At 47.8% G+C, this 71,799-nt stretch overlaps 1 protein-coding gene across 1 annotated transcript; it reads right to left on the bottom strand.

Annotated features, from left to right (window-relative positions):
* Window positions 1-26,996: 26,996 nt before the first annotated feature.
* EXOSC2 (exosome component 2) lies at window positions 26,997-57,980 on the bottom strand. Its single transcript, XM_069609269.1, has 9 exons — window positions 57,682-57,980; window positions 46,476-46,577; window positions 42,183-42,228; window positions 42,014-42,103; window positions 38,633-38,698; window positions 38,202-38,270; window positions 28,985-29,161; window positions 28,671-28,799; window positions 26,997-28,453 (listed from the first exon to the last, which is right to left on the bottom strand). The coding sequence occupies exons 1-9, from the start codon at window positions 57,801-57,803 to the stop codon at window positions 28,373-28,375; spliced, it is 882 nt and encodes a 293-aa protein (XP_069465370.1). The 5' UTR covers window positions 57,804-57,980; the 3' UTR covers window positions 26,997-28,372.
* Window positions 57,981-71,799: the final 13,819 nt, after the last annotated feature.

The raw sequence follows: 71,799 nt of genomic DNA, 5'->3' as shown, positions 1-71,799 counted from the left end.
AGGAACATGTACTAGCTAGGTACATATGCCAAGGGCCGGCTCCTAATGAGTTCGTCCCCACATACATACACACTGGGTTAGGCCAGACATTTGCATACAGTGTGGCTTAGGGGAGGCTAGAGCAATGAAGACAGTATTTAAAAAGGTGGTCATAGATCAAAATTGGATCAACAATGGACATTGCGTCCATATAGATCGGCATATAAAGGTGAATATATAGAAATGTAGGGGAACTGACCTTAAAAATTGGCTTCCTTCATACTATCAGCAGCGGCTTGATCGACACGGGCAGGGTCCCGAATGCTTGAACAATCCGTGTGGCAACCGCCATTAGATTTACCCATTTTGCAGTGTCACGTGAGTAAATATCAGTGAGGCTGGCTGGTAATAGATGAGGGGATGCAATTATTCCACGTCACCTTGGTCCTTGTAGTGCACTCACCGAAAATAACATGAATTCACCCACATCTGTTGCTAATCCCATTAGGGGAGCCCAACGGGGGGTTGAGATAATTACAGAGGGTTGAGCAATAGGTATATGGAATTTTGCAGTATTGCAGGGAGTAGTTCCAAAGCAGCATAGTCTCTAAGCTACGTAAATACAGGAAATCTATTGTCAAATGCCGGAAAACACAAGACGTTCAGAGACAACATGAGCATTCAAAGACTACAGTGCATGCATAGTATGCAAAATGTTCAGACATTGAAGATGCCACTCTGTCTCATAAGTCCGCCCATATCTGGTGTCTAGATGTATCCAAAACAGACCATAAAGCGAACTAGGAAAAGGGCAAGGAATATCCCGAGGGAATCCACTCTAGAACAACATGAGAAACAAAAGGATTCAGAAGACAACATTACAGCAGTGTTCACGTATTCCCCAATAACTAACATGATAAAAAAAAAAGGTTCTGAAGCTGTGGCCTATATTGAACGTAGAGGAAAACAAACCTAGTAACACCAAGATTTGCTATAAAGAGAGGGAGGAACCTTAGAGATTCTCTGATCCATACCTATAAAAAGGAACCAACCAGCCAAACACTGGTGACTCTTTGGAACCAAACGAAACCATCAGGACATGCACTGTGTGGATCATGCAGTGCCTGTGCGAGCACAACGAGAACAAAAACACTCAATATAGGCTGGAAATACCCTTGGGTCCAAAGAGATCTGACCAACTGCAACACCAAGAATGTGATCCACCTCATTACTTGCCTTTGCGGTCTGCGTTACGTAGGGAAGACAACCTACCCAATTCGAACCAGACTGGCAGAACACCACTCTTGCATCTGCACGAAGAAAGCATTGGCACCAATGGTTGAAAACTTTCTAGATAAAAACCATGGTAGTCAAATGAGTTCATTTGGTTTGTCATTGAGAAAGTGAACATCTCCAAAAGGGGAGGCAATCTGCATAATCTACTATATAGACAGGAACAACAGTGGATATTCAGGCTGAAAACTGAGGTCATCAGTCTCAATGACTCTACATCCTGGCAGACTTTGGCAACACTGTAAATATTGTTCAACTACCAATGTGGATATGTAGCCATTTAGACAAAAAACTGCTCAATCTCTCTCTCTTTTCCCCTTTTCCCATTTTCCCCTTTTCCCCCCTCTCCTTTTCTCTCTCTTCCCCCTTCCCCTCTTCTTCTTGCTTTCTTCCTCTTGAGTGTGGTCTTCATTTACAATGCCACAAAATACAGGTTGAACTAAAAACTGCACAATACCTTATGGCTAGCACCAACATTGTAATTTGCTGTTGAAAAGCTGGCCTACATCTAGACACCAGATATGGGTGGAGTGGCGTCTCCTATGTCTGAACATTTAGGGCAGCTCGAATGGCATTGTTCTGGTTTGTTTGGAGTTTATTCAGGTTCTCTTGGCTGGTCCCTAAGCAAAGAGCACTACAATAATCAATGTTGGCCATAATAGAAGTTCTAGCTAGTGTGACACTGTTAGGGGTGGTAAGAAACGGCCGGCAAGCTGCAATAAGTTTGCACATGTATGCAGAGGCAGATCTGACTGCATTTATTTGTCGAGATAAGGATAGGGTGGGGTCAAGGTAAAAACCTAACACTTTGGTATCTTTCGAGACTCGTATGGTAAAACCGTCTATGGTGAATGACTGATAGGACGGCTCCAGTTTGCTCAGGCGTTGTGAGGTGCCCAGGATAAGGAGCTCCGTCTTGTCATTTAGTCATAACTGGTGTTGGGCCATCCAGGCTTGGATGACCAGGCAGACGTAGTTAAGGGCCTTGGTGTCAGCTAGATAATCACCTGTGATGGGAATGAGTATCTGGGTGTCATCCGCATAGTTAGTGTAGGAGACACCCAGATAGTCAAGCACTTAAGAGTGGTTTCGTGAAAATCTTATAAAGTGTAGGTGACACGCAAGATCCCTGAGGTACACCACAGTGAATTGGGGAAGGGTCCGCGGCTGTGGATGGGGCAAAGAGCCTCATGGATCTATTGCTCAAAAAGGATTTGATCCAGGCCACAGCAGAGGATGAGAAGTTGGCAGCAGAGTGGAGGTCTCTGCATAGGATCTGGTGGTTGACCAAATCAAATGCGGCAGAGAGGTCGAAGAGTAGTAGCATTGCTAGTTTGCCCTTATCCTTCAATACCTCAATTTGGGTTTTAAGGTCTATTAAAGCCGTTTCCGTCACGTGTCTGGGACGTAGTCTGGATTGTCGTAGACCTAGCAGATTGTTAGATTCCAAGTAATCTTGGATCTGAAGGTATGCTGCGTGGTCTAAAATCTTGAGCATAAACGGTACTGTGGTGATAGGTCAGAAGCGAGTAGGTATGCTTGGGTCTAGGGATGGTTTAAGCAGTGGGATCACCCAAGCGTCCTTAATGTTGTCTGGGACAATACCGGTTTTAAAGGAGGAGTTGATGAAGGCCGTAATGAATGGGGCCAGATCATGTGCAGAGTCCTTAATGATGGGAGCTGGGCAAGGGTCACCTTGGCAGTTGGATGGTTTAATTCTCAGGATGATATTTTTTTAGCTCCGTAACAGTGAGCGGTGAGAAGGCAAATGGTTTGATTTTAGCAGTGTCTAGAGGGAGGACCCTAGCAGGGGAGAGTGAGCGGTTGTCGAGCTTCAGATTGTCCTGCTTGTCTTTAATTTTAGATTGTAGCATAGAAATTCTATTCAGTAAGGCAGCTTGAATGTTAGCACACCATTTACTATCTTTAGTGCAAGTGTCGGGGGCGGGGGAGACTGGAGTTTCTAGCTCTTTTAGGATTCTGAAGAGTTCGTTTGTATTCGAATCGGCTTGCAGAATACAATTGTTAAGAGACTTTTTTTGCAGTGATGATGGCATCTTTGTAGGCGAGTCAGGCAAGAAGGAAACCATCTTTATGCTCATCAAAAGGGTGGCTTTTCCAGCGATTTTCAGCACAGCGTTTAACTTTGCAGAGCATTCTTATGTTACGCTCACCTTACTCCCATAGAGGCGCTGGCCTGGTTCGCGCTGCTGTGACCTCTTCTAAGGTGATGCGCAGGGTTCGGAAGACGGACTGGACCAGGCCCCCAAATCTGGCTTGTCTGGCTCGCAGAAGTATCCTTCTTAGGGTCTGGAAGGACGAGCTCTCCATCCTGCTTCTGATGCAGGGGCGCGTTGGTATCCAGTTACTTCACTGGATTTTCGGATTGGTGAGAACCAAACTTGCTTGGCTTCCAGGTAAGTTTTTTGTAAGAGGTTCCCCTTGTGTCCATGCATTAATGTACTAATGCTAGTGTCTTTTTCCCCATATTGGCCGGGGGACGGAATGCCGGGGAACAGGCACCGACCCGAGATGAGAGGTGAAATCCTTGTAGAAATCAGGTAAGTCTTTAATGAGCGTTTTTTGGTAATGTCTTTTCATTCGCTCATTAACACTGATGTCTCTTTTTCCCCTTAGGGGCCGGGGTCCGGAAATGCCAGGATGCGGCGTGGACCCGAAATGAAGAGGGAATGAATCAACAGGTAAGTCTTAACATGGAGATTTAGCTTTCCTTATTCCCTTCTCTCTCTCACCTTTTGTTCTGGTGTTTTTCTCCCTAGGCACTGGGGCGTGACTGCGAATCCGGATGATCGCTGCTGAACATGGAGGCACCCTGTAAAGGTGAGTGGAATGCGGCGCTGCAGCGATCGACGCGATGAGCTTTTAAATTAAAGTCTTCCTTTTCAGGATTGTCGGCGAGATGTCTCCGGGATGCGGATTTAGCAGGTAAGGACTTTTCCTTCTTCTGTTCTCTTCTTCTATTCCTTTGCAAGTGATCCAGGATGCTGGCAGGCGTGGCAGAAGTTAGGATGCAGGAGCAGACACGGTGAGCGTCCAGCTGCTAGATGCAGAACAACGCGAAGCACGTGTGGCTGTTCGGGTGGGGTTTAAATAGCCTTGGAAGAAGTTCCAGGTATGTATCCTTCCCCGACCACGCCTGGATGGTAAATTAGTCCCACAGGTAAAGTAGTTCCTTTCAGGCCTCAAGGAGGCCGGGATCCTGCAGCATGGTCTGCATCAGGTAAGTGCACGCAAGCATTCCCATAATGAGCCTGGCGCCTGGACTGATGTCTTTTATGAGCCTGGCGCCATAGGCGCCAGGACACTGTCCAAAGGGCCCCTATATGGGGTTGCTGGGTTCTTCCTTGGGGACTGGATGTCCGCTTTTGGGGATGCCGGGCTTGAACCGGCTCCCTGGGAGCGGGCATCATGACAGTACTACCCCCCCACCCCCCGCCCCCAGGCCCCTCCCAAGGTTGTTCCCTCCGGGGGTTTTGGTTTGTCTGGGAAGAGTCGGTGGAATTTCCTGACTAATCGAGGTGCATGCACATGGTCGCTGGGTTCCCACAACCTCTCCTGAGGTCTGTACCCCTTCCAATCAATTAGGTAGAACAGTTTTGACCTAAACATTTTTGAGTCCAAAATGTTCTTCACTTCGAATTCGGGCTCCCCATCTATTAGAATAGGTTCTGGAGGTTTGAGTAGTCGGGTTCCGGGTACCACTGGTTTCAGAAGTGACACATGAAAAACAGGGTGAATTCACATACTAGCTGGTAAATCAAGTTTAACAGCCACTGGGTTAATTATTGCCGTAATAGAATAAGGTCCCAGATATTTTAGGTTAAAAGTTCGAGGCCCTTTGAGTGGTAAATGTCTGGTAGCTAACCACACTTGATCCCCAATCTGATACGGAGGTGCTTCACTCCGATGTAGATCAGCATTCTCCTTGTATTTTCTCTTGGCTTGTTGTAAATGCGTAGTTGCCTCTTTGAAGGCTTGGGTAATTGTAGAATGCAGATGTTCTACTGCAGCCATTCCGAGGTTCTGAGGTGAGTCAAGGTTTGAGGTTCGAGGGTGATGCCCAAACAAAGTATAAAAAAGGGCTGTGGCCAGTTCCAGAGTGTACCGAATTATTATATGCGTATTCGGCTATCCAAAGAATGTCTTTCCAGTTGCTTTCAGATTGCTGTAACATACACCGTAAGTACTGTTCAAGGGTCTGATTTGTCCTCTTGGTCTGACCATCGGTCTGAGGGTGGTGACTGGTCGATAATCTTACGTCGATCTGCGCCATTTGACAACATTTGCGCCAGAAGTGGGAAATGAATTGGCTTCCCCGGTCAGAGATTAGTATAGATGGGAATCCATGTAGCCGAACAATATTTTCGAGGAATTCTTTTGCTAGGACAGAAGCTGAAGGTAAACCTTTCAAAAGGAATAAAGTGGGCCATTTTGGAAAACAAATCCACAATTACCAGAATAGTATTGTACCCCGAACAAGGAGGCAGGACCGTAATAAAATCCATTGATAGGGTGTGCCAGGGTGCTGGTGGTATGTCTAGAGGTTGAAGGAGACCAGCTGGTCTTTTCTTTTGACTTTTATTTTGGGCGCAAACACCACAGGACATCACAAAAGATTTAACATCTTTTCGCCAAGAGGGCCACCAAAATTGTCATTTCACCTTTTCCTCTGTCTTGGCAATACCGGGGTGTCCCTCTATTAATGTATCATGATAACCGGAAATAACTAGTTTGTGTAATTCCTTATGTGGCAGGAATAAGCGTCCTTGGAAATAAGGTAAACCATTATCTATGGTAAAGTCTGATCCCTTTTGTATCCATTCCTGTAAGGTTGTAGAGTCCAGGAGTTGTTTCACTCTGGCTTGAATGTCTTCAAGCGTCTGTAACAAAGTCATGCCTAGAATCCTCTGTTCGGAGATTATTGGTACTGGTTCTGAGCTTGTATCAGATTCTCCCATTCCAATTCGGGATAAGGCGTCTGCTTTGCCATTCTTGCAGCCAGGTCGATAGGTAATCACAAAATCAAATTCGGCGAAAAGCAAAGCCCATCGGAGCTGCCGTGATGACTGAGCCTTGGCGGTTTTCAAATACTGTAAATTCCGGTGATCAGTGATCACTGTGATGGTATGTCGAGCGCCAAGCAGATAATGCCGCCAGGCTTTAAAAGCGGACTTAATGGCTAACAGTGCTTTGTCCGTGATTGCATAATAAACCTCGGGTGCCGAGAATTTTCTGGACCAAAATGCTACGGGATGCAGTTGGTTGGTTTTGGGATCTCTTTGGGACAGGACAGCTCCCATGGCTAGGCTGGATGCGTCAGTCTCGACGACATAAGGGAGATCTGGACGCGGGTGTTTCAATATAGGTGCGGAGGTAAACTTAGCTTTTAAATCCTGAAAGGCCTGCTCGGCTTCTTCAGACCATTCAAAAGGTTTATTTTTCCTCAAGAGTGCAGTAATGGGTTGTACCACGCGTGAAAATTCCGGGATAAACCTGCGATAGAAATTGGCAAAGCCGAGCATGCTTTGAACCCCTTTTACAGAGCTAGGTGATGGCCATTTGAGGATGGCATCCACTTTTCTCGAGTCCATTCGGACTCCTTTGGGTGTCATGATGAAACCTAGAAACTCGACTTCTGTGGTATGGAAAACACATTTCTCCAATTTAGCAAATAGTTTGTGTTGGCACAGTTTTTCAAGTACTGCCCTGACATGTTTTCTGTGATCAGATTCTGAAGAGGAGTACACCAGAATGTCATCGATATATACGACAACACAAACATCGATGAGTTCCCGAAGGACATCATTCATGAAGTATTGGAAGGCAGCGGCGCGTTACACAATCCGAAAGGCATCACCTGGTACTCGAATAATCCGTATTTAGTACGGAAGGCAGTTTTCCATTCGTCGCCTTCTTTAACTCGTACCAGATGATAAGCCCCCCGGAGATCTAACTTGGTGTATATGCAAGCGTCCTTCACCTGGTCAAGGAGTTCAGGGATCAGAGGCAGAGGATAACGGTTTTTAACCGTTATCTGGTTCAATGCGCGGTAATCGATAGAAGTTCTAAGGTCGTCTTCTTTTTTTGGCACGAAGAACAAAGCCGAGGATGCCGGGGACTTTGAAGGGCGAATAAAACCATTAGCTGGGTATTGATCCAAATATTGTCTCAAATGCAGATTCTCAGGTTCGGTAAGGGCATAAATCCTGCTACAAGGGGCTTGTGCACGGGGCATCAGATCGATTTGGCAATCGTACGATCTGTGAGGCGGTAACGTGTTGGCCTGTTCCTTTTGGAAGACGTCCTGAAAGTCTTGGTATTCCGGAGGTAGTTGCATGGAGGCAGAGGTTACAGATGCTAGATTAATCTTCAGGTTTTCTGGGTAGCAGGTTTGTGAACAACCCGGGAAGGTTATTCTCTTAGCTCGCCAATCAATTCGAGGATTATGTGTCTCTAACCAAGGGATTCCAAGAATAACCTGAAACTGTGGAGCCTTGATTACATCAAACACAACACCCTCCCGATGGCCATCGGGACCAATAAGAGTCACCTCAGTAGTGGAATGTGTTACCGGTCCAGAGGCAATTTCAGTTCCATCGACTGTGGTGATGACATCTTTGCTGGTTTTAGGACGGAGAGGGAGGTTAATCCTAGAGACCAATTCACGATCCACATAGTTTCCAATAGCCCCACTATCGATGTATGCCTTTATTGCATGCAACCGCTTAGGCTGTTCTGGATCTACGAGAACCATTGGCACAATGAAATGCGAGGTCTGAGAGTTAGTTTTCAAGCTCGGCAAGTGGACCCCTACACTTGTCGGGCGGAGTCGTTTCCCGAAACAGAGTCTTCATGGTTTTTATCAGCGGCTCCTACCGGCTTTCGGGGCAGTTTTGCCGGGCAATCTCGTAGAAAGTGTCCAGAATTCCCACAATAAAGACATAATTTTAACTGCCGCCTCCTTTCACGTTCCTTTTGAGTTAAGGGTCCTTTAACCCCTCCAATTTGCATAGGCTCATTGACATCAACTCCCTTGGGATTAGCATGGGTCTTGACCAACACCCGGGTCTCAAACCTGGACCGATCTGGTTTACTGTTTTGAAGTCTGTTATCCAATTGAACCACTAAGTCTATATACTCTGTGCATTCTTGGGGCGGATTTACAACTTGGGCCAAGACATCTTTAAGTTCTCCACGAAGGCCTCAATAAAACAACGTGACTCTTATCCTCTGGCCATCCCGTTTCCACAGTCTATTAAAGGTTGCAATATAGGATAGGAGGTCCTGTTTGCCCTGTCGCAGGGATAGAAGTTCGTCATCCAGAGCCTGCCCCTGAGAGTGTCGAGCAAATAACCTTTCCATGCTTGCTTGAAACCTTTGAAAATCACGGAGAATCGGGTCATCTTGAGTAACCAGTGGAACTGACCAATCGGCAGCGCAGCCGCTGAGATATGACAATACAAAGGCTACCTTGGTCTGATCATTAGGGAAGGCCCCAGGTCTGCATAGGAAGTGCAAACGACACTGATTAATGAATACGGCGAATCGTTTGGGGTCCCCAGCAAAGGGTTCTGGTGGGGCCAGCGGCATGTTTCCAGGTAGATTAATCTGCACAGGGTTACTAGAAACCACAGGAGCGGGGTTCCCTCCGGAACCGGGTAGAGGATTTTGCCCAGCTTGACCTTGCAAAAGCTGTCTGGCCAGGTCATCAGTTCTTTCCTTTGATATTATTAATTCCCTCCTGAGGGCATTAGTCTCTTGACGAGCGGCATGTACTTCGGCCCGTAATTCCCTCAGTAATTGGGCCAACTGACCAGTCTCAGAACTTTCCATAGCGCCTGGGTGGGAATTTTTAGGAAGGCTTCGCGTTCTGTTACGCTCACCTGACTCCCACGGAGGCGCCGGCCTGGTTTGCGCTGCTGTGACCTCTTCTAAGGTGATGCTCAGGGTTCGGAAGACGGACTGGACCGGGCACCCAAATCTGGCTTGTCTGGCTCGCAGAAGTATCCTTCTTACGGTCTGGAAGGACGAGCTCTCCATCCTGCTTCTGATGCAGGGGCGCGTTGGTATCCAGTTACTTCACTGGATTTTCGGATTGGTGAGAACCAAACTTGCTTGGCTTCCAGGTAAGTTTTTTGATAAGAGGTTCCCCTTGTGTCCATGCATTAATGTACTAATGCTAGTGTCTTTTTCCCCATAGGGGCCGGGGTACGGAATGCCGGGGAACAGGCACCGACCCGAGATGGGAGGTGAAATCCTTGTAGAAATCAGGTAAGTCTTTAATGAGCGTTTTTTGGTAATGTCTTTTCATTCGCTCATTAACGCTGATGTCTCTTTTTCCCCTTAGGGGCCGGGGGCCGGAAATGCCAGGATGCGGCGCAGACCCGAAATTGTCAAGCTTCACACACGCTTCATGGCAGCCCGGGCTTTACCCTATAAACACCGTAATCCAGGTGTCCCTGTGTATACTAAACAAAGAGTTCCACGTTCTCAGCCCGGCGCCTGGAAATTGGCATGGCAACGCTGGAAGCCTGTTTTCCGTCACGTGACACGTTCGACTCGAGCGTGGTTGCCGGTTCATGTGACTTAAGCACCTCCCACTGCTGTTTCGGTGCTTCTGAATTTCGTTACAAACAGTTAGCGCTATCCTTCCTTGGTCCCTTGTAAATTCCTTGCTTCTTTGTTCCCGTTCTTGCTCCTGTTCCTACCCGCCCTCCCTCCTTCCCTGCCTCTCATCCGAATTCTCCAGGAGTGTCCGTGGACACGCTTTGCCTTCTCTACTGCCTTCCTCCTGCCGACTACGGAACTCCGAACGGACTGAATTTGGACACGTCTTGCTTTCTCTGCTGCCCGCCTCCTGCCGACTACGGAACTCCGAACGGACTGAATTTGGACACGTCTTGCTTTCTCTGCTGCCCGCCTCCTGCCGACTACGGAACTCCGAACGGACTGAATTTGACACGTCTTGCTTTCTCTGCTGCCCGCCTCCTGCCGACTACGGAACTCATACGGATTGCTTTCGAACTTTCTGTCAAGACTCACAAAACCAATCAGTGACTTTTGGATTTCGGCACACGGACTAGAGACTTCCTTTGGTGTGCCTGAAGTCTAGAGGCGTCCTCGTGCCGTCGGGACTAGCCAGTTGGGTTTTTCAGCATTTTGGAATTACTTGAACTTTCTCTCAGCTCATCGTTTTTTTCTACACCCCCCAGACAGGAACCATTGCACAAACATCAACCTACCTGGTTGCTTCCATATCCTGTGGTCATCAGGTCAGTGGCAACTTTAATTACTATATGGTTACGCTTGTTTTCCAATTGGTCTTGTTGTCTAGTGACGGTAACCGTTTGTTGTTAACCATTGTTTGTAACAGCGGAACCGCAGAATCCCATGTTCCAGGCCTGCGCCTCCTGTGTCTCGTCTTGCATCCTGTCTTTCATGGAATGGATCCCTCAGCTTGTCTATTTGCTTATTCAGGTTAGAGGGGTACATTGCAGGGAAGACCTCTTCGGCTACACGACGGGGCAAGTCCCGGCCGGACATAACAGAAATGAAGAGGGAATGAATCAACAGGTAAGTCTTAACATGGCGATTTAGCTTTCCTTATTCCCTTTTCTCTCTCACCTTTTGTTCTGGTGTTTTTCTCCCTAGGTGCTGGGGCGTGACTGCGAATCCGGATGATCGCTGCTGAACATGGAGGCGCCCTGTAAAGGTGAGTGGAATGCGGCGCTGCAGCGATCGACGCGATGAGCTTTTAAATTAAAGTCTTCCTTTTCAGGATTGTCGGCGAGATGTCTCCAGGATGCGGGTTTAGCAGGTAAGGACTTTTCCTTCTTCTGTTCTCTTCTTCTCTTCCTTTGCAGGTGATCCAGGATGCTGGCAGGCATGGCAGAAGTCAGGAAGCAGGAGCAGACACGGTGAGCGTCCAGCTGCTAGATGCAGAACAACGCGAAGCACGTGTGGCTGTTCGGGTGGGGTTTAAATAGCCTTGGAAGAAGTTCCAGGTATGTATCCTTCCTCCAATCAGGTATGTATCCTTCCCCGACCACGCCCGGATGGTAAATTAGTCCCACAGGTAAAGTAGTTCCTTTCAGGCCTCAAGGAGGCCGGGATCCTGCAGCATGGTCTGCATCAGGTAAGTGCACCCAAGCATTCCCATAATGAGCCTGGCGCCTGGACTGATGTCTTTTATGAGCCTGGCGCCATAGGCGCCAGGACACTGTCCAAAGGGCCCCTATATGGGGTTGCTGGGTTCTTCCTTGGGGACTGGATGTCCGCTTTTGGGGACGCCGGGCTTGAACCGGCTCCCTGGGAGCGGGCATCATGTACCGAATTATTATATGCGTTTTCGGCTATCCAAAGAATGTCTTTCCAGTTGCTTTCAGATTGCTGTAACATACACCGTAAGTACTGTTCAAGGGTCTGATTTGTTCTCTCGGTCTGACCATCGGTCTGAGGTTGGTGACTGGTCGATAATCTTACGTCGATCTGCGCCATTTGACAACATTTGCGATAGAAGTGGGAAATGAATTGGCTTCCCCGGTCAGAGATTAGTATAGATGGGAATCCATGTAGCCGAACAATATTTTCGAGGAATTCTTTGGCTAGGACAGAAGCTGAAGGTAAACCTTTCAAAAGGAATAAAGTGGGCCATTTTGGAAAACAAATCCACAATTACCAGAATAGTATTGTACCCCGAACAAGGAGGCAGGACCGTAATAAAATCCATTGATAGGGTGTGCCAGGGTGCTGGTGGTATTTCTAGAGGTTGAAGGAGACCAGCTGGTCTTTTCTTTTGACTTTTATTTTGGGCGCAAACACCACAGGACATCACAAAAGATTTAACATCTTTTCGCCAAGAGGGCCACCAAAATTGTCATTTCACCTTTTCCTCTGTCTTGGCAATACCGGGGTGTCCCTCTATTAATGTATCATGATAACCGGAAATAACTAGTTCGTGTAATTCCTTATGTGGCAGGAATAAGCGTCCTTGGAAATAAGGTAAACCATTATCTATGGTAAAGTCTGATCCCTTTTGTATCCATTCCTGTAAGGTTGTAGGGTCCAGGAGTTGTTTCACTCTGGCTTGAATGTCTTCAAGCGTCTGTAACAAAGTCATGCCTAGAATCCTCTGTTCGGAGATTAATGGTACTGGTTCTGAGCTTGTATCAGATTCTCCCATTCCAATTCGGGATAAGGCGTCTGCTTTGCCATTCTTGCCGCCAGGTCGATAGGTAATCACAAAATGAAATTCGGCGAAAAACAAAGCCCATCGGAGCTGCCGTGATGACTGAGCCTTGGCGGTTTTCAAATACTGTAAATTCCGGTGATCAGTGATCACTGTGATGGTATGTCGAGCGCCAAGCAGATAATGCCGCCAGGCTTTAAAAGCGGACTTAATGGCTAACAGTGCTTTGTCCGTGATTGCATAATTAACCTCGGGTGCCGAGAATTTTCTGGACCAAAATGCTACGGGATGCAGTTGGTTGGTTTTGGGATCTCTTTGGGACAGGACAGCTCCCATGGCTAGACTGGATGCGTCAGTCTCGACGACATAAGGGAGATCTGGACGCGGGTGTTTCAATATAGGTGCGGAGGTAAACTTAGCTTTTAAATCCTGAAAGGCCTGCTCGGCTTCTTCAGACCATTCAAAAGGTTTATTTTTCCTCAAGAGTGCAGTAATGGGTTGTACCACGCGTGAAAAGTCCGGGATAAACCTGCGATAGAAATTGGCAAAGCCGAGCATGCTTTGAACCCCTTTTACAGAGCTAGGTGATGGCCATTTGAGGATGGCATCCACTTTTCTCGAGTCCATTCGGACTCCTTTGGGTGTCATGATGAAACCTAGAAACTCGACTTCTGTGGTATGGAAAACACATTTCTCCAATTTAGCAAATAGTTTGTGTTGGCGCAGTTTTTCAAGTACTGCCCTGACATGTTTTCTGTGATCAGATTCTGAAGAGGAGTACACCAGAATGTCATCGATATATACAACACAAACATCGATGAGTTCCCGAAGGACATCATTCATGAAGTATTGGAAGGCAGCGGCACGTTACACAATCCGAAAGGCATCACCTGGTACTCGAATAATCCGTATTTAGTACGGAAGGCAGTTTTCCATTCATCGCCTTCTTTAACTTGTACCAGATGATAAGCCCCCCCGGAGATCTAACTTGGTGTATATGCAAGCGTCCTTCACCTGGTCAAGGAGTTCAGGGATCAGAGGCAGAGGATAACGGTTTTTAACCGTTATCAGGTTCAATGCGCGGTAATCGATAGAAGTTCTAAGGTCGTCTTCTTTTTTTTGGCACGAAGAACAAAGCCGAGGATGCCGGGGACTTTGAAGGGCGAATAAAACCATTAGCTGGGTATTGATCCAAATATTGTCTCAAATGCAGATTCTCAGGTTCGGTAAGGGCATAAATCCTGCTACAAGGGGCTTGTGCACGGGGCACCAGATCGATTTGGCAATCGTACGATCTGTGAGGAGGTAACGTTTTGGCCTGTTCCTTTCGGAAGACGTCCTGAAAGTCTTGGTATTCCGGAGGTAGTTGCATGGAGGCAGAGGTTACAGATGCTAGATTAATCTTCAGGTTTTCTGGGTAGCAGGTTTGTGAACAACCCGGGAAGGTTATTCTCTTAGCTCGCCAATCAATTCGAGGATTATGTGTCTCTAACCAAGGGATTCCAAGAATAACCTGAAACTGTGGAGCCTTGATTACATCAAACACAACACCCTCCCGATGGCCATCGGGACCAATAAGAGTCACCTCAGTAGTGGAATGTGTTACCGGTCCAGAGGCAATTTCAGTTCCATTGACTGTGGTGATGACATCTTTGCTGGTTTTAGGACGGAGAGGGAGGTTAATCCTAGAGACCAATTCACGATCCACATAGTTTCCAATAGCCCCACTATCGATGTATGCCTTTATTGCATGCAACCGCTTAGGCTGTTCTGGATCTACGAGAACCATTGGCACAATGAAATGCGAGGTCTGAGAGTTAGTTTTCAAGCTCGGCAAGTGGACCCCTACACTTGTCGGGCGGAGTCGTTTCCCGAAACAGAGTCTTCATGGTTTTTATCAGCGGCTCCTACCGGCTTTCGGGGCAGTTTTGCCGGGCAATCTCGTAGAAAGTGTCCAGAATTCCCACAATAAAGACATAATTTTAACTGCCGCCTCCTTTCACGTTCCTTTTGAGTTAAGGGTCCTTTAACCCCTCCAATTTGCATAGGCTCATTGACATCAACTCCCTTGGGATTAGCATGGGTCTTGACCAACACCCGGGTCTCAAACCTGGACCGATCTGGTTTACTGTTTTGAAGTCTGTTATCCAATTGGACCACTAAGTCTATATACTCTGTGCATTCTTGGGGCGGATTTACAACTTAGGCCAAGACATCTTTAAGTTCTCCACGAAGGCCTCGATAAAACAACGTGACTCTTATCCTCTGGCCATCCCGTTTCCACAGTCTATTAAAGGTTGCAATATAGGATAGGTCCTGTTTGCCCTGTCGCAGGGATAGAAGTTCGTCATCCAGAGCCTGCCCCTGAGAGTGTCGAGCAAATAACCTTTCCATGCTTGCTTGAAACCTTTGAAAATCACGGAGAATCGAATCTTGAGTAACCAGTGGAACTGACCAATCGGCAGCACAGCCGCTGAGATATGACAATACAAAGGCTACCTTGGTCTGATCATTAGGGAAGGCCCCAGGTTTGCATAGGAAGTGCAAACGACACTGATTAATGAATACGGCGAATCGTTTGGGGTCCCCAGCAAAGGGTTCGGGTGGGGCCAGCGGCATGTTTCCAGGTAGATTAATCTGCACAGGGTTACTAGAAACCACAGGAGCGGGGTTCCCTCCAGAACCGGGTAGAGGAGTTTGCCCAGCTTGACCTTGCAAAAGCTGTCTGGCCAGGTCATCAGTTCTTTCCTTTGATATTATTAATTCCCTCCTGAGGGCATTAGTCTCTTGACGAGCGGCATGTACTTCGGCCCGTAATTCCCTCAGTAATTGGGCCAACTGATCAGTCTCAGAACTTTCCATAGCGCCTGGGTGGGAATTTATAGGAAGGCTTCGCGTTCTGTTACGCTCACCTGACTCCCACGGAGGCGCCGGCCTGGTTCGCGCTGCTGTGACCTCTTCTAAGGTGATGCTCAGGGTTCGGAAGACGGACTGGACCGGGCACCCAAATCTGGCTTGTCTGGCTCGCAGAAGTATCCTTCTTACGGTCTGGAAGGACGAGCTCTCCATCCTGCTTCTGATGCAGGGGCGCGTTGGTATCCAGTTACTTCACTGGATTTTCAGATTGGTGAGAACCAAACTTGCTTGGCTTCCAGGTAAGTTTTTTGATAAGAGGTTCCCCTTGTTTCCATGCATTAATGTACTAATGCTAGTGTCTTTTTCCCCATAGGGGCCGGGGTACGGAATGCCGGGGAACAGGCACCGACCCGAGATGGGAGGTGAAATCCTTGTAGAAATCAGGTAAGTCTTTAATGAGCGTTTTTTGGTAATGTCTTTTCATTCGCTCATTAACGCTGATGTCTCTTTTTCCCCCTTAGGGGCCGGGGTCCGGAAATGCCAGGATGCGGCGCAGACCCGAAATGAAGAGGGAATGAATCAACAGGTAAGTCTTAACATGGAGATTTAGTTTTCCTTATTCCCTTCTCTCTCTCACCTTTTGTTCTGGTGTTTTTCTCCCTAGGTGCTGGGGCGTGACTGCGAATCCGGATGATCGCTGCTGAACATGGAGGCGCCCTGTAAAGGTGAGTGGAATGCGGCGCTGCAGCGATCGACGCGATGAGCTTTTAAATTAAAGTCTTCCTTTTCAGGATTGTCGGCGAGATGTCTCCAGGATGCGGGTTTAGCAGGTAAGGACTTTTCCTTCTTCTGTTCTCTTCTCTTCCTTTGCAGGTGATCCAGGATGCTGGCAGGCATGGCAGAAGTCAGGATGCAGGAGCAGACACGGTGAGCGTCCAGCTGCTAGATGCAGAACAACGCGAAGCACGTGTGGCTGTTCGGGTGGGGTTTAAATAGCCTTGGAAGAAGTTCCAGGTATGTATCCTTCCTCCAATCAGGTGTGTATCCTTCCCCGACCACGCCCGGATGGTAAATTAGTCCCACAGGTAAAGTAGTTCCTTTCAGGCCTCAAGGAAGCCGGGATCCTGCAGCATTGTCTGCATCAGTTAAGTGCACCCAAGCATTCCCATAATGAGCCTGGTGCCCATGGTGCCAGGACTGATGTCTTTTATGAGCCTGGCGCCTATGGCCCCTATATGGGGTTGCTGGGTCCTTCCTTGGGGACTGGATGTCCGCTTTCGGGGACGCCGGGCTTGAACCGGCTCCCCGGGAGCAGGCATCATGACATCTTAACTGTGGTGTGAACCATGAATTAAGATGTGCTTGTGGTTTGGCCTTCCTAAATTTGATGGGTGCTATAGAGTCTATGGCCATGAGCATAGTTTGGTTATAGGTGTCTGCTAGGGAGGTGGGATCAGAGCAGGTGTTGGTGGCCGCATTGAGGGAAGGGAGTAACAGTGGGAGGAGTGTCTCCTTGGTTATGTCCTTTTTACTTCTAGTAGGGAGTGCTGGGGCTATCGGTGTCAGGGCTCGCAGGGTTGCTTCAATATTTAAAGTTACAATGTGATGGTCAGACCATAAGCAAGAGGTATTGTCGAGAACCTTGATATTGCAGTTAGATCCGGCTAACCAGTCAAGGGTCCTGCCTTTGATATGGGTGGGTTCTTGAATGTACAAGGTGAGGCCGAGGTCAGTTAGAACATTCTCCAGATCTATTGCCCCAGGATCATTTGGGTCACCAAGACCCAAGTTACGGCCGCCTAGGATTGATTGAGAATTATTTTTAGTTTTGTCAAGGAGGAGAGTGGATATTTCACTGAAAAAGGTCGGTGCCGGACCTGGTGGCCTATAGATAAGGGGGAGGGTGGCCGTTTGGTTAGACGTTAGTGATAACTCGGCTGATTCAAGTTTGGAGTCAGATACCACTCTTAGGACAAGAGAGTTTTTTTATGGATGAAGGCCACACCGCCGCCTCTGGTTTGGGCAGAGGTACGGTCACATCGTGTGATGCCGTAGTCAGGCTGTAAAGCCAAGGATAGTGAGGGGCCAGATGCGGCAAGTAGCCAAGTTTCTGATATAGCGATGAAGTCAAGGTCAGAGGTGGTGATGAGGTCAGCAAAGTCTAATGCGTGTGCTTGGAACTACTCCCTGCAATACTGCAAAATTCCATACACCCATTGCTCTACCCTCCGTAATTATCTCAACCCCCAGTTGGGCTCCCCTATGGGATTAGCAACAGATGTGGGTGAATCCACGTTTTTCGGTGAGTGCACTACAAGGACCAAGGTGACATGGAATAATTGCATCCCCTCATCTGTGTCCATTACCAGCCAGCCTCACGTGATGCCACGGAACGGGTAAATCAAACGGCGGTTGCCGTACGGATTGTTCAAGCATTCAGGACCCCACCCGCATCGATCAAGCCGCTGCTGATCATAAGAAGGAAGCCAATTTTTAAGGTCAGTTCCCCTACATTTCTATATATTCACCTTCATATACTGATCTATATGGACACAATGTCCATTGTTGATCCAATTTTGATGTGACCACCTTTTTAAATACAGTTTTCATCGCTCTAGCCTCCCCTAAGCCACACTGTATGCAAATGTCTGGCCTAACCCAGTATGTATGTGGGGTCGAACTCAGAAGCCGACCCTTGGCATATGTACCTAGCTAGTACATGTTTCTTGAACATGTCTTGCAAGTTTGACAAGAATTATGATATGTTTGTTGCCATCAAGCCGGTTACCAAGATCCAAAGACCCCCTGTGGCTCTGTTTCTAGGTTAAATGGCCTGCAATTCACGATGAGCAACCCGTCTAGGAAGATTGAAACTACCCTTCTTGGAATAAGGACTGCTAGATAAGGGGGAACATCTCCATAAGGGTAAAACACTATACCACCCATTTAAAAAATAAACACCGAGGTTCCAAATTCACAACTAATTGGAGCTTGTTTTGTCTCCTCCCGATCCCCTCCCCGCTTTCCTCACTAGATCTAGGTGGGGCCTCCTGAAAACAGCCACATTATGCTGAATGAAAGTCTGTGAAGACAGCACATTACCTAGTGCTGGTCTTAGTAGCCCTGATGAAAGTGGTCCAACGACTCAAATACCACTGAAACCGGTCTGCTCACTTTACTCTGTCCTGGTAAAAATTGACTATAAATCAAAAACTATGCCAGACTACAGTCTGATCCCCCGATAAACTGAAAGAGGACTATGTCTCATTGGGATTGGAGCTTAGGAAAGTCTAACTACTCTGTGCACCAGTATATAGGAGAATTCACCAAAACACCTCTGTCCATTCACCCATTAGAATTGCGCCCACTAAACACACACCATTAGTCTATGGTACAACTGTTGCGACATCTACCAAGAACCTGTGGGTTTTTAAGAAAATCTGGTCTCCACAGAAACTGAATAAAAAAAGGAACCAACATTTCACTTGGAAGGCAGTCTTTATACGGTATAAAGGCAACAGAAAACCAAAAATTGGTCTTTAAAAATTACAAATGAGCAAAATTACCTGAATCTGAATATGTGACTATTACGATTAAGGGAAGATTCAGTGTTAGATTACCATTCTGGTCCAACACGAGGACACCCAGCAATGATGATAATACATGCCATGGGAGGAGAGGTTGTGGCATTCCTGTTCACCCCGATTTACGTATGAGATTACAGTCCGACTCAATGCAGTGCCCCAAGTTGGAAAGGTTTGTTGGCGGTTATAGTTTGATTTTATCTTCAGACCCGTTGTGTCCTCGGCGCTCATGGCATGTACTGCGATTTAATTGAATAGGGAAGGATTGTGGTAATCGGGACTGATTCAGAGGGGGTGCGAGTGGCACATCGTATTGTGCATTGAGCCAACAGTACCTTTGAAAGAAGTAACAGATGCAGAATTGTTTGTGGATAGGGTTCATTATGGAGAAATAGAGTTGGGTATTTGCATAACCTTTGAAATTATGGTACAATATCGTAGAGTATAAAGTTCAGTGATCACCCTTGTTAAAGCGTACTACTTTCACTGAAAATGAATGAACAGGTTCCTGAAAGGTTGACAACCAGTGCCCATGGTGCAGGGCTTTTACAGCGAGTGGCACCTGTTTGAATTGCAAACAAGGTGCACTGTTGCCCCGGATAAGACAATATCAGCTGTCCAAAGAAGAGCGGATAAGAAACCATTTCCACACTCCTAAACCAAGGGATTATTGTGCCATCCAACTCTCCATGTAACACGGCCATATATGGAATAAAAAAGGCAAAGGGGGACGTTGGAGAATGATACAGGGTCCGTACCTTGAATGACATTGTACAGGCAGAATTTCCAGTAGTTCCCAACACTGCAACCATATTCTGTAGCATCCTAAAACAAGCCACACATTTCACTGTTGTAGATCTCAGAAATGCTTTCTTTTCCATACCCTTACACCCAGAGTCACAATACTTCACTGCATTTACACATGGGGAAAAGCGGTACAAGCACACGATTACAAGGGTATTGTGATTCCTAGTATTTTTAACAGAATACTAGATGCAGATTTAGAAAACATTCAGGTACCCAGTACTATCATTCTATATGTGGACGACCTAAGCCAAGCCTACCTAAAGAAGCTGCAAGTGATCCAGAATAGAGCAGTTCGTGCAGTATGTGTTCTTGACAGAAGGGCCCATGTCTCTACAGCCCATCGGAAACTGTACTGGGTCCCAATCTCATAGAATACAATTTAAGACCTCTAGCTTGGTCTATAAATGTCTGTCGAACGACTGCCCACCTTATCTCTGCTCTTGGATCAAGAGAGCCCTATTGGGCGTATGCTGCACTCAAATACGGATAATCATTTGACTCAACCTTGTTCCTCATTGAGGATTGGAGGGTCCAGTTTTGATTCATGTGCTCCCATTACCAGCAATGCACTACCATGTGCACTTCAATCTATTCCTTCCATCCCAATTCAAAAAAGGCTTGAAACCCCATCTTTTTGACAAGGGAACTGATTAAATGCACCTAGGCCGTCTCCATTGCAGGGTTATACATGTTCTTGTAGGTCTTGTGAGCACTCGCCCTGAGGCCTTCACTATAGAAAACCACCATAGAATAGACCCCCCCCCCAAAAAAAACTCATTTGGATTTAGCAGACAGCCACAGGTCTTGGAGCTCTGTGTTAACATACTTGGCTCTTGTTGACCCCTCCAATTGATGGAAAGGAAGAAGGGTTGTTGGGGCAACATTGAACAGCATTTGTGCACCTTAGGATCGTTTTTCCTAAAATATGCATCCAGGACAGGCAAGCAGAAATTCAAGCAAGGGTCAGAAAAATTAAGATTTATGAAAAAAATGAAATCATCAAGTAGCACATTTCGTGGGGCCAAAACAAAATGTGATCATTTAATGAAAGAGGTACAGCTCGCATTGAAGGGGCAGGGGCTACATTTTCCATTTTAGGAGATGCTACTTCACACCCAGGGATCTCCAGAAAGCAAACATTTGTTTGGGAAGGAAACTTTTTGTTCTTTGCCAGGACTGAAAGCAAGGGTGCATGAAAGCATGCGAGAGCCAATGGTGGTTGGAAATAGCTACCAGCAGCATCCACATGGCCACATGCAAGGCGTTATGAACACTAGCAAGGCAATAACATGTTGACTAAAGATGATGTGACACTCCTTCCCAAGTCCCCGGTGATAGTCTGGACTAAAACTCATTAGGAAATGCCAGGTGGTGCTGCCAGGACATTTCACACTCACCTTTGTGAGGGTCATCTGCAAGCGACCCCAGTACAAATTAGGGTTTACCTTTTTTTTTCTCTTTGAAGAGACATTGACATTAATGGAGGTGTGAAAGCTGGAGGTTGCATATCTACACCGAGCAATGTGTTAAGCTAAATATTAAGTCAACACCACAAATCTACAAAAGAGTCACACTAGACATGGTTCCGTCCTGCAGGGTCCACCTTCTTTCCATCCGGGTTCAGGAGACATTCACAATAAAATGAGGACACAGGAAGGTGTACATGCAAAAAAATAAATAAAAAAAAACATGGAGAACCAAAATTCTGAAACGCTCAGAGCACTAATTTAGGGACTCTGAATTAGGAAGCAGAAACGGTACAATAACCCGAGAAAGCCTGTATGGAAGGGAGGTGTGGTCCTCCATTTTCTAGGTCTTGCACGCCCCACTCACAGGTTGAGTCCTTGGAAAAGAAAAATATATACAACACCATCTCTTTGCACTGTATACCACAGGCACAAATACTGAGAGACAAGGCGCTCAATGAATCAAGACAAAAATAAAAGTACATGGAATCTGGAGCTTTAGTTAGAATCTCTACTTTTCCCCCCTCAACCTTTGATGGTCTCCCAACTCCCTAGCTAGATCTCCTACTCCCACCAGTCATACTGCAGTGCTAATTTACTAGAGCCAAGGTTACCCCTACTACTTGGTCTGCCCCAGTCTTCGGGAGGGTATAAAGCCTGTGGCCTGACCTCATACTTCCTGCATGAGTTAGTGGGGTAGGCTCAACATCATGGTACCACTTCTTTTCCTCACTGGCTTGCCCCCACCCCTTGCCTCTTTTAACACTCCACCTCCTGGTCTTCGCAATCTCCCCCCACCCACCAATCTAGCTCACTTCGACTTCGTCAGGAGTCTCTCCAGTCTAAACCAGCCAGCTCCCTCCGAATTTCTACCAACCCAGTCTCCTGGTTCAATACATTTCATTCCCCTCAATCCCTTCTCAACCCAACTCCCTTCTGATCCTCCACTTCGATCTAAATCTCACTCCTCCGAACACTACCTTGCATTTACTCCCCTTTCGCCTCCTGCCTCTCACTTCCCTCTCTAAACCCACCTACACACCCTCCAGAATTCCTTGCCCCAATTGGTACCCCTTCACTCACTGCCCAAAACTCCCCTCTGAACACTCCAACTGCTACACCCTCTTTTTCACCGTCCCTCCCCGGATTGGACCTCACTCAATCGACAGATCACTTTTTATATCCCTCTTCTTCCTACCTGGAGGCTCTACTCGGCTCCCATTTGTTACCTCATCAGCTGTTCGCCTTGGCAAATCTCTGAGCTAGTCTCGTCCTCTGGAGGTCTTCCTAAATCATTCTACCCCACCCTTTTGCAATCCATTTTCCTCCAGCCAGCCATGCAGTCAGAGGTTGTTCGTCCACTGGTTCTCTCCCGTCCACAGTAAGGCACTGTTGAAAACAGGCTTTGGGGAGTGTTCTCCATCTCCCCTATCCCTACAGTTTCTTGCCAGCTCCACTGCTCTACTGTAGCCACGCTGGACGTTTTGTCTCGGAATCAGGTACTGAAATGGAAAGCCAAGTCCATTCCTCTTGCTCCAGACCAACACCTGCCAGTTGTGCCAAGGTGCAGTGTAGTGTAGTACATGTAATCCCAGTTTGCCTTCCAAACCAGACAGGTCCCTGGCCCAATTTGGCTACTCATTCATTTGGCTAAAAACAGGTTTTGTGCAGCTGGCGGGACTCATACCATCAGCATTCATTAAGCTGAGGGGAAGGAAGTGAGGTGGGAATATGGGAGGGGGCGTAGAAATCGGAGACATGCACCAGAACATATGTTTTCAATGTGTTTTACTTTAACCAACACTCAAAGGGGAGTACACTTAAAAATACTGGTGCAAATATCTGTAGATGCCAACGTGGTAAAGCGAAGGGCTGCTGCTTGGTTTCAATAGCCTGAGGTCCATGTCCCCTCTAGGAAAAGGGTCGATCAGTCTACCAAGAACCCCAGAATGTGTCCCCAGCACTTCTTTCCAAATGCTTAAAGCCTTTGTTTTCTACCCCATTCACCTTCTCAATAGTGTCCCTTTTCTGGTGTCACCTGCTGGCTGCCACCATCGAGATCAGCATGGGCAATGGGTCACCAAACTTAAGCCCCAGACCCCTTGTTGCTCATTGGTTGGCAGCACTTCCAGCCCTGGCCCAGGGAATGCCTTACTGATACCAAACTCTCCTTGCACCTTCACAACTGTTTCATTCCTTAGGGATCCCCCACCCCCTGTTTACCTAGGCACTCCAACACTAAATTGATACTTGCTCTGAACTCCTCACCTCACAATACACTGGTCCTCTAGGCATAATGCATACCAGGATACCTTCCGGCTCTGCGTCAATATTCCAGGCCGATTAGTTCTCTGCCTGCTCTACCACATACTAGTCCATCACCAGCAGATTAAACTCTTCTTGCTCTTTGCACCCCCGGTTTCACCATTACCTTCTGCTGCTCTCACGGTCATCTCTTCTCCAGCTGTCTCCTATGTTTCAATCTCCAGCCTATTCCAAACCAGCATCTATGCTCTGCTCCAATGCACTTCTTGTTAGGGAGAATTCTCTGTTTAGGCTGAATTTCCTAACCTAGTGAGCACCCGAGCAGCTTTGCTGGATTTTTGGGGTTTACTTTTTTTCTCCTGCCAAGAGTGAGACTCTTAACTCTCACTCTTGGGCATGATTTGAGTGTATTTCTTTGAATCTAGATGTGTTTAATGGGCTATGGGGTATTTTACTCCATAGGGCTTCATGTGTTTTTGTGATGTGTTACACAGCACCATCAGTGCAGTGACACAGGTGCGTCATAGTGACCTCCCCAGTATAGACTATACCCAGGGACTGACTACTGTCTCCTAGGGCATGTAAAGTCACCATTGACTTTACTAGTCTTAAATTCTGAACAGAACCAGTACAAACCATCATATTGTGGACCTACTGGCTGGGGCAATTCGATTGCCCCAGGGTCTGTTAGCCGAGGGGCACGTCTCCGTCCCCCCCCTTGATCGAGTTCTGGCTGGTGGAAGTGGATACTACTTTTTATATTCAACCGCAAATATTTTCCTATGGGATTTCCCATTGTTTTAGGCTCCTATCTTTTAGATATTTACGGTAGCCTCGAACATACTGCCGGTTTATTTAATATTAATTCTCCGGTTGGTATTTTTTGCCAAAACTTTATTCTAAAATGGCGTTTGTGTTCTCTTCTGTGACTCCAACCCAAGTCGAGCCCTTTGTTCCACTTTTTGGCAGGCTTCTCCACAGAAGCCCTCCAAAGTGGTGCCACTCTGTCTGGGGTACTTAGGAGGGGTGGAGGAGAATTTAGGCACCCTGGACTGAGTTGCCTAGGCAACTCAAGTCGCACTCCATCCTGATTGGCCCAAGTGGTGAGCCGGCCGGCTCACCACTTAGCATGTTTGAGTGACAGCTAGGCTGAGTGAATGGGGGTTTTCTGCAAAAAAAAGCAGGGCTTTGGGGACTGGGACTTCAGAAGTCGCCACAGGACCTAAGAATCCGATGAGGGAGAAGCCGAGCCGACCTGCCACGACACCACCACTGGTGGAGCCCTGCTGGACCGCCTCACCACTTTTCCCAACGACAGAGTAGATCTCCCGCCGGAGAGTCTTCCTTTGACTGGTGGGGATAACCAGTTTCACCGTCTTTTCGCCTTCACGACGTACCTCGTGGCCGCCTTACCTGTGCCAAGCACCCCGGCAACTGGGATACCACGTTTTACCGCGAAACAAAAGTACCACCTTTAACCAGAAAACTCAGCGGCTGGTTTCTTCCCTGGTAGTGCAACGACCTTCATCTTTCCTCCAAGTCGAGATCTTCTCTTCCCCTGGACGACGACGCAACTTGCACCCACTGCCAGGAACTGCCACCGCTGGAGGATCCTTCCCACTAAAGGTACCATGTCCTGTCTGGCTTCCCTTGCTACCGACTGTATGGGGTAGATTTAGCCCCCAGCTTTCGAACCTGGGTTAGCCTGGCTAAACTTTCCTAAGCCTCTCTAACTCTTTTTGTACTCTCTGCAAGATTCTAAGCCTAGTGTAACTGTGATCTTGGGGGCATTTGTGTTCTGCTCTCTCTAAGAGTGGGCCCAGCCTTTGGCTCACCAGCGACTTTTGCTCTTCTGCCTTGCTAATAGTGTTCCTGAATCTTAGAGTGGTGTACCTTTCCATATTCTGTCTTTTTCCCTCCCTTTTTCACAAACTTATTGGAGTGCTATTTAGTCAAGCGCTCACCTATGTATGAAAATAAGTGGTGTTTTACTAAGACTTATCTGATAAGGAAAAAGGGTGTATATATTACAATATTAACTGTTTGAAACACTCCAGCACTCTTATTGTAAAATGTTCTAAACTGTTTTTAAATAAAAAATTGATACCAAAGCTCTGGTCAGCGTTTGCTTGTATTATTGTATCTGAGTGCCTATTGAGTATACTTTGCAGACTGCCTAACTCTTCTTGAGGGAAGTCTGACTGCTCAGCCACAGCTACCAGGTAAATCTGGGTGGTACAGACTGCTACCAAGTGGGTTTACTGCTAACACATGTAGTCCTAAATCTTTTGCAGTGTTCCCTAAGGGAACTGCACAGGTTTCTGCCGAACACTTCTTCTCTGCATCGCCACACTCTACCGCTTTCATCAGCCTCGCTCTCTATATTGGGGTCTAGTCATCCACAACCTCACTGCCAGAACACACCCTACAACTATTCTGCTCAGAAGTGTATGGTGCTGGATGCTCTCATGGAACGCGTCTGTTTCAGGAACAGTTTCCTTGCGACTTCAGCAGTTCCAGAACAATGGCATGAACCTGTAAGAAGGGCAGCCACCATTGTGGATCAGCAGAAGACTTGCATGCTGGATGATTGTCGCTGCAATGCCAAATGCCACTATTCCAGGTCCTACTCGCAAAGCACAGGGGCTTTAGCCTGCAGTGAATTAGTTCCAATCACAATGTTCAACATTCTCTGCATTGCAGAGCTGCAGGCACAATTGCATTGGCATCCTGCCAAGCACACTGTTCTCCACAGGGAATTTGGCCCATGCTCAAGGCCACTTGGTAAGGGGTTTGTTTGCAGCATCAGCTGACTTTGGGGGTAATAAGTCCCTGGCAAGCAGAGAGGGGAAACGTGGGGTCCTGTAGAGTGACCAACCGACATCCCCATGCTCTACCCTCAGAGCCAACCAGGACACTTCACACAGCACAGATAGCATTTACACACAAATCCGTTGCAGGAATTTCATTAGAGCCATCAAGTGACCAAGGACACCTTATTAGCATAATTTTGTAGCTATCGGCAGCAATGAACAAACCCATTTTGGAAACCTACTGGTCTTTGAGGGGGTAGTGTTAAGAGGCAGGGGAAGAGGGCAATACTTCGACTAGCAAGGAAAGACCCCGCTGTCTGACCAACTTCAGTAGAAACCCTGTCACATCTTGTCAACAGTTTTTAAAACCACCAGGGCAGAACCCTTTCTAGAGAGACCCAAAAGAAAGCACTTGTGTGCTGAAGTGAGAAGCAACAGAAGTATATCCAAGATAATGTCTAACAGCATTTCTACACAGAGAGTGAGGCAAAGTGGCACTGTTTAATGTTAGGATGCAAGATTTCTCGCACGAGGGAAGAGGACTCCATGCACCGCATATAATGTTTTGACTAACCTGATCTGGACACCTGATCTTCAAATTGCTAAAGGCACCCATTTCAAGCTGCAACATAGCCCCACTAGTTCAGAACATAGGTACAGCATATCATACAAGGATTATAAGCAACATTTCTAGTAATAGCAATTAAAACACAAACGTGTCACAGCTGTTCAAAGGTACATTTAGTTAAACACAACACTGGTAACCAGAATCCTTGCTGAATGCAAAAAAAATAAACAAAACAAGTTCAATTAGTTCACTTGTGGGGTTCCAAAAAATTATTTGGTGTAGCAATTGGACATTCGATTTCTCATAAGAGCTCTCTTGTTACACCAGGTAAAATTGTTCAACAGCAGAGACATTTCAGCAAACGCCTTGTGGTTAGCAAGGTAATGATTGGGCAGGCCATGCCCATTAATCTATAGACCAATTTGATCACCGCCCACAAACCGCCAAATAATGTATCCGAGGTGGCCGTCAGAGGTAGGCTCCCAGAGCTCAACCCAAAATTGTTGTACTGGCAGATATGCCCAGACCCGATGTAGAAACGAGAAGCAATCGCATCTGGGGTTTTCAGTTCCAAGTGGAATCAGGACAGTTTAAGGAGGTTCAATTCAATGAATCTACCCCACCCCTCATCTGGAAAAAGGACATCCAAGCCGATCAGCACAAGGGAGGTTTCAAGACCAGGCATCACAGAGTAGCGTGTAAGTTTAAAAATGTACTGTCTTGGCCCAAACTTTCCAGAGGTAGTTCTCTTTCAGTAGTTCTCTAAATATTCTCCTTTTCATATCAGACCAGATGGTCTAAAGAGCTCTTTCAGTAGTTTAATAAAATATTTTAATAGAATTTATTTGGTTTGTTTCTTGATCACAAGTGCAATCACTGTTATGAGGAAGAAAAAAAAAGAAAAAAATGCACGTACAATCCAACACTGCTTGAGTTGGAGTCCGAAGCGAGCACCTTTCCATTAAGACTGGTACAATTGTGACAACAGTGAGGGGTCTTGCTTTATACTATGTTTGCGGAGATCAAAAAGTGAACTTTAAGAAAGTTCCTGCAACTGTGCTAATTTATTAAAGAACACGATTAAAGTACTAGCATGTTCACTTGCCTGGATGTGGGTCTGCTCCATTAACCCCTGCCAGAAGCCAATGTCAAGCCGCAGACGGAACATTCAGTTGACCATCGTATTCTTGGGCAGGACGCTTTCTCTAGCCACACCCAATGCGCAGGACACCTAGCTAGTATTTGCTACACAGCAGTACAGCAATCACATCTTAAAGTTCTAAACTCTCTGGCATTGCAGCCCAGAAGAATTTGTGACATACACTTGTGGCTCTCATCAGGGAGTGGACTGCAAAAAGGCATCTGCAACTTGCCTAACTGTTCCCAGTCGTAAACTGGCTTGCCATCCAGAGCTCGCACATAATTGTACTACTTGAGAAGGTGCAAATTACTCCGATCTGATGAGTAGATTCTGCAGCAGGTTATGCATATGAAACACCAAACATTCTAATAATTGCAAAGCCATGCCTGGCTTAACCTTCCTGCTCTACAAGTCGCTGTCTTGTTTCCATCACTATCTCCTCCATAATCTCAGGCTTCAGGAGATCTTTAATCTGCAGCAGTGAGAAAAATGACAGTGGTTAATATACAGAGCATTCCAGCTTGAACAAAGCACAAAAGACTAGATGCACCATGGGTGAGCCAAGAAAACCCTCTGCACCAAGTCACTGTTGGAAGATCAAGACGTGGTTGTGTTATGCCAAGGTAAGCCCAATCATCAATACTACGGCAACTACACAGAGCGGTGGGCAGATTATTAGATCACTTTACCTGGTGAGGCATCGATGCCTCATAGCAGTAGAGAATGCTGGTGTCATATAGCATCATTTTCTGAGTGGAGAGAGCCACAAGGCAATTCCGTAGGCGCGAGATCACTTCCCTGTCCGGTAAAGCAATGGGCTGCAGAGGAGAAAAAAAAAGAGCAAGTCAACAACTATCCTTTCAAGCAGATCATTTTAAACTGAGTTGGCTCATTAAATCAGTGTCCGGTACAATATTAGGAAGCAGTAAAGTAAAGCGACGCATATGTGGGAAAGGGAAAATTCTCAAGCAAAGAGTCCAGAATGAAACAGTTGGCCCCTCACCTCAAGGTTCGTAACAAACCCCCCAGCCTCCTCGTCCGTCTGCTCGGGAGTTGGGTAAATCCAGATAAAGCCGTTGTTGCCCAGGATCACAGATGCGCCGCATGGCAAGTTATGAAAGTGTGTCTTGCGCCGTTTCACCAGGGAGGGTGAAACCTGCACCAGCAGGCCTTGGCCGAGCTAAAAAATGAATTATAGCACTCAGTAGGTAGAGAGTACATAGATGCAAATAGAGAAATGGGAGGCTTGACCTAAAGACCAGGATACTATAATGGAGGGAAAAGACCAAGAAAGGGAGTGTGGTTACAAAACTACAAGTAAAATACAATTTTTAAAGAGGACCAGAAGTGAACACGACAGCATAAAATGTGACTGAGCAATGACAATGATATGCAGAATTACAACAATTCATCCAGGATCACAATGCTACACCACAGGCCAAAGACAAGTACTCTCAAGCTAGCACTTGTCAGGAGCATGAGACTCAATGTATCAAGCCCCTAGTGGTGTTTTAGTTCACAGCACCCACCCACTCTTCATGTGACAGCAAAGCCTTCTAGGAAGGATAACTTTTTTAGGGTGCTAGTGGAAAAAGCCGTCACCCTCCGACACCAGCACATCCCAGAGTTTCACCAACCAGAAAGATATCCGGGCCTTCCCGCATCGAGCAATGGTAATGCGTGCAGCTAACAGCACAGTCAATTTAGCCCATGCCCCGGACTTGGGATAACCCCCAGCAAGGTTTTCATGCAGATCAGGAATTGGCTCCTCGTAATGTCCACTATCGATTCCACGACAGCCTCCCAAAACCAATGGGCCCGGGGGCAGCTTAACCATATGTGAAAGTATGTCCCCTTGTGCCCCACAGTTCCTCCAACAGAGAAATAGAGGCTTGAAAGTGGTGCATCTGTGTCCAGGGCTAGTACCACCTAAATGGACGTTTTAGGGCACATTCAGTATTCGTTACACATCTAGACGATGAGGGAGCTCTGGACCAAATGTCTATCCATTCCGCGTCGTCCAACTGCTGGTCTAGATCGGTTTCCCATCGGGACAGTGGGGGGCTTAGAAGCTCCACCCTCAGAAGTTTGTAAAGTCACCAGATGTCTCCCTTGCCCATGCCCTCCATGATCATGAGTCCAGCAGGCCTAAAGTGCGCAAGGCTTTTGGTTTAACCTCAGGGTGTTATCATCCAATGCTGTAACTGGGGTAGTAAAACCTGTCTATAAGGTGGACTTCACTCTTCCATTCCTCAAACATGTGGGGTTGCCCTCCCTCATAATTGGCCCAATGAATGCAAACCCCCCCGCCCCCCTGTCTCCAATTTCCAAATGACCCAGTCCCAGTGGGCATACCTGGAGTGAAGGATTGAGAGTGGGCACAAACCCCTCAGTATTTTTCCCCTCTTTTAGGGCCTCGCCACCAATTTTCAAGGTAACATTAGTTGAGGAGAGAAGCGGCGACCATTGTTTACGTAACTTGTGTGGGATGAAAAGCGTAGGCGGAGAGTGCATTGTGATTGCTCGACTTCACTCCATTTGGGCAACGGGGCCTCAGAAAACCATGTAGTTGGATGTGGAAGTTGGGTCGCCTCTGCAGATTTCTGTAGGTTAGGAATCCCCCCACAGGCGGGCCACTCCCATTATAACTCTTCTAGGGAGCCCTGCTTCTTGCCCCGCCAGATGAAGCTAAAGACTTTCCATTGTAGCTGGGCTAGTGCTGTTCTAGGGACAACCACTGGAAGAGAGGTACAACAATACAGTAGGTGAGGGAGCAAGTACATTTTAAAGGCTGTAATCTGGTATACATCTCTTGCTTAGTCCATCTGTTTAAGCCCTTCTCTAGCTGCTTGAAGAGGGAGAGGAAGTTGGCCGTGTACAGGTCTGCTGGCAACGCCGTAATTCAGACCCCCAAGTAGTCAATCACCTTAGTGTCCAAGTGGATCGGGCACTCGAGATGGAGGGAGGTCATGTCCTGTGAAGTGAACCCCACCCCTAGGGCCACCAACTTCCCATAGTTGGTCTCAAAGCCTGCTACACCCCCAAAAGCCCAGAGCTCCCGAAGGGCTGCTTTAAGAGAATAACGGAAATGGTGAGAAGCACGAGCCACCTTGTGGTCAGTCAGTTGGGGCCCAAAAGTCTTATAGAACTAGGAGAACCCATCCGGTCCAAGGGCTCTAGGCTTCAGCACTTCGATGACTGCCTCTACCACCTCTTGTTGGATGGGGGCCTCCAGTGACTTCGTGTGCTCTTTAGTGAGATACGGCAGGCCTGTTGACGTAATATATTCCTTCTGTGCTGAGGTCGACCGAGCTGGGTTCCCCATAGTCTATGCTTTTGAGCCAAGTGGCATTTGTCCTGTTCCCCATATTGAGTGACACCATGCCTGTCCTTAAGGCCTACAATGAAGTTCATTTTTTTTCACCCGGGCCTATTTCCTGGCGAGAAGTTGGTTGGCCTTACTACTTTTCGCATAATAGCCCTGCTTCACCGCCGTTACGGAACATGACGTCTCCTCAGCGCTAAGCGCCTCTAGTTCCAAGCAATACAAAAGGGCGGAATTAGTTTTGGGTGACCAACCCTGTTTGTACCTGCTCAGATATATCCTGTTCCAAAATTTCCCTCGCCAGTTTGTGTTAGGCCGCCGAGTTTGAGATCAATATACCCCTAATAACTGCATTCATGGCGTCCCAGGTAATCGCTGGGGAGTTGAGTTCGGCTGTATTCTCTGGGAAGTAGTGTTTGATCGCTATGGCTACCTCTTCCCGTAAAGCAAAGTTGTGCAAGATCGGGTCGTATAACCACTATTGTGGTCTGGGCCCCAGGGCCAGGTTCCTTGCAGGCAGACAGGGCATGGTCAATGAGCACCTTCAGTGCAATCACCACCTCATTTGTAAATGACAGTAGTTGGGGAGAGGCCAGGATCAAATCAATTCTAGATGACGAACAGTGAACCAGAGAAAAGAACATGAAGTCTCCATCGCCCCGGTGCAGAACCCTCCAGTTATTGACCACCCCCAACTTTCTAAAGAGATGCAAGATACTCAAAGCCAACTTAAAATAGTTAGGGGACGGAATAGAGAATCTGTCTGGGTGTGTCCTTCGCCCCCTCCCCAAGGAGAGCTCCTGGCCCTCATTTGGTGCGTCTCTGCACTGAGGCGAGAGAAGTCTTCCGGGAGAAGATGGGTCTCCTGTAGGAATGCCAGAGCCCCCCCACCCCTCCAAATCCTTCAAACGTCTTAGGATGGATTTGCTTTCCATTGTAGATTTCAAGCCTCTGACAAAGATTAGGAGCTGGTGCAGTGGGCTGTGTCCATTATTTCCCCCCCCACGGGGACCGGGTGGGATCAGTTAAGCGCCGGTTGCCATTGAAGTTTGAACTTTATAGCTGCCAACCAACTTTGAACATGTGGACCGAGCCCTAATCATGGTCTCCAAACTGTCAACTGCCAAGAAATTTCAGAGTCTCACCCCAAGGGATCCTTGATGTCATCCGGCTTGGGCCGAATTAAGCCCTTCTTACCATCTTGAGTTGATCCATAAAATGCTTTTTTAATGTTCTAGCACCATTGGGAAACCCACCGATAGCACTTGCCGCCCGATCTTCCGTAGTGAGAGGGTGGCTTATTGGAATTTCAGCCCCTCTGGATCCACAGTGGACACCTTGCCTTCGGTGGGCGATCTTCCTTGTCTATCAGAGTGCTCCGGGGTGAAACACCACCCTTCTCCCCGTCGAGGAGGGCCCGAGAATCTACTCTGCATCCTCCAAGTATGTAATCGAACAGGCCGCGCCTTTGTGCAAGAACTGCACCGCTGTGGGGGGTTGGGTGGGGACAGCCAGCAATAGCTGATCCCGAAAGAAAAGTGTCAGGGGCGGAGGGATCTTCGCTTTTGCATCATAGCTGCCGCCAGATCTTGATAAATCTGCAAGGGGGCGCCCTGGAATGCCAGCTCTCCTTGGGAACTGTCTGCCGAAAGGATCTTTGTGGTGTAAAAATGGACCCTGGTGATGACGTCTGACTTGGTCCAGACTTCTTCGGGGACACAGTCTGTGGGTACGGTTAAGTTGCAGCTGCAACTTCCAGATGTGGAAGAAGAGATTGGAACAGCTCACCCACGTATTCTGACAGGTTGCGGTCTTGGATATGTTAAGGATTTCAATCAGCGACACACACCTTGTTCTCAGCCTAGTATGTAGCGCACAACCGAGATGCTTTTCTCCTTATTTTATGCAGATTCAATTTGAGATGGTACACCACTCTTATCACAATGGACCATGAACCAGGCTGGCAAAATGCAATATTTAAAATTCTAAACAAATCATACAATTTTTAATACGGGGCAGCAATCACCAATGGAGTGATAATTACAATGGAATAGTGAGCAATGCACTTGGTTAACCTTCCCTTAAAACATACAAAGCACAATGGAACAGGAGCACGTTTTGATTTAGGAAAGATAGCACCCAAGTTAAGGTTTCCCCCGGTAATGTTCCCTCAAACCACAAATAATCAAGTTCTGAATGTATAGAAAGACAGCAGTTAATCAGGAATAAGAGGCAGAAAACAGAATAAAAACCCAAACAGACTAAGCCCTTAAAGGCCTAAAATAGCAATTGCAAATGGCAAATAATTGTGTGGTTAAATTATAATACATATGTTTTATCACAATAGCATATATAGGTTATATCACTGGCAATCACAAGGCAATGGATCAGCAAAAGGCATACAATTCGAAAATGAGTGGACATTTTAGAACAGATGCAGCCCAATGACACGTAAAAGTTACAAGTCTTTTCAATTCCAGTTTTCAATTCCAGCTTTAAATTACCCAAACGGTTTTTAATAAAAACTGTGAAATATTCTGATTTGGAGTGCGGTTTTTGGGTTGGGGGAATAGATATCACAGGGACATTCTAGAGTTGAAAATAGGTCTCTAGCTAAGAAACTGGATGAGTTATGCAAGATATAAAAGTGCGCTTTGAGCAAAATGAAGTCGTGAAATAGGAAATCAGTTGTGACAAGAACAGTTTTATTATAAAATAGACTATTCAGACTAGACCACCAAAGATGGACACAGTATGATTTGCGACTTCAACCCTGTCACCCCAGCGCCAAACCCTGGGGGGAAAACAGTCCGATCACTCGATAGAGGACGAATGGCTTAGCATTACACAAAGACAAAATTGAAAAGAGATGGCGCTAGCACCTTGCCTGTGACTTTAGGAAGTCACAGGCAAGGTGCACAGATCATTCTAACAGTTTTTAACAAGTTATCAGGATATGGATAGGATGGCTCAGAGAGCGGGATAAGGACAAAGGCAAGACAAGTTAGGTTATGGGTTTCTATGGGGTAGGGATTATACTCAGTCCATTTTTATAGTTTGGGGATTTTTGGACCGTCAACAGGTTCTGGTCACCACACGGCCGCTGGCCTGGCAAAAGAAACCAGCTGGGCCTTTCTGGTCACGGGATGGCAAGGACAGCAGAATGGCAATTCTGGTCAATGGGTGGTACTGCTGGATGTAGTCAGTGGGCAGCAACCCAGGCTGGTTCAGTATGCTTCCCAAAAGAATACCACAGTTTTCCCCCTTTTTAATGGGAGATTAGTGGGATTTCAGAATTGAGGCCTTGCAGGGAATAGGATCAGCAATACATGGGTTTTGCAGTGGGCTCTGGAGTAGGGACAGCAATGCTTTGGCCTTGTGGTGGGGTCTGGACTCAGCAGGATGAAGAGAGCAGGAATTGAACCCCGGCGCAGGAAAATCAGGAAGAGTGTGTGCATTATAAATAAAGTCCCTGACAACACAGACAGTGACATCAAAGTATATGGCTGGGTAGGCTTAGCAAAACACCTCTAATGGGATTGGTCAGGGGTGCTATACTCCGCCTCGCTCTCAACTGGTTGAATTTCAAAGCAGGAGGGCAGATTTATGGTGTGAGTTTACAATGTTCAAAAAAACCGCCCACAGTTATTTTAGCAAAAATCCGATTTAGCCACAAACTATACATTTGAAATCTCTTAGCAAATTATATACACAGGTTACATATTTTGTGTAGAGCATAGCACTCCAACTCTGCAATCCGTCAAACATTGTTTCGGCCTTCTAAGACTTTTGGTAATTTGGAGTATGACCGTTCGGCCTAAAATTCCAAAACTTGATACACGTGTGGATCAACATAAGGGATGCAAGTATAACAAAAAATTGCATTAGCATCATGGATACTTTCCTAGTAATCCATTTCCATTCCCAAAGGGCCAATGAATTCTACCATGTCTTAATGAAACCCCCCCCAAAAACACTTTTAAACTGCATAATCTTACATTTTTACAAAGTCTTGCTGCAGAGAAGTCTTATTCATAATGAGTCTTTGGAAGCAACTGGCAGTCCTCAGTCTGCCACTGGGCCATTTTTCTTTCTTCAGCTGACACCAACTGTCTCCTCCAGAGCAAGGTGGGGGTTTCCCATCTGGATTTAAGGTTTATTGTCCCTACCCCACTTCCTTGTCCTGGAGGTCCCCATTTTCAGTGGTTTCAGCCTAGACTAGATTCTGTCCAACCTAGTAATTATCACGGAGGTGTTAGTATCTACTGAGCGGCCCTTTTGTTTCGGTCATCCTTTCAACAGAAACCTATTTTTGTTTTTTAGCCGACACCCCCCCCCTCCCAAGCAGCCAATGAGGTTTCAATTAAATGCATTTATTTTGGCTCTGAATTGTAAGAAAATCGGCTAAATCGAACCATTTCCTTCTTTGTGTTTTCACATCACAATCCTTCACATTGCTAGATAAGGGCAGCCTTTCATTCAACAGTTGTATTTTTTAAAACTGGCATTTTTCTCCTCTGTCTGCAAAGCCCATTTTTACATGTGTGGTGAAAAGCTGGCATTTTTATATTCGGTTTATCATCTCCATCAGATTGCCACACTGTTCTGCAGCCAAATAGTTTCTCCTGTAGGCAGGAGTTTGTTTGAAGCACTGAAATTGACATAACCCAGATAGCTGGAGTTCCTTTTAAATATTGATCTTGGATACTTTGTAGCACAAAAGTAAGAGTTTCCTGTGCATGGCAGAAAGTGAAGTTTCTTGGGCCTTTTTTTCAGATTTGGATTAACAGAGCCCGTCATTCAGGGGTCATGCTTGGTTTTGCTGAAGCACAATGGGGATAGGAATGGGCATGGTCGGGGCCTTATTAATCACAGCGGTTTAAGGAAGAACAAATGGAAATGGCGCAAGAACAGCATTTTTTTTAAAAGGTGAAGGTTTTCTTTTTAATGGGGATTTTGGGCTGCAGCAAGCCAACGCTGCTTTTTCACTTGATTTCTTATGTATATTTAAGAGCACACTGGCAAGCTCCCTTATGGTGTCCTTGTTCCATCCAGACCAATATGTGCTTGGCAAGATGGTGCAGCCCTCTGTTGCTGCACAACGCAGTTTTGAGGCCATGGTGCTCACTGGAACCAGTGCAGCCATTGCAATGTTTCTGTTGAAGCGCAGCTTGGTTCTGGAGAAATTCTGCTCAGTGGGTCAATGTAGCCCACAGACAGGTGATGGGATTCCTCCAATACGCAGGTTATTTCTCCAGGCCCCCTTTTCAAGGTTCTCTGGCTTATATTACAGGATCTCATTCTGGTTCCTCAAAGAGCTGATCTTTTGCTATACTTCCAGTAGAGGCCGCCTGTTCCTGGGGTTGAGCCTCCAGGTCCCCCAGTCTTTGCTCCAGCTCCATGACTCTTGGTCTGCATGTTCGATTTTGGATGTTAACTCATCATACAGCTGTGGAATTATGCTTCAATATCAAGCACGAATGCCTGGATATCATCTTTGGTAGCTAGTTGTCCCAGCGGATGCAGGGACACCTGGGGTGGGCACTGCAGATTCCCGTCTCTTCCCTTTCTCGGCTGGGAGTAGCATGGTGATGTTGCCACTTTTCTGGGCCTTTACGGGTCTTGCCATGTTAGTAACCAGTACTCGGCACTCTGGGGTATAGAGCTTGTTGGCGTGAATTTCCACAAGACCCAGATCCAAGGAGATGAGTTTCCAGCAGAGATACCACCCAGTCACACCAGACCAATCTCTTCATCCCATGGCCTCTGCTCTGCAACACTCCACCCCTCCAGTGAGCTGGAGCAGTGACAACTGAACAGAGTCGGGGTCAGGCGGCGGGGTAACCCCCGCCCCCTCCTCACCTGGAGGTCACAGGGACCCTTTCTGGCAGAAACTGGAGCTGGTAAATGTGGTGGGGGGGCAAATGTCCCTCTTCAAAGGAGACCTCCAGTCCTGGAATGCCCAGCTTCTGCCTTATGGCCCTTCCTCCCCAGTTTGTAGAGTTTGCCCGTGTCAGAGGTGACAAAATCCAGATGCCTGCATAGGGGCTTCAGCGACTGTCTACTGGATATCAGAGGGGTCCTGGAGCAGAGCTTGCTGTGCCGTGGGTGGGAGGATAACTCCAGAGAACAGCTAACCCAAGGGAGCCATTTATAGGAATATGCTCTCCGCGGAGCGTGCAGCTGACTGGAAGGGGTGGCCAGGCGCTCCTCTGGCTGTGGCAAAGCAGACCTGCAGAGCACCGGGAGGCAGTGCGGCCACCCACTGTCGATCCAAGTTCGCTGGGACAGCTCCCCAGCCGACCGCTGGGCCACACTTCAGAGGCACTCCCAAGGGATTACAGGAGCTGCTGGGCAGGGTCGGTCCGAGGGGGCCCCTCCGCTGACAGGAGACCACGTTGCGGTCAAGTCCACAAGAGCAGGGGGCTGCCTGGAGACAGCGGATTACGGCAGGGCAGCCTCAGAAGTCACCAGCACTCCGCTCTCACCCTCTGCCATCTTGGGGGGAAGCCATGCACACGTCTCGCTTAATTCCCCCACCACTGATCCCTGGGCGAGTACCAGGCTGCCGCTGGTGAAATCTAGGGCATTTTATTCCTCATGCCTTCCGACACCGGGAGAGGCATAGAGGCGCTTGGTGCTTCTACTGGAACGCTGTTTCTCCACTTTGATGGGCTTCAGAAGGGGCCATAAGCAAGCAGCCACATCGGTGGCACTGCTGCCCACACCTCGGACACTAGCCTTTTGTGAATTAAAAAAATAAAAAATGGAGTAAGAATGAAGGGGCAGAGGCCTGACAAGTAGCTTGAAACCTGAAATTATTAGCCATATTAACTGGTGAAGCAGACAGACACCCAGGCATGAGGCAAAATAGCAACTCGACCAGACCGCTTACCTTACCGTACTTTAGACTTCGGGTGTGCATGGACAGCGCCCCATCAGAATACACCGCCTGGACTTCTGCCTGACAATGCTAGTTAAAGAAAGAACCTGCCATGAACAGTGCAATACCTCCGACTGAACCTTATTCTAAAAAAAGAATGTTGCACCCATTAATAAACTACTGTCCCAGAATCGACCTGGTCACACAATACACAGCACTGTGCACCATGTACCAACATTTATGAAAAACATTGTTAAACAAGCAACCTTCAAGCCTGCATGATCATGGAGCCACTCGCCATGTTGACAACTAAACTGCACAGAAAGACAGTAATTGCCACCCACCCATACAATCTCTGAACCTTGTGCTACACCAACCTACTTCCTATAGCCATCCCATCAGTCATCGAGTTTCATGCGGTGCACACATTTCACAAAGGATACACTGATCAGGTCTCCTTCCTGTAGGTAATCTCTCATCGCCAGTTCATCTTCAGCTGATCTCCTTCTCTAAAAGACAAGTGGGTTGGGTCGGGGGGTGGGGGACGGGTGAACAAGAATTCTTCTAACTCCTTAATTCACATCAGCATCAACGTAAATCCTAACAAGATCGCACCACTGACCCACAAGGCAAACCAACAGCAAGAAAGCAAGCACTGCAGTCAAGGAGATGGTGGACTCCCTTTGTTGCCACCAACACCATTTTTTTAAACATACACCTGCAGGAAGGTGTTGGTAACAGGCAACCGAACATGCATGCCACAAGGTCAATAAAGTAAAGTAATAGTTTAACATAAATCCCCAAGATCATCATTGAAGGTGAGCCAGAGACAGTCAACTCAAATTCCCCTCCCATGTAGGACAAGGCAAGAATGCCCCCCTCGGCCCCCTGGCCTTTGCCCTCATGATGGAACCTTTTGCCCAGAGAACTCGCAATAACCCAGCAATTAGGGGAGTGGCCATAAAAGGCAAGCAATATAAGGTATCCCTGTACGCAGATGACATGATGCTCTTCTTGACAGACAGTGCCTCATCTCTCCCAGAAGCCTTGGCCAAGCCAGACCGATTCGAACAGGTGGCAGGCTTCTCCGTCAATTACTCCAAATCAGGGGCCTTCGCCATAGGAATTCCTGAGAGTACACTAAATGAGCCAAGCCAAATATGCCACCTAGCGTGGGACACAAAAGCAATCAAATATTGTGGAGTATAAATCACAGCAACCCCTAGAGACCTTTATTGTGAAGAACTTCACGTCTTATTCAACGACCTAGAAGCAGACCTCAACAAATGGGCAGGCCAGGAGATCTCCCTACTGGGGAGAAATCACAGCCAGCAAAATAAACCTCTTAACTATATTTGTGTACATGTGTTTGATTCTAGCAAAACAGAAAGGTGATGGCTGGAAGGTTTTGAATTAATCATAACCACGGGCATGGCTGAATCCCTTATGCAATGGCGCAGACTGGCTAAAAAACGGTGGTGTGGAAGGTTGCCCAGAGCAATGCCAGTGGTTCAGATTCATTCAAAACCTGCCACCCATCACTTTTGTGGTTACCATGTGTTCAATCCCGCCAGTGGAAATTCATATCAAGCCACTCCAGCGACTCCAAATGCTGCTCTTCTGTTTCATCTGGAAGAAAGGACAGGCCCGAATCCCAAGGGCAGTGATGACAGGAGCAGCCAAAGGAGTGCCAAATCTGCGTCACTATGTGGCGCAGCAACTCACAAACACAGTGGCCTGGACAATCCCCACTCACACCTGAAATGGGCAATCATATAGCAAGCAGGTGCCCTCCACCACTAAGCTCCCTACTACACGCCTCAGGACCAGCTCGCAAACACTGGACAACCATCCTCTCAACAGAAACCTCCGGGAAGAACTGGGAATGGGCCACACGAAAGGGTTCCCCAAATGGTTGAGCCTGAACGTGTGGTCCTGCAAAACCCAGACTTTACCCCAGGCCTAGTGGGGACTAACTTCAAAAACTGGTAAAAAGGAGGGCTGACAGATCTCACAAATGTACAAGGGTGGCACCCCTTGAGTGCAAGGCCAAACTCTCCCTACTGGAAACGGACAGGTTCGGATATACACAAATCTGCCACGGATCTCCCAGCCATACAAAGCAGGAAGCAACCACTGAGCCCCTTGGAACTAACGCTGCAGTTTGACTCTAGAAGGGGCCCGATCTCAAACCTATACAAATTGCTACAGGAGGACATGCTAATTGAACGCCCCCGCTACATGGCCCAATGGGAAAAGGATCTGGGCATCCCGATAGAAGACGCAACATGGCTAGACATGTAGACAAGGAACAGTAAAGCCACAAGATGCGTAACGGATAAGGAATGCTCAATTACTCCATCGATGGTATTACCCCCACACCCCTTCAGAGCACATACATCAAGAACTTGTTGAGCCCGGATGCTTGAGACATGTGGGGCACAGGGTACATACCTCCACATATGGCAGTACTGCCCAATAGCTGGAAAATTCTGGGAAGAGGTGCTCCGGACCATTGAAGCAATCACACCGGAAACTACCAATGGACCCTAATGAGATCCTACTGGGGAACCCATTAGCAGATGGCTACGCAAAGACTGGCTGAACGGCAAAACTGACAACCCAGCTCCTCGAGGGGGCAAAAATCAACATAGCCCAGAAATGGAAGTCACAGGAGGGCCCACTATGGTGGTTAAAAGTCTGGGACATAATGGTGGCAGAAAAGGTCACGGCAGCGGGAGAGGGAGCCCTGCATCGCTTTGCAGACTGCTGGTCCCACATCCTGGAATGTGACCAGGAATACCCGGCACTCGCCTTTAAACCAAGACTGGCAGAGCGGACACTGCGCTCCTAGTGGAAGAGGGAACTGAGCATGTAGCTTGATCAAGGAATTGTTGAGGGGACAGGGGAGAGGGTATTCCATCGAAATTGAACAATGCCTTGGTATAAGCTTCTGTAACCAATCTTTTGCAACCAATGTTAAATAAAGTTGTTAGATCATATGAAGATGATACACCAGAGACCAGACCGGCAGTTCAAAAAGCGGCACCTACAGAGATTTTCTTTACTAACAAACGGGGAGTAGGAAGCAGACTCCAACCTTAAAATCAAAGCAGCCAAAAAGAAAGTCCTCATCTGCTGGTTCATTTTATTATTTTCAATCATACAGGCCCTTTCTCCGAATTCTGGCCTCATGCTTTAAGATCAAATACAAACCCATTCTTGTACATGTTGCATAGTTCTTAAATCCCCAGTTCAATGCTTGGTTTATGGTCAGTTAGATCTAACACCATTGCATCTAATGCCATTCCAATGAAATGTATCCATCTAAAAAATGTCCATCTACTTTTTGGGGGGTGGGGGATCCCCACCGAATGCGTTTTTTTACTCTTTAAAATGAACCTGAACAAAAATGAACCCTACCACCCAAAAACATGCATTAGATGGAAATGTTTTAAATGGAAACATTTCGATGGAATGCGTTTAGATGAATTGACTAGATACCCAATGGCTTGGTTGGTCCAGTTTTTAGGCATTCACCAAAGAAACGTTCATGCACATACTAAACTCGTAGCTTATTGCCAGCAAAACACCATGTTAAACATTATTTGGATTTAAACCCAGACCAGTCAGTTCGGACAGGGTGCAGACACGAAATGGGTCGGTAAGGTGCAGAACGCACAGCTTCTCCGAACAGGCAGCCACAAAAAATAAAATAAATTAATAATTCTGCCATGCCAGAACATGTGTGGCTTATGAAATCCGCACATCTGAAACAGCAAAAAGGATCCCAATCCTAAACCAGGCTCACGATTTACACTCACCAGCTCTCCCCCTGGAAGATTCACCGCCGACAGCAACAGCACAGAATCCATTCTAGAGTTGGTCTCCACTTTCCACCTTTTCTGCTGGACCTGTGCAAAACGCAAGGAAATATATGTATTGCTTTGCTGCTCCACCTTCTCTGGAGAAGACAGCTTAAAACAGACTTACCTCAGTGATTCTGCCCACCACGATATCACCAACCTCACCATTGTACCTGATGGAAAAACCAAAAGAAAGTAAGTCACATAAAATCCAAGGATCTACCACTCCATCACTCAAATATTTAGACATGTATCCAGGTGCTTTTCTTGACAGACAACAGACCAGATGCCAGAGTTGCATGAATACGTCGATTGATCATTACCAGTTAAGAGTACATTAATTTGTCAAAATAGTGCGTACAATTGCAGGGCATGGATAGTAGAGAAGGCAAGAGATGCTCCGTCATAGTATAGTACAAGATGGTGTTGGGAATGGCTGATGGAGATCTAGGACAAAGCAGGGGTGGGCACAGAGGTTATTTGGTTAATTCTTGGGTGAAGAGCCAGGTTTTAAGGTGTTTGCCGAAGGCCCAGTAGGAGCATTCAGCTCTTAAGGTAGCCGGTAGGTTGCTCCACTGTTTTCGCAGCCACGACTGGGAAGATGCTGCCACCATCTGGCGCTTAAATCGTGGTGTGGCAAGGCGGTGTGTATAGGCAGAACGCCTAGGTCTGGTGGAGAGCTTGGCTGTGAATTTGTGAGGTATTTGGGCACCAGCATGTGCATGCATTTATGTGTCATGGCAAGAGCTTTGAATTGGATGCGCTCATGGATGGCTAGCCACTGGGTGTTCCTTCTGGTTGCGGAGATGTGGGATTTTTTTTGTTGGAATATTCAGAGCTGCTCTTAACGTGTTTTGGATCGCTTGTAATTTGTTGATATTCTGTTGTTTGGTGCCAGCATACAACACATTGCAGTAATCCAATCTAGTGCTGCAACTCTCAGGTGACAAAGGCCTGCAGGCAGTAACTAGCTTGGACGTGTAAGCCACGGGGGATGAGTCTAGATAGAAGCAGAGGGGATTTGACCTCCTTGGATAACTTAATGATGTTGCCATCAATGTTAAATGATCAAAGGAGTTGTGTAGTTTGTTGAGTCGGGATTGGGAGCCAATAAGGAGAAGTTTGGTCTTGTCATTTAAGCAAAGCCCATGTAGGGCCATCCAGGCCTGGATGGTTTGGTAGATTTTGTTAAGTGCTTCAGAGTCATATTGTGGGAGCCGGTGAAGGGTAAGAGAATTTGGGTGTCATCTGCGTAGTGTATGCGACACCCAATCGGTCAAAAAGGGGCATTTGTAAATATGTTGTACAAGGTCGGGGAGACGCAGGAGTCTCGGGGTACTCGCAGTTGACTGGTGCAGATGCCGAGAAGGGTGAAAATACTCTCGTAGTTGAGGGGAAGTATTTAGTCCATTGCATTGCTTTGGGTGAGAAGTGAGCTGCAGAGGCTAAGTGATTGCTCAGGATATTATGATCAACTAAATCTAACACGACACTGCAGAGAGGTCTAAAAAGGAGAGCTAGGTTTCATCCATTTGTATTTTAATGGTCTAGTAGAGCGGTTTCCACCACGTGTCTTGAACGAAAGGCAGATTTCGAATCTGGAGGTAGGCTGCCCTATCCAGAATTTTTAAGAGGAAGGGCACTGTGGTTATTGGTCGGTATGCTAGGGTCTAGAAGTGTTTTTTTTGTAATCGCGGGAGAACCCAGGCATCTTTGAGATTAGAGGGGACCGCACCGCTTTCGAAGGATGCATTACTCTTGTGATGAATGGGGTCAATTTGTGTGCATAGTCTTTGATCAGAGAGGCTGGACATGTGTCACCTTGGCATCTTGATGGTTTGAGAGTGGACAGGATTTGTTCTGCATCATTGTTCGAGACTGGTGAGAATTCGAAGAGCAGGTCACATTTGTGAGCGATAGGGCTGGGTGTTTGAGGCTGATTTTTTTGGTTTCGATTTTAGTGTGTAGGAGAGAGATTTTGTCCATGAGGGCTTTTTGAATGGCTGAACACCATTTCTCGTCTTTCATACAACTTTCTTTAGGTGTGACTGGCGACTCGTTCTCTCAAGATGGTGAAGAGTTCCTTGGATTCATATTTAGCATTAGAGATTCTACCATTGTACGTGGTACTTTTAGTAGTAAGGATTTACTATTTTTTTGCAGCTGCAGAGAAGATTGTTCCGTAGTGTTGGGAATTTGTTCCAGTTGGATTCTACTACAAGGCTTTAAGATCAGGTGTTGAGGTGGGCTAGTGGTTTGGATTTGCGTAGGGTAAGGGGTGCTACTTTGTCTATGACTGTTTGGAGGGTTTGATCATACAAGTCTAGTAGGTCTGTGAGGTCTTTGGTTTGCAAGTCATGAAAGGGTGTGATGGGGTGTAGCAGTGGTAGGACGCTGTAGATTGGCGCTGCGTGAGTTTCTGGATAGTACTGCAGGTGCTTGCGGTGGGGTAGTGTCTACTCATGGGTTATTGTCGATATTGAATGTGAATATCCGATCAGTGGGAGTTGGCGGTAATATTGACCTTGCAGTTGAGGTCCACTACCCACCACGGGTACGGCCTTTCGTATGCACGGATGGATGGGATTGTATACGCGATGTGTGTAGCCTAGGGCTGCAATGGTGTTATCCAAGGCCAGGGCGTGGTTGTTGGGGTCATTGAAGCCACGATTAAAGTCTAGTGAGGTATGGGTTTTGGTGGAGATGCTTGTGCTAGTTCTTCCGCAAAGGATGATATAGGACCAGCTGGTCTGTAGATGAGGCGAATGTTCAGAGCGGTAGTGGGTGAAGTAGTCATTTTGAATGACAGTTTGCCTGTGGGGAAGGTGGGATTCAGCGTTTCCCAAATAGTTCTTTGCGATGATGGCTACTCCCCCGCCTTTGCACTTAGGTCCGTCAGTCCTGTAGATGGAATAGTTTTCGGGGATAGCAACGGAGAGTGTCAGGCCTGCATGGAGCCAGGTTTCGGTGATAGCTAAAAGGTCAAGGCCGTTAGTTGTAACCAGATCTGCAATATCTACAGCATGGGCTTGGAGTGATCTAGCATTGATGAGTGCACCTAGGAAAGTGGTGGCTTTCATTTTGTTTGTAGAGGGGTAGGTGGTGCCTGTGTTCAGAGTTTGTGGGGCGAAGACGAGGTTTGCAAGGGTATTGAAATAAAAGCTTACAGCACTGCCTTCTACGGAGTGAAATGCACTGTCTTTTTGTTCAGACAGTTCAAGAGTTGATCATTGGTTTATATTCAGAGTATGCCTTCACAATGAATGTCAAGCGTGTTCATTCACAAACAAACCAGGAACCAAGATTCGCACCAACCAAGGACTGCCATCGTGGAGTATGGTTGGTGGACTTCTTTGAAGAGTCAATACAGAAGTATACACTAATTTCAAGAACTTTCAAAACAAAATGCCCCACGCAACCAAAAGCCATGACCTTTTGCACCCAAATTAGCACCAACCACAAAACAAGCACCACACATTTTCCGGTAAAAAGCAGTATATGCAGTCGGATTGGCTCTACACAATGCACTTCACACCCACACCAACCGTACTAAAGTGTTTCTCCTTAACAGCACCAAAAACAGAACACATGCTACATGCGCAGGCAGCCCTAGAGATGATGGATATGGGGTGCATCGGCCACTTTTACTCCCTAAAAATATGCAAATACTCCCAATAAATACAAACTGCAAACAGCCGTTTAGAACCTTGTGCCCCTGCTTTCAGTCACACAACTCCAGGGATACACTTGAATCATATTAGTTCTTCTAGTATCACAGAAGGAAATTATTATAACTGGCTAATTCAATGAAGTACACATCTTTTAATGTGCATGAAAAACTAGGTGCAAAGAAAGAATTACAAAAACATACGTTTTTACAACTACTAATGGTAATTTGAATTTTTACAGGGAGTCAAAAATAATCACTTCCAAATCTTATCTGAAGCACTGTTTGCTGGACATATCCTATTTATCTTAATATATCACCGGAACAAGAGGCGGGGGAAGCCAGAGTACATGGGAAGATCCATACGAGGGAATGGTGTTTTGGAAGTGGGGTGAGGAAGATTTGGGAGTAGCTCTAAAGACAAGTGTGCAAATAAAGTGCTATAGCTGGCAGCATGCCACGCCACCCACAGAACTAACACCAAGATAACACGAGCTGCCCAGGAACACACTTTATTCCAAAGGTGAAGCCATGATTTGAGCCCAGTCTGTACTAGATGCGGGACCACAGATGGAAATGTGTTAATGTATGGCTCTACAGAAGTGAAATCACAAAATCTGAAATCCATTTTCCCCCACCCTGGACAGAACTCTACAAGTACCAGAATGCAAAATAATGTCAGCAGAACAATAAAGCTTCTCTGGGTTTTGCAACAGTTTCAAACATGCTGTTGCGAATGCAAAGCAGACTCACCTAGTCTTCAACGCTCTAACACATAGAAGCTTGTTGACTCGCTCTACAGCACCAGCCACGGACGCAAGGAGTTTCTCGTCTTCCATGTAAGTTCCATGACCTCTGTAGACAGGACAGAGTTAAAAACTCAAAGGCTGATGTAAACAAGGAAAATGCCCCTCACCCCGTGGTCACAAAGGAATGGCAAAGAATCAAGCGGGTCGATTTAACCCTTGCAGTAGTTATGAATTGCAATTATTGAAGATAATCACGAAGGATGTAAATCTCTACCTCATAGCTGCCCTCTCCTGAGGACTTACCAGGATTGCCATTTTGCTTACTAACCCACCTTGGATGCAGCCACATTATGGGCCCACACAAAGCTGATGCCGGCCTTTACACACCACAGGATCCGCAAAACATAGCTCCCATGGTAAAACCTGACAATATTTTATTGGAGGGGTGTTGTATTGCACCTATTTGCTTTGAGGTGCCACAGGGTTTGGAACGGTGGAGAGATTTGGGAAAATGGAAGGAATTGCCAGGTAGAAATTATTGAGAGCAAGTAGAGTCCTGTGTTTTGGTTTAAGCCAGCAGATTGCTGAAAGCAGAGACCAAGCACTAGACTCGAGGAAACCCATCAATTGTCCTCAGCTGCCTAATGCAGCAGACAGCTGAAATGGGAAACTCGTGAGTGAGGACGGGGTGGTGCAACATGTGAGGTGAACGGACAACAGGAAGACTATCAAACATTGGGTGGTCAGGATCAGGCATAGAGGTGATTGAGCGTGCAGAAATCAGGCCCCTAGAAAAGGCGGTAATGGGTTCCTCTTCAGCCCACTTGTGACGAATGCGAGAACCCCAAGTGGCTTTGTCTGGACATCGAGATGTTCCGCCTATACCTACAGATGCTCATTGAGGACAAACAAGAGGTATCTGGAGGATAGAGGGTGCAGGAATGCCTTCAAATTCAGAATTACAACAAAGGAGAAGGGTTTGGGTACCGCTTCAACTCAGAACCAAGAGTGTCGAAGTGGACACTATTCCGACACTTGTTTTGTCCAGAGAAATACCCTTTTGTTCACCAACTGGTTTTGATTTAACCTCCTGGTATTCAGTCTGTGTACACCAAACATCTAAAAATGGCAGTCGTTGGAGCCTTCCGGTAATCTACATGTAAATGTGCTGTCTTTCGGTTACTTTCTACAGCACTTTTTTTTCACTAAGCTTTTTCGCCTTCACCGACTCCCCTTGTTCTTGAAGTGTTTACTGATCAGTTTCTCTTTGAAATCCAAGGTTCTTTGCTTTAGAAAGCCTCTTCTCTGGTAGTCACCAATTGCACATGACCAAAGTACGGAGAAACCTTCCGTACCAAGCGTTCCTCTCATTTTACTCCTAGACTACTTTCCCTTGTTGTATATGCCTGTTCTACAGTGCCCCTAGTGTTCTATGCGTCTAGGCTCTGCAATCCTTATATGGATATTCCACTTCCACGTTTGTTTCTTCCATATAGTCCAGTGGACTCTTGGGTATCCATTTCTACAATATCTGATTTTGCCTTACACCAAGTACAACAGGCTCACCAGCAGATCAAAGTTCTGATTGCTATATGGCTGCGGTTAAGAGCAATCTGCAGGCGTTGATTCAAAGTGCGTTTTCTAATACCACTATTCTGATCAATCCTCACAACCCAGCAGCCTCACTTGGCCACTCTTTTGCTCCATGTCTCGGTTTACAGCAAGCTCCTGTCCCTGTAATTCACATGGCCACCTGTCTCAACCTCCACAAGGAGCCTGTGGTGTAGCCAGTCTCTGCAAAGTGCTACGTCTGTGCTAGCAATTCATTGTGAACCAGACACGTCTTTCTCGGACCTGAGGGATAACCCTGCACTCTTGACACCCAAGTAGCAACAACAGAAGCTTAAGAGTAGCAAGCTTTAGTTCTGGTCAACTCAGCTATTCTGTTGAGCCATGGCATAGATGTCACAGCAGTTGAAGGTTGTTGAAGAGAATTTTCATTTCTGTGCTAATTCCCTTCAACCTTAGAAACCCCCTGCTCTTTTGCTGGATTTTAGGACTTTTTTTATTTTAACCCTTGAGGTGAGCGAGTCTCACGTGTTTTGATCTGATTTTGGATTTTATATTTCCTTTGTTTTTGGAGTTTGACAAACTCCACAAGGATCTACTTTTTGTATGGTGACAGCACTTTCAGGGCAGCGCCAGAGAAATACTTTAGATTTATCTTACTGTTTAAATGCCTTTTCTTGAGAACTACTGTTCCCAAGAATAGTAAATTAAAACTGACTTGACGTACCTTTTCTCTTTGTAGGTCCAGCACACCCCATCTTATGTGGAGTGCTGGGGGGTTACTCAGTAGCCCCTTTTCCTACTTACTCATGTAACATTTTGTATGTTACCCTCACTACTTTAAATGGCTGATGGCAGTGGTTTAATTTCCCTACCATTGTGCTTTTCTACCGCACGCTGAATCCTCAGCTGCAGTATTACCCATGTGTGACCATTTTGTTAAAATGGCCCTGGTTTTCTTTTTACACCATTCTCTTTTTTTTTTGGGTCTTTCTTGGGTTTTACTCTACGCGCCAAACCAGGTTTAACCCCTTTAATTTTTTCTTTGGCAGGCTTCAGTACTGAAACCCTCCTCTGGCTCCATTGTGTCTGGAAGCGAGGGAGGTGCCCGAAACTCCCCGGTCCTTCGTCTTCAGGGAAACCTGAATGCATGCAGTCCTAATTGGATGGCTGTCTTTGCAAGACAGTCAGCTAGGCTGTGCATGAATGGGAGAAACCTGCTTAAAAGAGGTTTTGGGACTGAAGACGGGGTCGACATTGGGAAGGACATCCCGACGAAGAAACCATGAACAAAGCTTGCTGCATCCTCCTGGACCGTTGAACTGCCCAGCAAAGCCCTGCTGCTGCGCTGAAACTCCTTTTTCTAAATCGACAAGGGAAATGCTGGAAGGGATGACGACTTCCCTTGGGTTAGTGGGACCAACTAACCATGACAAACTTTTCTGGAAGACCTACCCCATCTGGCTGTACTTCTTTGCTGCTGCAGGAACCAAGTGCCAGGGGTTGAAAATCCATAGTCGAGTGCAACGTCTGTAAGCCGGCCAAAAGCCCCAGGAGTCTCCCCAGGACACACACGAAGCAGGATGACCAAAGCTCGAGTCACCTCATCAGAGTGCTGGGCTCAGAGTGAAGGAAGCCCACAAACGGTGTAGATCTGCGGTAGTGCTATTTACCGAGCACTGAAACTGTGACGTGCCACTGATCCGAAAAGAGCACTGCCGTCGACAATTGAATTGCTGCCGCAGGAGTGCCCAGGCACCCTCCCTCTTGTCCCCACGACTGAGGCCCAGAACACAGGATCTGCATCACTGCAACCAGACAGAAGCCAGCTGGACCCTCTTCTAACCAAAAGGTACTGCTCTGACTTGGGGTACTTACCTCAGGGTCTATCTTTCTCTTCTCAGTTGAGACTTGCAGTATCAGCGTTTTCTAGAGTTGATCTCCGCTCTAACTTTCACAAGTCTAACAGCTTGTAACCCCCACAGTGATTTTTTTCTTCAACAAACTTTGTGCAAGACTTTCTATCTAAGCAGTACCTAAGCTCCATAGATGCATCTCCAATTGACTTTGGCTGTCCTGGCTCCTTGCAGACTCTTCCATTCCATTTGACTTTGATCCTTACTGTCCCTCATATGTGATGCATTGGTTTTAAACGAATATTGCTGGGAAAGGTTTTTATCTAGACTTCATTGCAAGATTTAAAGTGCTCATATGCTCTGAGAACATGTTTAACCTTTTTCCTTCCTTTAACCTTTTCTTTCTACCACCCTCAGAATTTACAAAATGCATAAGTGATCTATGCATGCCATTACTGTCCTAGTTAGGGAAGTCAACTCAGGGTGTAGGAAGCATCTCTATAGGGCATCTACTTTGTGTTGATTCTGAGAAAGTATATTTGATGGCTACCTATATAGCCCTTTTTAAAAAATGTTTATTTAAAAACAACTGTTAATTTTAACTAGAAACCTTGAGTGTAAGTGTTATTTGGATACTTTTATTGGTGGATTTAATTGCTACAGCTCACATTTACCCCTCTTGAGATACGTCTGCTGCTCAGTCACACTACCAACTTGCGTAGTACAGACCTATACACCAATAGGTGGGTTACCTAATACCAAGAGGACATGGGTGGTGTAGTCTCCCACAGGGTTAAATCAATTATTGCCTAACAAAAGGTTTGACTAGTCACATTGAGGCACTTTCTAAATGTTGAGACCATTCAAAAGCAGAGCAACTGGAAGTTTGTTCTACATGTTTTGCTCCCGCTAGTGATCTGCCACATTGTGTGCAGAGCTTAGCATGATAGAAGGTGAAATGGTGCCGATTTGGTGTTGGTTACTCAAGTCAGATTCTGAAGATGGGAGGTTTCCAAACAGCTCAACATTCTTATCAGAACCGTTTGGAATACACATACAGGACTTAAGTGAAAACTTACCTAGAAGCAACAGAGCACTGTAGAAAGAGGACACACCCACATGTTTACAAGTACGGGGTTGCAGAGGAGTTGGAATGGGCAGGGAAAGTAGGTGAGGTACACAAATAGTCTTAGCAATTGCCAAGTTTTTTTTTTTGAAGATTAGGGCCTTCAGATTCTTCCTGAAGTGCGAGAAGGGTGGGGGGGGGGGGAGCAGGTGGCATTCTCATCTGAGTTGCTAATGTTAGGAGACAGGGAGCATACTGGAAAAAGGCCAGTATCCTCTTCCAGTCACCCCCTTTCAGGGCTTTGTTTCCAACTTGGAGATATAGCTTCTGGTGGCGCCAGCCTCCTGAGGGGGTGAGTTTCTTAGCCAAGCAGAAGAAAGGTTTGGTTGCAACTGAGGTCTTGGATGTGGTTGTTTACACTTAGACCATAAGGTATGCTGAATGTCAGGGTACAAAGTATCTAGGACTCCTGCGAGTAGGGTGTTACTGCAGTCCAATCATCATTTAGCACCCTTGGAGGGATGGACAGGATAGTTTGAGTTGTATACCATATAGGGTTTAGTTTTCAATGTAGACGTTTTAGTTGTACCAACTCATGGTTAAACCTTTTTTTGCCTTTTTAAAGACCAGTTTAAATATTTGGTCTTGTGGCTGCCAACAAGTCCCAGCTCTCTCAATTTTATTTGCAGTTTTAAATTCAGATGGGGCAATTCTTATTTATGGAGTTCTGTGGGGAGGGAGGTTCTTGCCCTTCATATTGGTCAGACAGAATTTAAGTAGTCTTCAAGATGTGCACTACCACCGGGAAATGATACTTAAACTCTCGGTGAGTCAAAAATGAAGTGATGGGAGAACCGAGTTGATGAGGGACTATGCCACGGTAGGAGATTTCAACTTGAAATTCTTACCCCAGCTCCGAGATTATTGAACAGTTCGATCATTAACCCAGCTCCGAGGTTATTGAACAGTTTGATCATAAACAAGACTGCTCTCCTCCCATTCGTTCAATGGCGATGGGGGTCAGAATAGGGAAGAGGGAGGCACGCAGTGTCGTTCAGTGGCACGTTAAAGTATATGAGCTCCAGAGTGTTTGTCTTGATCTGCTCGTTTAGTGAGCCATAAACGGAAACCACAAGTAAAAAATGGTATATAAATAGCCTGCACCATTTAGAACAAGTTACTTTGGTGATCCTCCAGATAACGCAGCCCCTGTGGCAGGGTTGCCACGAATAAGGACTGCAGTGGGATAAAACAGTTTTGTTTCTTATCCAAGCACTTGCATGAAAAAAAAAAAAAAAAAAAAAAAACAATTGCAGGCATACACTAAGCCAGTTCCGACTGTTGTTGGAGGCTGCATCGAAACAGGCTTGGATGTGGACTTTTCTTGGAGAAGACAGTCTGTATTGCCTTTTGAGCAGGCAGCAGGCCAGTTTGTCAGATGATGCGCCCGGGGCCCTTCACTTGCTCTCAGCCGCCCTGCACTTGTGTTTCAGGGCAGCACGGTCGAAGTCATACCAAGAGTTGCACTTGGAGATAGGCTTCAGACAGATTCTCATGGTAGGGGCAAGGATGTCTAGAAATGCAGGTTAGAGAGGGCTGTGTCAAAGTGTGACTCAGCCGCAGGAGTAGAGAAAGTAGAGGCAAAGGCATCCACTGACATTCGCTTCCTGGGCCGAATGACTGAGAAGGAAGGTGGCAGTGCTGGGGTAGGCATTGCATGTGGGACATGCATCAGGCGGGGGAGAGCACAAAGTGGTCCGTACACGAGAAAGGAGTGGTGAGAGGGATAAAGAGGAGGATGCCTGAGGAAATGAGAGCATCCAAGGTGTAGCCACCAGAGTGTGTAGGACCAGAGGGAAGAATGGTAAGAGTGAGTCGAAATGGTTGTAAAAGAGCCCAGAGGAGGGGTTAGAAGCATCCAGGTAGATGTCTAGGTCTCAGAGTTGAAGCCGAGAGGCAGAGGCAAGGAGAGAAGAGGCCAGCCCATTCAGAGAGGAAGAGGGAGGCCTGGCCAGGTAGCCTGTAGACTGGCCACAGCCAGAGGGTAGGAAAGTTCGGGAACCACTCTGGAAATATCAGGGCCACTACACCTCCAGGGAAGCAGGTTCTGGGCTTAGAGAGGATCTTGTAGCCCTCCGGAAGGAGAGGGTCAAAACGTGTGACAGAGCTGGCCATAAATCATGTCTCAGTGAGAACGAGGACATCCAGGTCAAGGTCTTCAAGGAGGTGGCAGATGTCAGAAGTGTGACAGCAGAGCGAGTTGTGTAGCAACGTGGAGCAGTTTGCCAAATTGTAAGGGTGTGGAACAGGAGGGAGGTACACCTAGGAGAGGTTGTAGAGGGGTCCTAGAGTGGGCACAGGCGATAGAGGTGGGGTGGGGGTCAGAGAGGTGTTGGGAGGTGAAGAGAGGAAGTTTATAAGACGTGGGAAGCCCCTATCGAAGGAGGAGACTGGGCCGAGGGCCCTGGACCAAGTCGGTCCCATTCAGATAGACAAGGATGGTTTTGGAGGAATGGAAGGAGGCCTAGAGGACCTCCTACCAGGTGCCAACATTAATGGGGGGTGAGGAGATGGAGAGAACAAAGACCATATGAGGGGTACATAGGTCAGGAGAGGGAACAACAAAGGATGTCAGCGAGTCTGCAGGCAGCAATGATGTAGATCAGTGATAGGGATGCCTGGGTTGGTTATCCAGATATCCCTCTTGAACATTTTCCTTCCAGGCTTGGTAAAAGGGATAGGATAGTCGTTAAAGATGGGAGAAATGGAGAGCACCATAGTGGGAGGAAAGAGAAGCACAGCCCAGTGCCACACACCACAGGATGCGCAGGAGGAGTCACAGGGGAACACAACAGAAGGGAAGCAAAAACAAGAAGGGAAGAAAAAACAAGGCGGCAGGCCAGGCATACAACAAGGAGAGCGAGGCACGGTAACAGCAGTGACCAGTGGAATAGGGACCTAGAGTGGGAGAGAGCCTAATGGAACAGCAGAGGCCCAGTAATTATAACTGCACCAACAGTAACAGAAGCATACAGTAATACAGAAGCAACAGTGTCACAGCAGTAGGAAACTTGGGGTGGGGGCGGATGGACCTAGAGCAAGCAGTTAGCAACAGCAGACTAGGGACACAGTAAGGAGTCAGAAGACACAAAGTACGGTTTACTGCAAGGAAGGAGGATGGCCTAGATTGCACAGAGACAGAACGGTTAAGTCAGGCATATAGGCAGAGGCACGCAAAAAGGCTGGGCAGTTCAGTAGAGCGCAGTAGTGGCTGCTCTCACTGTCCGTACCGTACATTACGGTCACTGCTCGTCGTCGACTGCGCAGTGTACTCCCACTCAGCGATGCCGCCCCCTTTGTCGCCAAACTCCTGTAGCACACAACGCTGTGGCCTTGACGGGCTCATATTTTTCCAATGAGGGCCCGATCCGCGTGGACATCAAACGGCCAATGTCTCCTGTAGTCCTGGGGCGCACAACACTGCAGCCTTGTCCTGTTGAAACTGGTTAATTCTCAGCATAGGCACAAATGACCATCGCCTCTCCAGGTTTCTTCTGCTTTTATATGCACGCAGTTCGATATGTTGACCCTTTTCCTTGTAGTTTGATGAAGCAGAGGGTTTTTAACACCCGAGTAGCAATTCAGTTTTTGGTTCTTGTTCAATGTCCGATGTTACCATTATCCAAGCAATGAAAAAGAGGTACGGGCGCCACTCTGCGAGAATGAACACTGCTTAATGACCATGTGAAGCTGCCCACTCGAGAGTCTGCAGCCAAAATGTAGCTCACTGTTCCTTTCACAAAGAAGGAATATCCATTTGCAGATCAGTCTTTGTCCCGCACTCCAAAATGCTAGGCAATCCTCCTTTGAGCACAATGAGCAAGTGGTCCACGTAACATCGAGAGTTGTTTAAGTGCAGTTAGATGAAAATCACGTATTGTAAAGATTAACTGAGGATTTTACGCTCATGATTTCTTTGGACTGATTTTGTTGAGACCACTTCAAAAAGGGACAGCCTAGCACCAAAGCCTGTTGTGGGATTACCATTTTATAAGCCTACACAAATGAAGTTTAATAACGTTCATACCCATTGAAATTTGGATTAAATTCACTTTTTCACACAAGTGAACTCAGATAACAGAAAACTGTTTTATCCCAGTGGAAACCAAAGCTATTCACAGTCAGAGTTACAACTTTCCGTCTTCGAATTGACTAGTCCTGCCTCAAATTAATATCTCCCAGTATCAGTATCGCTTCCACGTGGATTGGACGCTCACTGAAAGGCCTGAACGTTCAAACCAGAAGTTTACCCAAAGGCGAAAAGCTGCCAGGGTTATCATACCGGTATTCTTGCCAGACTTCTTCACAGGATTGTATGAAATGGGGTCTTGGTGAATTCTGGGTAGCCCTTTGTTAATGATCCCTTTATAATCGGCTAGAACAAGGTAGCATCACTGTCAGCAACCAACGTGCTAGTGACTCCCGGGCAGTAAATATTAAATCCCACAACAGTTTGTTATACTGCCTATGGAACAGCCTCCCTGCCACTCTAAACCTTGAGGAGAACCATCCCCGGAAGCACCTCAAGACCTTCCCCTTTGCTTCTGCCTTTGCGCCCCCTTTCCCCTGCTGATCTGTTCTCGCTTGGTACTGTACAACTGGTCACCCTCCCGCACTGCCTCCGGGCCACTCCTTGCACTGGGGTCTCCATCTGTACCAAAACAGCCACTCCCCTTTCTGCTTCCTGCACTTATCAGACCTACCCTGTCTGCTGCCTTAAACCCAGCACTTGCCAATTTCTAGCTTCACTACCACTGTCTGTTGCCTTAATTAATCATCATTTATCTTTCTCCTTTTCTCTGCAGTTTCCACTTGTCCCCCTTCCATGCACCCCCCCCCCTCTCGCATGCACTTGCGCGTTCTGTCGCTGGGCCTAATAAGATCCTTTTGTTCTCCCTGCCCCCCCGCCTTGTCGCGCTCTGAAACATTTGTACGAGCGCAATAGAAACAAATATAAATATGTTAGGCATGTTAATGCGTTTTTCTGACCCTCGATGGATTAAAAATTCCTCAGAATTCAGTTGGTTCAGAGTTGACCTTGCCCTTTATAGAGATGTGACTGGTCCTTGATCGGTGTAGGACACATTTAACCAATTTAGGGCGGGTCTAGTGATCTATAGTTTGACGCCATAATGTAGTGCCCTGGATTTAAATTAGGCAAGCCTTAGTGGGATCCCAGTTAGTATCAGTTATCTATGTTTAGATTTGCAGGTGTTTGAAATGGCTATGAGCATTTTAGCTCCTGGATAGGAGCTAGAAGAACCCGTTAGAGATGAACAGCTACTAGCAGCTCATTTTGGCTTGCCCAAGCCTACTGGTTGCATTCAAATATACCTATCTGACATGGCGACATACATCTTGGTATTGTTTATGTGGGTTAAGTGCTCAGTTGTAAGCCAACTACATATTCAAAGCTATCGTCCAGCCCCAAGAAGTTATAGTTGATTTGTTGCACACTATGTACAAGCGCCTTATGCATCAAGGAAAACGTGAAGCAGATGTAGTGGCTGCGTTATAAAATAGTGGCAAAGACAGATGAAGACCAAATTAGAGGTAGCAGCAAGGCGAACATCTGACAGAAAAGGAAATTGAAACAAAAAGGGAAATAATTTTGAAGAGAATTTAAAAAGTGAAAAAAGTTATGGCAAGAGAGGATGTAACAGAAACCGTGAGCAATAGTGTACAAGACATGCAATACAGCAATAGTAAGAGGTTCATGGAGTACTTTTGTGTGCCTATTCTACAGTTGTGCGGTGGGAGCAAGCTCCCGGGTCACGTTGAGTAGTTTCTGGACAGAGGGGAAATGACACCCAGGAGCTACTTCCAGCTCCCGATCCATGAACTCCAATTTCGTTCCGCCTTTGCATTTTGTTAGCTAAACTACAGGTGCCCTTAGCGTTTTCACGCATCTCCACTGAAAAGTAATTTGTGTCGAGTTTACGGCTACAGAAGTATGTGGGAAGGCTATGACACGTAGTACTCGGATAAGAATTGATCTATGGTTTTGAAATTAGAGTTTAGCTCAGACCAATATTATCTATTTGATGCATATTTTAACGGTGGTGCTCTTTTGGAGAATGGTTCTAGTTTTAAACGGTGGTCTCACCGTAGTACCTGGTTACAGCAGCACTGCTTAATCCTTCTGCATATAAGATCACAGTTAGTCTCTGGACCACGAAGCCGCTGAACATTTCCTACAGACGTCACTTCTTATATGCGACTGATACAGAGCTCGCCATTAAGGTTTGTTGAACAGGAGCAACAGGCACCTGGCAGACTTCGGGGGCACCTTAGAGGCGTCCACTTGCCCGGCACCGGTTGCCTAGAGAGTGGACAGTTTCTCCTGGTAGCTGTCGGTTTCCTAAGCTCGCCTAAGCTAGAACCAGGAGCCAAAAGGTGCCAGATCCAATAGCTGGATGCAGGACCCCCCACCCCCGGGGTTACTGCACCCCGGTCCCTGCCCTGGACACCTAGTAAGGCCGCCTCCCTGCCTGCATCACCCCACCCCGCCATTCCCAGTACACTACCAAGCAATCATGGGTTGCAATGGTGCTGCTCCAACGCTGAAGGGCCCGGCCCTCTCCCCTGCGGGTCTCCGGCGCTGGAGACTGGAAAGCGCTTCCCCCTCCCCCCTCTCCCCTCTCGGGACCGCCCCGCACCTCATGAAGCCGGTGTCGGTGGTGATGGTGTCCCCGGGCGTCACCAGGTGCCGGCTGCTGTCCAGGGACAGAGCCTCGGGCACTCTGCGCCGGGCCGTGGGAAGGCGCACCTCCACCGCCATGGAGCCCCGCTCCGTGACAGCGCTGCAGACTCCTCCTGAGGCACCGGCTACCGCCGCAGCCCAACTTCCGGTGCCTTGAAACACGCCGCGCAAACTAAAGCGCGCCGCCCACGCTCTATGACATCACTTCCGCCAGCAGCTGTACGCCCTGGAAGAAGAAGCCTTTCCGCCAGTACTGCTCGACTTCCCGACGCGAACATCACTTCCGGGGCTAGCTTTCCCGCCAAAATCGAGGCGAGGCGAGGCGAGTAGCGGGGCGGGAAGGACCGGACTGTGTGTGGAACGTGACGGACGCGGGCGCCGCGGGGCTCGGGCACCCCCGGGAAACGTGACTCCCCTCCCGGTGGCACAGTTTGCGCACAGTAGGTCGACTGTTAGCATCCACATATATATGCGCAGTGCTGGAAATGGGAAACATGTGGTGGGGGATGCCTCAAGGTCCGGATCGGGGCGGGGCTGGCACTTGACCTCCTGCCAATGGAAATGTCCAAAATAATAGTTGAAAACAGCACAGTTTCTTTATATATCAATTCCACTTTAAACCATGCTGGGGCTGCACAGATGCTCAGGAGTCATACGTAGTATAGGGGGTCTTTCTAGGGACTTTAGGTTACAGGTAAGTACACAGGGATAAGTAGGGCAAACATAAGACAAGTCTATGTGGTATAGTCAATCGTGGACCTCCTCACGCTCATACTCAAGTGTCGCCCTTTTCATGCACGCATACCAGAAAGGAGAGGCGGCACAAGGAGCTGGGGTGCAACACGTCTTTATTCTTAAAGATCCGGCATTAGACTAACCTCTAGGCGGTAACCCCGCCCTTCAACATACGCGGGTCGCAGCCCGCGGATCAAACATAAACAGAGGACTGTCGTCCTTAGATAAGGAAGTGAGGACATCACATCCCCCCGTTACTAAACCTCAAGTCCAGCTCAGCTCATCTCCTCAATGAGGCGGTGGGGCTTTTTCCTCGTCCTGGTTGGTCGACCTTCTATTCTTGTCGAAAGATCTGTCCATGTCTCAGGATTCACTTCTCCCTCGGAGTCTTCTCTATCTCCTTCATATGGAGCATCCCATGGATTAAGCTCATCACTCAGGTTTGTGTCACCTAAGGCTGGGGCTCTCGATACTCGTCGGAAGTGGGAAGAGTTCCTTGTGATGGTTCTGCGGTCTCCTTCCGCGGTGATGAGTGATCCTTTCCTGCGGATGACGATGAGAGGCTCCTCGCTGAATGGGGCTACGTTTTTTCGAGGCTGGGGCTGGCGGACTATGACCATGTCTCCTGGCGCCAAATCATTTGTCTTGGCTTGTCGTTTTGTGTCCGCGGCCCTTTTCATGGTTTCCTTCATGTGTGTATCCTTCACCCTCATTTCTGCATCCCTTGCATAGTGGTCTTCCTCAATGGCTACGTGTGGTATTCTTGTTCTTATTGTTCGCCCAAACATCACTTCTGAAGGTGTTTTCCCCGTGGTGCTGTGTGGCGTATTTCTGTAGTCTCGCATGAGTTGGTATAACAGTTTTTCCACAGGTTCGCCCGTGATGCGAGCAATTTGTGTGGTGCGTTTGATGTTGCTCATGAACCGTTCGATGGTCCCATTGGCTTGTGGCCATAGAGGTGTTACTTTTCTGTGTCTGAAACCCATGTATTCGGCAAATCTTTGGAAGTCCTGGCCTGTGAATGGAGGTCCATTGTCAGATTTGACTACTTTGGGTACTCCGTACGTTGCGAACATCCGATCTAGGAGTGGTATGGTGTGGTGTGCAGATGTTGATGGGACGATCTGTAGATCGGGGTATCTTGAGTACTCGTCTACTGCCACCAGGATGTATTCCCCTCCTTCCATGGGCCCAAAGTGATCGATGGCTATTTCTTCCCATGCCCCTTCAGGTAGTGCGGTCATGTTTAGAGGTTCTGGGGAGGTGTGTGGCTTCACGAGAGCACAGGTGGGGCAGTCTTGTAGCAGTTCTTCTACTGCGGTATCTAGCTGTGGGAACCATATTTTCTGCCTCAGCATCCTTTTGGTGGACACAATTCCTCGATGTCCTTCGTGGGCAAGTTCGAGTATCATCTGGAGCAGACTGCGCGGTATCACTAGCTTTGTTCCTTTTAGCAGCATCCCTTCGTCGGATTTTGCCAGTTCTTCCTTCACAGCTAGGAAACAGGTGAGATCCCGCTTGACATCCTCGTTCATGTTTTCTCGAATTTGCTTGGCATGCTTCCATCGCCCTGTCTCTAGGCATCGGAGGATGGTTTGTATCCCTTGATCCGTGTTTGATTCACTGATGATGCGATCCATGTCCAGACCTTGCGGTGTGTTGCTGTGAATGACATATCTTATGTACTGGTCAGCTATGGATGGTTCTGGTCCACACGCGTCCTTCGGGTGTCTCGAGAGGAAGTCGGCAGGGTTCTGTTCTTTTCCGGGTCTGTGAGTGATGGAGAATTGATAGTCCTGTAGCCGGAGGGCCCATCGGGCAATGCGTGGTGGCATTTTAGCTTGAGGGTTGCCATAAATGAAGATGAGGGCTTGGTGGTCCGTTACGAAAGGCTTTCGGTATAGGAACAAATGGAAGTGTTCACAGGCCCACACCACGGCCAGGCCCTCTTTCTCTGCCTGGGAGTAGGCTTGCTCGGTCTTGGAGAGGCTTCGGCTGGCATAAGATATGATATGTTTCTTGTTTTCTTCTCGGTCATCGAGTTGTGTCAGGATGGCGCCTAGGCCTACTGGACTGGCGTCGACAATGAGTTCTGTCGTTCTTTTGGGGTCGAAGTATGCCATATTCTGGGCGTCGGATATGCGATCTTTAATCGTTTGGAATGCTTCCTGGCACTGAGGGGACCATGTAAACTCTGTGTTGAGTTTGGTGAGTGCTCGGAGGGGTTCACTGATGGATGCAAAATCTCGTATGTATCGGGTGCAGTAACTCGCAAGGCCCAAGAAGGACCTGAGGTCTGATGTAGTCGCGGGTGGCGGGGCTTCTCGGAGTGCACTCACTTTTTCCGGGTCGGGTGTCATTCCCTTTTCAGAGAATATGTGACCAAAGAAGCGGAGCGTTTTCTTGCGAAATTCACAATTGTCTTTGTTTAGTGTGAGTCGTGCCTCTTCCAGGGCCATGCACACTCTCATTAGTGTATCATCGTGTTGCTCTTGAGTTTGACCAAACACCAGGATGTCGTCGCTATAGTTTAGGCAGTTGGGTACATGTTTGATGATGTTGTGAATTTCTGCCTGAAAGATTTCAGCAGCTGACGACACACCAAAACTTAGCCGTTTGTAGCGGAAGAGTCCTAGGTGAGTGGCGAAAGTTGTCATATATCGAGAGCTTTTGCGTAGTTCCAGCTGATGGTACCCTTTGTTGAGGTCCAGTTTTGAGAACACAGTTGCCCCATTTAATAGATGTACCATATCTGTTATCCTCGGGGCTTGATGGCGTTCCCTTAGTATTGCCTCATTCGGCCTTCTCATGTCCACGCATATTCGGATGTCTTGAGAGTCCTTTTTGGGTACTGGTACAATTGGGGAGACCCATGGCGTGGGTCCTTCTGCCGGCTCAATGATGTCTGCATCCAGCAATTTTGATAGTTCCTTTTCCACTTGTTTTTGGATGTTTATGGGTATTCCTCGATAGTGTTGGGCTATGGGTGGGACCTTGGGGTCAATGTGGAGTTCTATTTGTCTGTCCTTCAGCTTCCCGAGGCCTTTGAATAGTGAGGGGAACACCTGTTCTATGTTTGCAGTGGGGTCTAGGTATTTGCGTACCATAAGACGGTACAATATGTGTATTAGTCCCATTTCTATTGCTGCCTGATAACTCAGTATGCATCCGCTCTCAGTCGCTGCTTCGAGGACGTGCATGGGTATCTTCTTTTCATGTTCTTTGTATCGGCACGAGGCCATGAAGAAGCCTTTACATGCGAGCGGGGTCTTTGATCCATAGGGAAAAATGAGTGTTCGCGCTGGTTGCAGGCGGGGGGCATTAGGTATGCTCTCGTAGACTTTCTCACTGATCACGTTTACGGTTGCTCCCGTGTCAATTAGAAATTTGGCTGTCGCCTGATTCACTTGTATTCTGAGGATTGGGCTATGCTCTTTTGCTGTGCTGTTTCCTAGCGCATATAGGTATCCTTTCCTTCTTGGTGTTTCTGGGTGTCTTTCCGATTTGGGTGTTTTCTCATCCGACGAAACACGACGCGCTGTCAGACTGGGATTGTTCGATGAGGCACCGTACGTATCTCCGTGGTCTTCTCCTTGACCTGGGAAGTGGTGTTCTGTTCTCCCTCCATTCTCTCTTCTCATGCCTTCTTTCCGTCTGGTCGTCGTGATGTTTGTGGCGCCCCTGTTCATGGGTCTGGTGTGACCCTAGATGGTTGCGGTAGGGCGTTGTTTGATTTTGTTCTGGTTCTGGTATGGGCTTGTGGCTCCTTCCAGCCCCTCTCATCTTGCTGCGGAAGATCAGACATACGGCTTTGTAGTGGTCTTCACCACCGCACGCAGAACAGTTTTGTCCTATTGCAGGGCATATTCCTTCGTGGGGATATTCGTGTCCGCACCGGTAGCAGAACGGATCACTGTTTCTTGCAGTCCCTTCCAGTTTGTTGAGGCATTCGGGTTTTCCATGTGTAATCTTTATGTCATCCAAACCTTCCACTTGTGCAGCTAGGGCTGCATCCGAGCGAGCCAGTCGAAGAATTTCGTCAAGGCTGCACGGTTTCTGCAGGAGTCGCTTGCGGAAGTCGGCACTTTCACATCCCACTATGATCTGTGACCTGAGGGCCTCCTCTTTAGAGTAATTATTGAAATCACAGTGCTTCATTTTCGCTCGTAATCTCATGACGAATGCATCTATGGTTTCACCCTTTTGTTGTTTGGTGGTGTGGAAAATGTGCCGCTCATAGTCTACATTGGTGTGAGGTGTGAAATATTCTGTGAGCGTAGTTTTTAGCTTGACGTACGTGTCTGTGCTGTCCTCGGGAATTTCGTCGAGAATGTCTCGGACATTTGGTCCGACAGCATGATTCAGAAGATTGAGTTTTTGGTCATCTTCCAGTGCGCCTGCCGCTTTCAGGCATACCTCAAAGTCCCTCAGCCACCTCTTCCACCTTGATCCTAGGGTGCCGGAGTCGGTGAGGTCGAAATTTGCTGGTAGCTGTGTTAGGAGGCTGTCCGTCATTTTCTTATAGCCTGTGCTGCTTGGTGTTACCGGGATGGTTAGTGAGTCTTCCTCTGAATTACTCATGAAACTGTTTCTGTGGTTATTTGAATGAGCCGGGTGTGATTTGTCACTCTGCAGCTGGGGAGCGCTGTAATTCAGGGTCCAAGTAGAAAGTCTTGGCGCGGTGGCACCCTGTTGTCAGCAGGGGGGGGGCGCTGTGGTTTCTATTCCTAGTGCGGTGGCACTTTATTGCCACCAGGGTGCTGCAGACTGGGGCCTTAGCTGCTGATGTCGACAGGTGCGTGGTGTGATTCAATTTGTGCCTGGGGGGAGAGGGCTTGCTCTTACCCCTTTGTGTCGGACTGTTGGAGCGGGAGGTTTTCGCCTCCACCGCTCGTGCGCGTTGCCGTTGGCGGGAGGCCACTCCTCCACCGCCCGGTGATGTGTCTGCGGGGGGCTGGCAATTGCTCCACCCGCGCGGGGAGCCTTTGCTCCACCCGCCGATTACTTTGTGTGCTGGGCCGGGCCTCCGCGGGCGTTGCCGTTGGCGGGAGGCCACTCCTCCACCGCCCGGAAAGGTGTCTACGCGGGGAGCTGACAGCTGCTCCACCCGCGCGAAACACTCGCGCTGGAGATTTGGGCCTATGTGGGCCCACGTGCGATCAAGGTCTGGGCTCCCAGTGGTGACAGGGGATTTACCACGAGCAGCGGACCGACGATTTTGGGCACTGTGGGAACTTTATTTCCTCGTCGCCAGTGTGGTATAGTCAATCGTGGACCTCCTCACGCTCATACTCAAGTGTCGCCCTTTTCATGCACGCATACCAGAAAGGAGAGGCGGCACAAGGAGCTGGGGTGCAACACGTCTTTATTCTTAAAGATCCGGCGTTAGACTAACCTCTAGGCGGTAACCCCGCCCTTCAACATACGCGGGTCGCAGCCCGCGGATCAAACATAAACAGAGGACTGTCGTCCTTAGCTAAGGAAGTGAGGACATCACATCCTATGGGAGAGAAACACATACATGGCAACATTCAGACACAGCTGGGAGGGAGAATTCCAAAGGGAAATCGGGAGACCAACATTTACCCATAGGAATGCATTGGGGCTACAGCTATTTCATGCGGGAGACAATGAAAAATAGCACGATTTTTCACTGAAAAATCGGGAGTCTCCCGCCTAAATCGGGAGGGTTTGGCATGTATGGAAACATCCACCGGTCCTCCTGTGCCAAGCATACGTTCCCAACTGACTTTTCTGGAACACAGGTACTCGCAGCATCACATTCCAACCAGAACACTCCATTCCCAACGTTCCAGGCACAGACAAACAATAGTGTTCACCAGACTTGCTGAGTAAATATTATTTAAAATAAATACACAATTTGCATCCCATTTTATTTAAAAAAAACTCCCCATTGAGTACTATTCAAACGGGGTGATTTCTGTTCGCCAGAAGCAACGTTTTATTTTACTTGAACTGCACAGCTCCTGCAACTCCCCTCTGAAAGCAGTTGGGCGGCTACATCGTGTGTAATTGTTTGAATGTTAATAGGGCTATCTATTTATTTGTGCAATGTCTGTGATACCTGTATATTTCTTTATTTATGCAAGGTTTGTCGGAAACAAGAATCCGACAAACCTTGCATAAATAAATAATCTGGGTCCATGGATCCGACACACATTAAATAAATAAATCGGGTCATGGCCGAGGACTTGTCCTGCAACTGTGACCTGAATCAAAGTCCTGTAGGGGGGCGGAGCAGCTCAGCATCTTATTGCTGCCATGAGCGCTCTGCCGCCACAGACGTTAAAAAAAAAAATCAAATTTAATTTTTCCATGTAACCGAGCATTTGGGGTTTGGGGTGCCTGACTCTGGTCGGATCCCGATATCTGGCTCCCCATCTGGTGCCTGATGTCAGATCCAGCGAGAGCGGGCCCAATGACAAGCACTGTATAAATGGTGAATCCATACATGCCAACATTCTGAGGTACCTAGGAGGGAGATTTCATGAGAGAATTTGGGAGAAGTAAATTTCCCCATAGGCATGCATTGGGGCTAGAATTATTTTAGGCAGGAGAACACGAAAAATAGCAATATTTTGCAATATTTTTCAGTTTAAAATTGGGAGACACGCACCTAAATCGGGAGGGTTGGCATGTCGGTGAATCGAGCAGAAAATGCAGCTTGAGTAGGCTTGTACTTATGAGAGACGTGTGTTGGGTCTAGACTGCTCAGGGGTACATGCCAGAAAGGCAGCAGCCAAGGGGCCTATGTCATAGCTTGCAACCTACACGCTTTTGGCTAATGGGCTCTCAGTATCACCCGCTGTAGGCACACAAAAGGTTGAGAGCTAGGCTATGTGGTGTGAGGTTCGGTAGCTGAACAGTACGTTTTGAAATGACAAGAATACACCCAACTCACCTGAATTTTTCGGTTTTTACTTGGCATGCACTGTGTTCACACTCCCTACCATAAGAGACTTTAATGTGTTCTTTACCGCCAAAAATAAAAGCACTGGGTCACCTGCCTGAAGTGTTAATCATAGATCTCAACTCGCACGCTTTTGGCGGGTGTTACCCGCCTTGTAAAGAGCTGACTCACCTGCCAAAAACAAAATTGGGTGTTTTCACCCACCGTTGCGACACATGTGCTTCAAAGCTATGTGTTAATATGTTCAGGTGTGCACACCTCAATCTTTTCAGTCGCCACAGAGGGTGAAAACAAGATTTTATTTTTGGCAGGTGAGAACACATTTAAGTCAATACACGGATAAGGAGCTTGGTGGGTAAGTGAAACAATTCCATTGCAGGTGTAGGGTGGCTATCCATCCCACCTTTTGTGGGACTGTCCCAGATGTATAGGTTATTGTAGTATTTCATTGTTTCTATGTTATGTTCCTTAAACCTGGCTTTCTGTGTTCCATGTTCCATCTCTGCATCATGTGGTAGACTCAAACACGGAACATAGAAGGTTGGTAGAAAGTTGCTAGAGAGGAACTTATAAAAGCCATTTGTTGTTTGTATTTGTATTTTATTTATATAGCGCACCTGGCCCTTGGGCATCCGGGCGCATCACTTAGGTTACATGACAGATTGAAAGCATAGCAAACAGGGTATTAGTAACCCGGCGAGAGACAATCAGAAGGCAAGAGCCATTCTGATTGGCTCTCGCCAGGTCCCTACCCGGCCGAGAATCCCTTCATCGGGATTCCACGACCTTTGTTCCCGGCGGGGGGCATGGCAGCCCCTCAGCCAATGAGAAGGCTCGAAGCGGGGCCATCCCCGCTCCGAGCCTCCCCGCGGCTGAGAGGCTGCCTTCACCCCCCGCCGGGGACTCGGGTAAGGAATTTTTTATTTTTTTTTTCTAAATCCCCCCTCACCTCCCCCAACTTACCTTCTTGTTCCTGCGTCCCCGGTGGGGGACGAGGAAAGCCTACAGCCGTGTGGAGACTCGGAGTGGGTCCATCCCCGCTCCGCGCCTCCACACGGCTGGAGGCTTCCCTCGTCCCCCGCCAGGGACGCAGGTATGTTTTTTTTTTCTTCTCCCACTCCCGCCCTCCCAACCCCACTTACCTTATTTTTGATCCTTTTAAGGGAGCAGACGCGCTGGGAACACTTGTGTTCCCAGCGCATCCGCTCCCGATGCCCGCCATGGAAAGGGAAAACGGACTCCGTTTTCCCTTTCCATGGCGGCGGCCATTTTCTTGGTCGTTTTTTTTCTCCTGAAACGCTGCAGCGCCGAAACGCCGCAGCGTTTCGGGACAAAAAAAAGCTTTTAGTGCCCCGGTCACGCAATTTTTGCGGGCCGGTGTACTAATAGCAATAGAACCCTCGCGTCGGGGGCATTACCTTCTCAGGTAATGCCCCGGGGCCTTCGGTAAGGACCTCGCTTCGCTCGGGTCCTTACCTATGGGCCCCGGGGCATTACCTGAGACGGTAATGCCCCCGACGCTCTGGTTCTATTGCTTAAATAATATACAGTAGAGAAGAATAATAAATTACAGTCATGTGAAATTCTATGGTCTAATGAGCAAAAAGGCAGTGATAAACAAGGCCCATCATCAAGCGTAAATTAAGGGCTTTTTCTCCCCTCGCAGGATTCTCAAACTTAGGTGGCCTCTCCACTGGGTACCTACTACGCATTTACTGTGTTACTGTAGTTGTTTCTGAAATGTGGTAAACTAGGGCTTGCCGCTCACTTCCTGTCCGCTTGCTCTCGTCTGCCCCCCCCCACTCCCTCCTATTCCATGGTGCTCTCTATCTCACCTATCTTCTCTAACTGCTTCTCCATAGACTATCCTGCTCTCTTCACTAAATCTGGTAGGAAAAAGTTTAAAAAGGACATCCTGGTCTCCAACCCAGGCCTCCCTATTGCTGACACCTACACTAGTGCCTCCTCCAAGGAAACTCTCACTGACATCCTCTTTTTCGTGCCTTCGCCTGACCTATGGACCCTTCATATGGTCTCTGTGTTCTCTCCTTTCTCCTCTTCTCCCATTAATGGTGGCACCCGTTGGGAAGCCCTCTTGGCCCTCTTCCACTCCTCTAAGGCCATCATTAATGTCTACACTAATGGGACGGTCTTAGTCCAAGGCCCTCAGGCCAACCTTCACCTCTTTGATAGACGCTTCCCACGCCTCATCAACTTCCTTTCCTCTCCTGCTGTCCCCCCTCCTCTGTTCTCGGCTACCTTGCCTCCACCCTCCCTCCCTGCCCCCTCTCGTGCTCCTTCTTCACCTCTGCAGGGCGTACCTCTGATCTGTACCCCTCCCCGGAAGTCCTTCAAGGTTGGCAACCCTCTCCACATTGCCACTCTTAACTCTCGCTCTGCCATCAAACATTCCTCTGATATCTGTCGCCTTCTTGAGGAACTGGACCTTGACGTCTTCGGTCTCACTGAGACATTGTTCACGGCCAGCTCTGTCACCAGCTTTAACACACTCCTACCTGACGGTAACAAGATCCTCTCCGTGCCCAGGCCCAACCGTGCTGGTGGGGTTGTGGCCCTTATCTTCCCTGAGTGGATTCCTGCCACTGTCACTCCTACGCAGACCTACTCCTCTTTTGAATGCCTTGTCTGCCGACTCTCTCTCTCTCCTAGCCATTCCCTTACCGTGGCTACTATCTATAGGCCACCTGGTCAAATTTCCTCCTTCCTGTCCGAGTGGGCGGACCTCTCCTCCTCACTCCTGTCCTCAACCACTCAACTCCTCTTTCTTGGAGACTTCAACATCCACCTGGATGCCTCCTGTCCCCCCTCTGGACTCTTTCGCAACCTCTGTGACTCTCACTCTCTATTCTCGCGTCTGGGCCGACTCATTCTGCAGGGCACACCCTCGATGCTCTGATCTCTTCTGACCTTCCCCTCTCCGTCCCTCTCTCCACTCCTCTCTCCTGGAGTGATCACTTTCTCCTATCCTCCCACCTCACCTTCCCTACCCCACAGGCAAAGCCACCCTTATCACTGCCACCCTCCTTCTCGGTCATCCGACCCATGAAGCGCGTGTCAGTTGAGGCTTTCGTTGCCACCTTCTCGCCCTCCCTCCCTCTTCGGCTGACTCCCACCCTGACACAGCCCTCTCCACGCTCCACTCTGCTATATCTGATACTCTTGATATCCTTGCCCCTGCCATGAGAATCCGCCTGAAGCCCAAAGCCAAATATAACTCCTGGTATGACTCGGATCTCGTCACCCTAAAACGCAAGTGCAGGGTGGCAGAGAAGAAATGGCGTGCTTCATGTTCATCCTCTGACAAACTGGCCTGCCACCTGCTCCAAAGGCACTACCGGCTCTCAGTTCTCACCAAGAAGAGAGCCCTTATCCAAGCCCGTGTCTCTGCGGCATCTAACAATTCGGCCGAACTCTTTAAAATCTGCAAGCAGCTGGCCAACCCTGCTGCAGTCTCTACCTCTCCTATCCCCTCCCAGGCCCTCTGCACGGCACTGGCCTCTCACTTCATCTCTAAAACTCAGGACATCCTGTCCTCACTCTCCTCCTATCACCTCCCTCCCTCTATCCCCTGCTCTTCCTCTGGCCCTTCTGCAGCCACCCCTCCTCCCTCCTTCTCTGCTGACGAGGTTTCCAGACAAGTCCGATCTATGAAAGTCTCGTCAAAACAGGTTCACCCCTATTCCTCCAAAACTATCAAGGACCACATTGACTCCTTGGCTCCTGCCCTGGCTGACTTTTGCAACCACTCCTTCGCCTCTGGAGTCTTCCCATCCCCCCTTAAGCACTCCCTTGTGCACCCTCTTCTTAAGAAACCCTCTTCCGACCCCTCCTGCCCGGCTAACTATCGCCCAATCTCAATCACTCCCTTCCTGGGCAACCCCCTGGAGAAACTGGCCATCTCCCAGCTTAATCTCCATGCTGAATCTGTTGGTAGTCTTCATGACCATCAGTCTGGCTTCAGAGCTGCCAGAAGCACGGAAACTGCTCCCCTGAACATCCGTGAGGACCTGCTCTCGAACCTTGACTCCAACACTCCGTGTATTCTCATTTTGCTCGATCTCTCTTCTGCCTTTGATACTGTCAACCGTGCCATCCTGCTCAACCGTCTCCGTGATAACCTGGGTATCACCGGTCAGGCTCTGGCGTGGCTGACCTCTTTCCTCTCCAATCAACCCTCCCAAGTCCAACTGGGGTCCTTCCTCCCTGCCATCTTTTTCTCCACCTGTGGTGTCCCCCAGGGGTCTAACCTCTCTCCCTGGCTTTTCAACCAGTATCTGGCACTCCTTGCCCACCGCTCTCTGCCCCAACTTTCAGTGCTATGCGGATGATACCCAGTTCATTTTCAGGCTACCCTCGGCCTCCTCCTCTACTTCCCTCATCTCTGACTGTCTGTCTGCTATCCAGGAATGGTGTGCTGCCAATGACCCCTGCCTTAATGCCAGTAAGACTGAGATTCTACTCATCGGCACACCCACTCCCTCCTTCCCTGCAGCTCTCTGGCCGGCCTCTCTTGGCCCTCTTCCTGCTCCTACCTGCAAGGCAAAAACCCTTGGGGTCATCTTCGACTCCACACTCTCCTTCTCTCCTCACATATCTGACGTCTCTAAGAAGTCACACTACTAACTGCACCTCCTCAGAGGTATTCTTCCTTTCCTCTCCTTCCCCCAGAAGCTCACTGTCTCCCGAGCCCTGGTTCTCTCGAGACTGGACTACTGTAACAGCCTCTATCTAAATCTGCCTGCTTCTACACTCCGCCCTCTGCAACTTATCCAGAACAGGACTGCAAGACTTGTCCTTGGCTTGAAGCCCAGGGACCGTATCTCTCCAGGACTGAAATCTCTACACTGGCTCCCAGTGGCTGCGAGGATTAAGTTCACAACCCTCTACATTGTCCACAAGGCCTTCTGGGGCCTAGGGCCTAAATACCTTCAACTCTCTCTTCCTAAATATCTTCCTTCTCGAGCTCTTCGCTCATCCACCTCCAACTCCCTCAGGGTCAGCTGCTTCTCCAAGCAACGAGTCGGGGGTAGAGCTCTCTTTACGGCAGGGGCCTCCCTCTGGAACAGCCTTCCTGCCTCCCTGAAACTTGAGGAGAACCATCTCCGGTTCTGGAAGCACCTCAAAACCTTCCTCTCTGCTTCTGCTTTCTCTCCCCCTCTCTCCTGCTAATTCTTGAACTGAAACTGCACTGAATCTGCAACTGGGCCATCTCACCGATCTCAGTCCTTGGCCCAGCCACTCTACACTGCCTCCCTGGCAACCCCAGCACTGCAGGACTGTCTCTGTATCCCTACAGCCCCCTTCCCAGCACTTGTCTGCACTTACCTTGCACTTGCCACCAGCTGGCCCTATTATTTATCTATTATTCTACCCTGCACTGGACTTTTCCCCCCTCCCTTTTCCCCATGCACTTTTTCCCCTTCCCCCTACCCATGCACTTGCGCAATCTGAATGACACCTGGCCTAGTAGGATCGTTGTCTGTCTTCCCTCTGTTCCCCCCTCCCTGCCTCGTCGCGCCTTGAAACACTTGTGTATAGGCGCGCTACAAATGCCATATCATATATCGTATGATATCATATCAGTAGACAGTAAATTACAAGGTATATATACAAGCAACTTGATATAAAACAGCAGAGAACACGGGTAGTGGCTGGAGGGCATGTTAGTGCCGGGACAAGTCTTGGGCAGAAAGCCATGCTTTGGCCTTGCTCTTGAAGGCAGGGAAAGAAGGTTTGGTTCTATGAGGGTTTGGCAGTGAGTTCCACACTTTCGAAGCCAGGACTGGGAAGCCGACCCCACCTGCTCTTTGTAACTTAAAGCGAGGTATGGAGCGGCAATTGGCCTGGGCAGTTCTGAGGGGTCTGTTGGAGGTGTGGTAAGCAAATCTGCAGGCCAGGTAGTTGGGCACCTTGTTGGCCAGGCATTTGTGCGTCAAATCAAGTTTTCTGAGTGAAACTCTTTGTGATACTGTACGCCAGCAAAGGTTCTGCCTGGTGTCAGAGATGTGGTGGCTCCTGGGGATGTTTAGAGCGGCTCTAATGGCATTATTTTGGATAACCTGTAATTTGTTGAGATTGCAAAGGTTAGTGCCTAAATAGAGGGTGTTGCAGTAATCGATTTTGGACATAACCAAGGTCCTGGCTAAAGTAGTATAGTTTGCTGGTGTGAGAAAATGTCGGCAGGCTGTAATCAGCTTGCAGGTGTAAGCTGCAGCTGAAGAAACTGCGTTAGTTTGTCCAGAGAGGGAGAGGGTGGAGCCGAGATAAATACCTAGTGTTTTTGTGTCGTTTGTGTTACCATCAATGACGAATGATTTGAAAGAGGGGTCTAGTTTGTTGAGTCTCTGCTGAGAGCCCAGGATAAGAAGCTCTGTCTTTTTGTCATTG

Source organism: Ambystoma mexicanum, chromosome 8, assembly GCF_040938575.1.
Source record: "Ambystoma mexicanum isolate Mex_15411 chromosome 8, UKY_AmexF1_1, whole genome shotgun sequence".
NCBI classification, from domain to species: Eukaryota; Metazoa; Chordata; class Amphibia; order Caudata; family Ambystomatidae; genus Ambystoma; species Ambystoma mexicanum.
The sequence above is the reverse complement of the archived record's forward strand: the minus strand, read 5'-3'. Positions and strand labels throughout refer to the sequence as shown.

What these genes read in the sequence shown, in the direction of transcription:
- EXOSC2 (XM_069609269.1), bottom strand. Translation starts at nt 57,803, where the DNA reads ATGGCGGTGGAGGTGCGCCTTCCCACGGCCCGGCGCAGAGTGCCCGAG. An exon ending in ACCGACACCGGCTTCATGAG is followed by an intron (nt 46,578 to 57,681) that starts GTGCGGGGCGGT and finishes TCCTGTCTACAG; the next exon opens with AGGTCATGGAACTTACATGG. An exon ending in GGTTTGTTACGAACCTTGAG is followed by an intron (nt 28,800 to 28,984) that starts GTGAGGGGCCAA and finishes TCTCCTCTGCAG; the next exon opens with CCCATTGCTTTACCGGACAG.